This window comes from Amborella trichopoda, chromosome 9 (genome assembly GCF_054954075.1).
Source record: "Amborella trichopoda isolate Santa Cruz 75 chromosome 9, AtrichopodaSantaCruz75HAP2 v2.0, whole genome shotgun sequence".
NCBI classification, from domain to species: Eukaryota; Viridiplantae; Streptophyta; class Magnoliopsida; order Amborellales; family Amborellaceae; genus Amborella; species Amborella trichopoda.
Genome location: NC_142344.1, coordinates 7,677,945 through 7,750,033, shown reverse-complemented (window position 1 = coordinate 7,750,033; position 72,089 = coordinate 7,677,945). Strand labels below are relative to the sequence as shown.

Here is a 72,089-nt window from a genome sequence, read left to right as displayed (position 1 = left end):
TTGACACAGCTTGAGTGGGTAGATTAACGTAGTGCGACAATGGAATGTAAATTTCATTATAAAATTTCTTTATTCTAACTTATAATTATATAAGTTTATTAATGTGTGTGTGCATGTGTGTGTCTATCATATAATATAAAAATATAGAAATGGTCAGGTATACCGTGTCCGTTTGTAATGCACATGTCCCAGTTCAAACATATAATGAGATAGTATATTTGTTTTAAATAAATTCTACATTCATGTTGACTCCTATAAAATAAATTTGACACAAATTAGGTAAGTAACAGAACATAGTGCAAGTATAAAAATGACACATTGCATTCCTACAAGATTAATTAAAAACACACCTATAATATAATCTAGCAAGATCATAATAAGTAACTTCTAGTTAAAATCATTGAACGATCCAATACAAATATCCCTCTAAACTCTATAATGAAACTATATGTCCGGTTTCAATAAATTCTACATTCTTCTTAACTTCTTTAAAAAGAATTTCACACAACTTGAGTAGGAAGCACAATATAGTGGCACTACAAAAATGACACTTTGTACTCCCTGAAGTAGTGGTTTACTTAAAATTAATACTTTTTTTTAAATAATAACACAAGTTGTGCAAGTAACACAACATTGTGCCACCGTAAAAATGACACATTGTATTTTTCTAAGTAGTTGACTTAATATTTATTAGTAAGTGAATATCAATTTTGAATCTTAATCAATTATTTATTCTTTTATAATTATAATATCAACTTATTAATCAAATTATAAAGTTAATAAGTTACATACATTGTTCTTACATGTTCTTATAGTAGAAAATTTTCACTATTACCTTTTCCTAAGAATCTCTAGAGCCACTTATGTTGACACTTAAACTTATCACACAAATTGAGCTGGCAACCCCAAAAATAAGCACCACAAATATAACACATTGCCCTAGTCTAAGCAGTATTTTACTTAAAATTAATATACAAAACTATAGTTTATTAAAAAGAAAACGTTCACATAAGATTGCAACCTTAAAATGTAGAATTTTAAGGCACACTTAAAAAATCCATCATAAAAGCCTATTTTGAAGTAGGAAATCGCTATAACTTATCATCTCCACATCGAGATGTATGAATATGAAAAACAAAAAAAGATTTCGAGTCCCAAAAATAATGCATCTTACAACATATTATATGGACCATTGATTTTCAAGATTTTCATATGTTTATAGATCTACATGATTTGAACCATTTTTGTAGTCTAAAATTTTATAATTAGAGATAAAAATAGATTTTCAGGACATCCTAAGAATTTTGTGCGCCAAAATTACATTTTATGATAAAATTTGATGTCTAGTAGAAATAAATCACAAACACCTATACTACACCCAAACTTACCATAAAATACAAGTTATTGTGCCTATCATTCCCATATATACTCTATATTAACCTCGTAGATAATATATACTTTATTTTCACAAGAAGAACTTCCAATTTTCAGAGATCGTTTACCTTTCAGCAATCAAACATGCTCTAAATGTAACAATTATTTATAACCCCAAATGTAATAATTTCATTGTTTACAAACCAATTTAAAAAAATACCTTTGCTCCTTACAATAAAAAAAAACTTTCAATGTACTTTTGGAACTAAAACAAGGACAAGAGGCCCGGGGAGACATGTTCTTCTAAGATAATTTTTTTTTAAAAAAAAAAAAGAAAAGAAAAGAAAGTGTAGAAAAAATCAATCCCATAAGAAACATTTGCTAACCAATACGGAATCAAATATAAAAGGGAAAAGTTTATATAGAGCCGAGGGTCTAAACAATCAAATCAGAGCCTACCTCAAAATTTCACTAGAAGAGGTTGTTTGGATGCCAAAATATCCTCAAATTGATCATCTCGACGTCAAGACATATGGACATGAGAAAAGAATGGATTTCAAGTTTTGGAAATAGTGTATTTTGTAACACATTTTTGGACCGTCAATTTTCAAGTTTTTCAAGTTTCATAGATATATCGATCTACACTATTTTTGAAACTTTAAACTTTATAAATAAAAATGAATATATATTTTAAGACTACCACAAAAATTTTCAATATTGAAACCACATTTCTTGATACTATTTAAATGTAGGCTCTAATTTGATTGTTTAGAGCCTGGGCACTATACAAACCGCACCCAATATAAAATGAGCAATATAATGCTCACTAATTGCTTCTGATATTATATTTAAAGTTTTGAGGTCCTTCCCATTATTGAAGAATACATATGAAGAAGATTACAAGAGAAACTGCTCACTAATTGCTTCTGATATTATACTTAAAAATTTGGAGGTCCTTTCCTTATTGAAGAATACATATGAAGAAGACTATAAGAGAACAACCAACTGCTCACTAATTGCTTCTGATATTATACTTAAAACTTTTGAGGTCTTTTCCATTATTGAAGAATACATATGAAGAAGACTATAAGAGAACAACCAACTTTATGGCACGAAGGGCCCCTATTACGGTTGTGAATTATGGTCATGGAAATGGGAGGAAACCTCTATTTAGAGCAGAGCTCCAAACTTTATCTAGATCAAGCATTGTGTCCCCATGTGTCTCCCTTCCTTCCAAGGCGTTCAAAATTCCACCAACTCGCCATGCACTCATCACCCTCCTTGGAAGCCAATTCTGCATCACATTTACACAAACCATAAGCTAAGATATGGCAAGGAAATTTCACTGATGTGAATTTTTTTGAAAATGAGTATAGATTCATATATTAAAATAAAAGATCCAACTGATCTAGCATTCTAAATTAAATGTAACTTATATGCTACAAATGTATTATGTTAGGATGGGTTGGCAATGCATCAAAACATTACTATGTTTAAATGCAAATTTCTATCCTTAAAACCACAAGGATTTTTGGTGGGGTGGGGGGAGGGGATTGTCAGGAACGGACATGTGAATTTGTAAATGATGCTCAGCCCTCAAAGAGGGTGGTTTGAGAAGTACAACTCAGTCAAAACCAATCAAGTGATATGGATCTAGAGAACCTCCGTAGATCGTCAACTAGGTACTGATCTACTATTTTCGTTCGTTCAAATCTAAGAGCAATGATGCTTGTTTGGTTTTTTGTGACCTCCTTATACTAAAAGTACATAGGCATATTGTATATTAAGGAAATCAAATGGAAATCTTTTAAAAGATATAGAAGTGTTAGAATTACATATCTCAACAACATGAAAAAGATTAATCATTATGGGTTTTTTTTTAAATAATAATTTGGCCCATACCTTTCAAATGTAATGTGGGATTTGAGTTTTCTTGGAGCATGCGTGTTCTTACTGTCTAATTTAAGATGGTCAAGGTCTTGGGATGATTTGGTTAAGTGTTAAGGTGTTGGTAGGATTAAGGTGTCAGTCTAGGTCTCTTAGGGAATATTCTCCAAAGTTATGGGTTGGAACTTTAGGTTCTTCTAAATGATACAAGAAGAAATGAGTTGATTGATGGTGGTATTAAGGTCGACAACTACTTAACCACAGATAAAATTTGAGAGAAAATTCAAATAGTTACCTCACAAGAGTGCATGTTCTCCAAGTTGGATGGTACTATCATGGCAAGGGTGGACAAATAAGTGCAGTCCTTGCGTATCATCTTGAGAGGGAATTGTGAAAAAGGAATAAAGATTGTACCCTTGGGTGCGTCTTTCTCATCTTTCATTCCATCTCCCACTAACCATACCTGCAAAAACGTTAATCTTCTCAAGCGGTGCTCATTTGGGCTCTATATTTAAGAAGAGTTGCTATAAAGGCTTTTGCTGGTGTACTCTTACATATAGAGTATTTTTTTAATTTACTCAATATTCTTTTACACACAATAGATTCACCCAATAATGTAATTTTTTTTCTAGTGGTATATTAGGTAATAAAGAGTAAAATAGAATTTTTTTGACAAAAAAAAATATTTACTAACTATAATGAAAAATGATATCATCTATTTGAAGTGTGACATCATTCATATGGAGCAATTATTGAGTTTGAGCAACTAATAGAATGCTGCTATTTCTTACAGAAACATCTATTTCTATAACTCTTAATGATAAAAAACGCATTTATTGAAAAAATTTATATTACAAAGCAAGGGTAACAGTTGTCCAAAAATGTTGAGTACATACTCTTAAGAATACCTTAACAAACCCTTCTAATACGGAACACATTTTGGCTCTATAGTTTAGGGAAGTTACAAAAAAAATAGGTGTTGAGCGATGTTCTAGTTTGGATCACCCTCTTAGGTGTAAATATAATGGTTTTATTCTATCATGGGAAAGCTTTCTATGTTCCCCTACAATCCTCCCCCTTATCCAACTGTCCATTTTTTAATGGAGGGCTAAGATTGTCCCAATCACATTGTCACGTCTCTACACTGTTTTATTTTTAATTTTTTTTATAAACTGTTTTGACACCAAATTTTGGACGTCCATTCCTCTATTAAACTCGCACTATCGAAAAATATAAAAACAATAATTTCAATAAAATAAAATGACCAAAATACCTCTGAAAGATTTAAGGGGTATTTTGGTCATTATTTTTTATCGAAAAATTATTTTTAATATTTTTTATAGGTGCACCTTAATGAGAAGATGGCACATACCAAATTTCATATTCATAAAAATTGTAATAAAAAAACTAAAAATAAAATAATTTGAGACGTTGGATCTAAGATCAAACGATGAGTGGCTCTCTTGATAAAAAATTGACGGACGGATGGTAGGGGAGGATAGAACTTCTATATTGTTGGGGGAAACATATAAAACAAGTTCACTTGTGCTTGTGTCATTTGTGTTTTGATTCGATTTCGCCACATTTTCCGGGCAAGTATTCACAGATAAGTGGGATGAAGGAAGCAATAGAATTTCCATTTAGTTCCTATCATTTGAATTTGTCCAAATTTGACGAATTTGGGTTTAACCAACAGCAACTTCTTTGACCACCCAAGACAAGGGAATAACTAAATAAAATAGGGAACTCTTTTCTTGATTTTTTATGGAACCAAAATCATGTACTAAGATATCTTGTCTCCCGAATGAAGGAGCATGATAAAGCAAGAATTCAATCACTAGAAAAGATATCTTAAAATTTCAGTTCAAGAAAAATGCAATTGAGTCTTAGCACAAAGGTCCTAAACTCGCTTAGGACATGGAGATTTAACCTTATTTGAAGAGAACGAGAAAAGAAGGGGGGAAGGTTATATGGGGTAGATTTTTAATTAGTAATAATAAAATTATAAAAAATTAATAATAATAATGACGACAACAATAACAACAACAATAATAGTAGAGGGAGATGTACATGTCAAAGATTAGCAAGCAATGTTTTGGTTGTTACCTTGCAATAAATTCCGGGAGCATGAATAAGGTTAGCTTGATGTTCTAGGGAAATTCGCATTCTCATATTTTCGAGCTGATCTGGGCACTCAGTAATGACCTATTTGCCATCATTAGAAGCAAATTCTGATAAGTTTGTAAGTTATGAGGGAAAAAAAAAAGGAAAGTAAGACTGCATTTTCCTTAGATTGGAACTAAAAAATTTTATGATAGAGAAAAATTCAACCAACATACTTAAAATAAAAGAAAAGAAAAACAACCAATGCATAAGACTCTAAGGAAGAGAAAAAATTGACTTACAAGATTTAATTAGATGAGAGAGAAAAACTAGAACCTATGAATTTAATATACACAAGATTAAAGATTGAGTGAGAAAACTAAAACCTTTATGCCTCTCTTGCCCAAGGCCATGGCAACTATGTAGCCCGTTTTTGAAAGGTGACCTTGGATTAAGACTTCATCTGTGTCTGGAGGAATCGAGTTTAGTACGCATGCAGCAGCAAGCGTGCATCCATCTACTAGCTTCATTTTTAGACCTTTGAGCTTCTCAACATAGAGTTCCCCATTTGCATTGAGACTTTCATCCTGTTTCAATCAATGACATAAGTGAGAGAGTGAGAGAGATGATCGTTCAAAGGGCCTCGGGATTTATTCACTCCTCTCGGTCGCTCTCAAGGTTATTTTTCATGAAGCAGAATAACAATTTGAAAGAGGAGACTGATTGACGGTAAGCGAGGGCTCTTGCCGATGATTAGTAAAAGGGAGATCCCTTGGAGCCCATGATTGTAACATTTTATTGAGTAAGTGGATTTCGACTTGCAGATGTACCCCCTTTTGGTGAATGAATATTGTCTTTAATTTTATTTATTTATTTATTTTTATTATTATCTTGTTGTGCTTTAGTTTGTGCACCTATTTTGTGGTTGTAATTAACACGTATCTTACAATGGAAATGTTCTTTAGTGGGATCTTGGTATTTGAGGTTCCTAGTTCTAGGACAAAGGGTTCCTCTATACCCTACAACTTTTTTCATTTATTTTTAAATGTTTCATTAACGTTTCAGTGACATTTCAAAAGAATCTCCGTTCTTTTGCAAATTCCAAGTCATGTTTATTTCATTCCTTGCTTTCATATTTTTCTTAATTTTTCCCATAATTCATCTTTTTGGATATTGCTATTAAAAAAAAGGGGAAGAAATTATATGTTCAGGGAATTAGGCTTAGATTGGTCATGGTGTTGAGGTTTTGAACACTTCTTCCAATTTTGAACAAAAACTAACCTAAAAAGATAAAAACGAAGTAGGGTCTGGGAAAATGTAATTAGGTGGGGAAATGTACAAATTTTTTATTTTAATACTTTCCGATCATCTTTGATTCACCTTGTGAGCAATTCCAGCAAACAAAAAATGCTTTTGCACATGAGTCCTTAGATCAAGCATCCCTCAAATAAATGGTCTAGACTCGTCGGGGTTCTTGATTTGGGCAATTTTTTTACAACTTATATCATTTATTCTTTAAAGTACTTCTAGGGACGAGTAATGATAACTATAAACTTTTAAGTAGAAAAATCCCCTTAACGATGATTAAGGGGCAACCAGTTATGGGACTACAGAACAAAAAGATAGTGCTAATATACTTCCTTGTAAGGAATAAATATTCAAATGGATTATGATGGAAAAACTATCTCAATCAATAGTTCGGTTTACGTTGACTTGCAATTGTCTACTATTAAATAGGTATAGGATTACATAAGCCCTAGGCCTTATAAAAAGTTGTGAAGCCGCACTTCAAATCACGCCTAAAATGGTTGTTATGATGATTGAAAGCCCTCAAATCGATCATTTGGCACTCGACAACCATGGATATGAAAAAAGAAGAAGATGATTTTATGCTATAAGAATAATGCATCTTGTAACATATTAACTGGATGGTTCATTTTCAAGTGTTAATGCATCAAAATAGCTGCACAACGTTTTTGAACTTCAAGTTACATATTCGTGAGCATAAATAGATTTTTGGCCCATCATATTACAATAGATTTTCTAGACAACAAAGAATTTCAATTAGTTACTTGAAACATAACTTTTATCATTATATTCTTAGCATAAAAGAACTCATAAACAAAATGCCTCACCTGGAAGGAAAACCTGGGAATTGCCCATGTTTGAATGTTGAGTTTCTCCAATCTGTTCTTCTCCACGGTGAACGTATGATCGAAAATCCACATTAGCGACATTAATCCAACGGTGATTGGCCAAAGTAACCATAGATACCATTTGCGAACTTGGGGTTGAGCAGCCAAACTGGCAAAACCTAGGCGCATTTGGTAGATAGAGTGAAGTGTAGTTGGATGAGTGAGATGGACAACATCAATGGCCTGCTCTCTGCCCTCTATAGCATTCTCATATACATCTTTTGTAGACTTTTCAACTGTATTGTACATGTAATCATATATTGGCATGAAGAGACAAAAGTTGGCATGGACTCTTGAGTGGTGAAGTGAATGGTACCTGTTATATGAGAATAAAGAGAGCCCTTCTTGTAACTAAAGGAAGGCTTAGATCTAATGTAAAAAAACAACCTAATGGAGACATTACTATGTTTAAGTAAAGGGATGCAATTAAGATTAAGCAGAAAGCATATCATTCCAATCAATCAAATATTTCTTAAGCATACTACTCATATTGTTTCTAGGGATTGTATATTATAGGGTTGTTCTATTTTTCGACAAGGTCACAATCATCTACAGCTGTTGAAAGTGAAATTCGGCTGGATGTGTACCACGGAGCTCATGAAAATTTTTTTCCTGAACTTTTAAGTCTATCAATTGCATACCCTCAGCCTTCAGATCTAATGAGTATGAGTGATAGTGATCTCCTTCTAACAAGAATAAACAATCCTACTGTATACTTTCTCAAGGATTTGCTAAGCATCAACATGAAGTGGAAATTTTTTATCCTTTTTCAAAGAAATTTGGAGCATTAAATGTTGCAATGTTTTTTTGGGAGAACAACACTTCATCATTTCACAAGAACAATAACAAAAAGTGGACTGCAAGGTGAGGATTACATCTCTTCATTACCAATAGAATGACCCCCAAAAAAAAAAAAATTCCCTTTGAGCCAAATATAATTTAGAAAGTAAAACTATTAGCAATCTAAATTTTTTCCTCGAAAGTATTAATGACTCATAAGAAAAGGACAAGGTGATTAACTCCTTTTTAGGGTTGATAATAGATCGGGCCTGGGCCATGCCAGCCCTATTCCCCTAAGGGCCAGACCATGGCCCGGCCTGGGCCAAAGAGGCCATGGCCCGGCCTGGGCCAAAGAGGCCATGGCCCTCTTAAGCCAGGAGTAAATCTAAAAAAAAATGTAAATAAATAAGGGTCGGGCCACCTAGCCCTTTGCTGCCGCTTATCTTTTTAAGAAAATGACCTACGCAACATTTAATTGAACATTTGAACACTATTACCTCGAATGCATAAATTTGTTTGAAGAGGTATAGAACTTACGATGGAGTATACATGATGTAGTTGAGGAAGGGAAAACACTGAAAGAGGCACTTTGGGATGAACTCGTAGTTGCAATGACCCATATTATTCATGAAATCGGTATACGTAAGATAGGCGGAGGCGGTCCTAGTGTAAACCATTATTAAGAATGGTATGGCAAATAGAAAGTAGTATAAGATCATCTCTCCGAAGGGATGCACCACCGCTGCCCAAACAAACCAACCAAACTATCAAGACAAGAATTTGCATTCTACATGCCGCTGCCCAAAGAAACGAACCAAAATATCAACAATTTGCGTTCTACAGGCCTATATGCAGAAATTGGTGTTTTTTTTTTTTTCCATATTCGCTATTTATGTATTTTCTTTTGTTTTAGCCTTTTTAAGATGCTCTTAGTTTCGATAACATTTTCTATACTTTTTTAAACTTATTTGGACTTTTTAAAATTGATTTTGGTTTTATTTTACTTTCACTTAATTAAATTTACTTTTTTTTTCAAATTTTTAATATTTTAAATTTTTTTTGATCATTTTTGCATTGTACAGGACTCTGACGAATCCATCAGACCGACCAGAGTAACCTGCCACGGCCTTAGGCTGAGTACATTGAATGAAGCGAGTTCCATAACCTTGCACTGTACGATGACACTCTTGGGAAAAGAGCTATTTAAGAGCGTTCTTTCGATAAAATTTTTTGGGATCCACTTGATAATAACCAGATCATTATTTTTTTAAAAAAAATAGATTTTGAGTTCTCAAATATTATACCATCCCAAAAGTTGGATGGTCTGTTTTCAGTCCTAGGGCTAACATTTGTTAGGCACATACAGTCTTTATTCTTGTTTTTGTCTCAAGGTCGCAAGAGTTGCGTCCCAAAATTTGGGGTCTCAAAAGAGTGAATGATTTTTTTTATATATATATATATATGAAAAAAGTTTATATAGAGCCGAGGCTCTAAACAATCAAATTTGAGCTTACTTCAAAAATTTCATTAGAAGAGGTTGTTTTGATGCTCAAGTATCTTTAAATTGATCATCTCGACATCAAGATGCATGGACATGAGAAAAAAATGGATTGCAATTTTTGAAACTAGTGTATTTTGTAACACATTTTTGGACCGTCAATTTTTAAGATTTTCATAGATATGCCGATCTACATTATTTTTGAAGCTTTAAACTTTATAAATAAATATAAAAATATATTTTAAGGCCAACACAAAGATTTCCAATATTGAAACCATATTTCTCGACACTATTTAAAGGCTCTAATTTGATAGTTTAGAGCCTAGGCTCTATACAAACCGCACGATATATATATATATATATATATATATATATATATATATATATATATATATATATATATATATATATATATATATATATGATAGCTACAATGTATGCTAATGGTCCAGATTGAATCTGAGCCGATCTGACAGTCACGATCTCATTTCGTGTTTGAATTTTCATTATTTCTACAAATCCAAATCACTTGAAATTTGGAACGTCTATTATTCAAATATAGATAATAAAAATATTAAAAAAATAATTCATAAAATATAAATTGATCAAAATACCCTCGAAGTCAATTTATATTTTACGAATTATTTGTTTTATATTTATATTATGTGTGCATTGATGAGAATAATGAACGCCTAAAATTTCAAATGACTTGAATTTGTAAAAGAAAAAAGGAAAATTCAAATACGAATTGAGATTTTACCTATCAGATCAGCCTAGATTGAATCTGGGTTATTGACTGACATTGTGGTAGTCAACCCCTAGGCTGACAGAATCCACTCCTATAATTGTGTGTGTGTGTATATATATATATATATACACACGCACGCAACGCCTATGGGCAAAAATAAACAGTGTTTTCACCCATAGGCTAGGCGCCGTTCGATTTTTTTGGATGGCATGGATTAAAAGATTGCAACGAACCTATTATGTCTGTTGCAGTATCGCAATAGATATAATATGTCCGTGGCGCTACTTTTTCATGCAAAATAATACGGTGAACCGCTACAGCTCCACGAACATAGCATATCCGTGGTAGGATGAAACCTTATTAAATTTTACCTGTATGCTTTTTCGTGAGAGAAAGTTGGGAGGGGAACATTTATGGGGCCGCTTTATTAAGTATAGATGGGCCATCCAAACGGCAAGCAAGGGGAATATAAAGAGACAGGGAAAACGTGGGCAGCAGCGATGGGGAATTTTGATTATTGAAATGTTTGAATTTGAAAGAGAATCGTTTGATAATCTCCACTTTTTCCAAACTGCCCTTTTAACTTTAATCTCTTCTCTTTCTTCTTTCTCTCTCCTCTTTTTGCTCCCTTATTACGATTCTTTTTGCACCCTCCACTCACGGATGAATCGGCCCCCTCAACTCTTCAACTTTTTCTATTTTTCCATTTAATATTATTGATCGTTCTATTTTTCACATTCACTAGGAAAAAAGGCCAGCCTATAATCCTATCATATAAAAAATTGAGAAAGTATATTATGTGATCATTTACCTTTGATACAAAGTGATCACAATAAATCTTGACCATTAGATATAAAATTGGGTAGCTGTATTTATTTTATTGACCAAGCTCGAAGGTTAAAAGAATTTTTTTTAAACTTTGTGACATACCCAAGCTATCAAATTTCACATTAGATAGTTGTAAATAATTGTGACATCCTATTCCAAAGATAAATGGTCTCATTGTATAGTTTTATTTATTTATTTATTTACTATTATTATTATAAAGGGTCACATGTTTTATTCAATAACAATCAATCGAATAAGGCTATATATATATATAGAGAGAGAGAGAGAGAGATAGATTACATGTAATAGGCTCCGTCACAACCGAGGAATGGTGATGGGAGTGATAACGAGAATTAAGGAAGTGGTGGTGCAGTGCCCTATGTGCCCAATAATATAAGAACTCTAAATGTGGCAAATAATGGTTATGAGCAGTCCTTTGGTGTTCCATAGGCGCAAGTTGGAGGCGTACGGAAGATATAAGTTCGCCAAATAGAACAATAAGCCATTCAATATAACATGGTCGTCCCTGCAAAATCGAATAAATTAGTCGTTCTCAACAGATATAGAGTTGCAAATGGAAATGGTTTATTTGGTATTCCTGTGAGACCACATCTCATATTTGGTCCTGCACACAAAACACCATGAGGGAGAGTTTGATGGACCCCAAAACCCAAAAATGGTCTTTAATATAAAATTGATATTGGGGACGTTAATAATCGTTTTATACTTTGGGAAAGGTTTCTTTATTTCTCTTATAGCATAAAATATCTATGTTTTCTCTACCATCCAGCGATCCAATTTTGATCAAAAGAGACACTCACTGTTTGATCTTAGATCTGACTTCTCAAAATATTTTATTTTTAATATTTTTATACAAATATTATGAATATGCAATTTGGTATGTTCCATACTCTCATTGGGGCACACCTATAAAAAATATTAAAAATAATTTTTTGATAAAATAAAATGACCAAAATACCCGTAAAAATTTTTAAGGGTATTTTGATCATTTTATTTTATTGTAAAAGTTTTTTTTATATATTTTTCTCTAGTGCAAGTTTAATAGAGAATTGGACATACAAATTTTGGTGTCAAAATAGTTTATATAAAAAATTAAAAATAAAATAATGTAGAGATATGACATTATGATTGGGGCAATCTTAACCCTCGATTCAGAATGGACGGTTGGATAAGGGGAAGTATATACGTTTTATGTTGTAGGAAAAGCATAGAAAGCTTGCCCTTAAATTTGAGATAGTATAAATTGAGATAAAAATTTTCAAAGTAATTTCTCTCTCTAAAATTTGATGCGGTTTCTCCCACTAAATTTTTTTCACTCTCTAAAACTTAAAATTTGAGATAGTTTCTCTCTTTAAAATTTGATATAGTTTTACATTAAAATTTCAAGATATTTTCTCTCTATAAAACTTAAAACTTGATTTAGTTTCTCTCTTTAAAATTTAAAGACAGTTTCTCTCTTTAAAAAATTTCAAATAGCTTCTCCCTCTAAGAAGTGAGAAAAAAAGTAAAAGGACATGGCTCGTGCATAACTAAGACCATGATATTGAGTATGAAATGTTTGCATACCAGTTTCTTTCTCTGTCAACCTGCTGAAACTCGAGGCCCTTGCCGAGTATTAAATGCTTGCTCCTCGCAGTTTGGAAGCGGGCGAGAGAGATCCATAGCTGGCCATGAATCAGTCTGGATAACACGAGTGGAAGTATGAGGAAATTGAACAAGTCCCTGTTCTTCACTTCTCCAAAGAAAAAGTTACAGAAGCTTTGCAGTGCCCACGGAGCCAGAACCACGTACTCTGCAAAAAAGAAAAAAAACACGAAAACAGGCATATCAGCTTTCTCGGAACTGTAATAATATATGTCCTTGAATAATGTTTTGCAGAGTCACATAGAGGCAGCTACACAGGCCTGTCCAATGCGAGTTACTTGGGCAAGTCGGAGTGGACTTACCTAGGTAGTTTTTTTAGGGCCAAAAAGTTCTTGAAAACTTTTAAAAATTTAAAATAAAATACAAATAATAATGGTTTGACAAAACCAAAATAGAACCTAAAAAACCATACTAAGCTTAAAAATATGTATAAAATATGGTTTAAAATTTTGATTTATAGTTGCGAACAATTTTAAGAAAATCTAAAGAAGGAAAAAATATTTAAAAGTAGGATATATGGTAAGAAAAACTCACTGATCTTTACCAAAAAAATCCAAACTTCATATAAAAATTTCACACATCGATTCATTTTTTGTATATTTTGTGAAAATTCTTTCTATTTTTTTTATGGAAAAAATTTATATAAGGATGCTACTTTATAATGTAGAACTATGGATGCCCCAAAAAAATTCATTGGAAAATGTAGTTTTAATGTTGAAAACCCTTTGATTGATCATCTCGACATCGAGATGTATGACTATAAAAAATAAAAATATTTTAAGTCTCAAAAATGGTGCATTTTGCAACATATTTTTACACTGTCCATTTTTTAAAATTTCATATGTTTTTAGATCTACTTGATTTTAACCATTTTTAAAATTTAAAATTTTATAACTAAATATAAAAATAGATTTCGAAATAATCCTAACAACATTTTACATCAAAATTATATATCGTGATAAAATTTGAAGGGCACCGTACCTCCACAACTACGGAGGCGTCCGTATGCAAACCGCATCCTTTTTTTATATACGCTGAGTTATATGGGTACTCTATTCCTCCAGCGGGTGAGTATGTGTCTGTGTGGACTCGAGTGTAAAAACATTACTTTTAAAAGCCATTTTAGACCTGTTTTTTTATGAGTTGACATAGTAAAATTAGATCATAATTGTACCTGATTGGTTTTGGATAATTGCGGACACTTTAATATATTAAATTAATGTATTATTTATTATGGAATACTTATTGTGGAATACATGTTTTGTAACTGGTAAATATATTGAAAACAAAAGACATAAAGATGTTCAATTTTTATTAGTAACATTGTTGACAATAATTTTTAATATATATATAAAAGAGTAATGTTAGGGTACTCACACTATGGAGTAATTTATCATTGTACTCAACAATTTTGGACACTTGTATATCTTTATTTTATATATGGAGTATTTTTTTAATAAGGGTATTTTTTATCAATAGGAAAGTATGACATCATCAATATGGGATGTGACATCACCCACAAAGAAGCTCTAAACAATCAAAATAAAGTGTACCTTCAAATAATGTCGAGAAATGTAGTTTTAATACTGGAAATCTTTTTGAAGCCATAAAATATATTTTCATCGATGATTAAAAAATTTAAAGCTTAAAAAATAGTGTAGATCTAGCAAATCTATAAAAACTTGAAAATATTGAAAATTAACGGTCCAAAAATGTATTACGAGATGCACTATTTCCAAACCATGAAATCCATTTTTTTCTCATGTCAATGCATCATGATGTCAAGATGATCGATTTGAGAATATTTGGGCATCAAAACAACTTATTCTAGTAAAAGTTTCAAGGTGGGCTCTAATTTAATTGTTTAGAGCCTCGGTTCTATATATATAAATTAGAATAATAAACTAATATTATCAACTTAATGGCGCTATGTTAGATATCTATTACCTATTCCTTAATAATTGCTCATCATTTTACTTACTAAGATTGGAGTTATTTTTAGGTAAATTAAATGTTTTTTTCAATATATGAATATGTTTTTGTGTCGAATTTTGCTGGTTCACACTGTTAGGTTTATGTGGCTTTTAAAGGCCTTATGAGAGCTTGTATGAGCAATTTATATAGTGAAGCATAAACTCAGTGGGAGTGTGGTTTTATTGTGGGCCCAAATGCGATTTGCCGATACTCGAACTAAAGTCGACGTGCTAGGGCAGTCGAGTTTGGAAAAACCCAAGATACCCGGGCATAGGGATCTATTGAGAAGAGTTTAGTAGGTTATCCCTTAATGAGATCGGAGTATGTCCAGATGAGATCCTAGGGACTGTGTGGCCTTTGCGTGTGAGGAATAGCCTTTAAAGACAGGGCTAAAACCTCATTGTTATATCATCATACGACATGTACATAGATAGCCATTTTGAGAATCGCCAATGAAGGTGAAGCGTGTACATGTGCGAGATATTACCCTTATGCACCATAAAATCATGGCTGCATTATGGTCTAGATGACCATGAATTTTTTGTATCTAGGGAAGAACTTGAAATCTATAAACTAAGATTGCATCCTCTAGTCTATTGGCTGACTTTAGTGGTCCAATCATGAACCCTTGCAGTGGACTGTGGCATGGGAACTGCTGAATCAGTTTAAAAAAGATAGATAGATCGTGGTCCACAGTTAAAGGTGGAGTGCTCCCTTATATTGATAAATTCTTAGATCTAAAGAATCTAATTCCCATCAAAATTAATTAGTTTTAAATAATTTTATGATATATGATTTTTAGAATGTTTATTTTAGTTTTGTAAATCTTCTGATATTTTATTTTTTTCATTTGGAATTATAAATTGAGAAAAAATAATTTTTCAATGTTTTAAATAAAATATAAGATTTAAATATTCTAAATACAAAATAAAATATTTTTTAAAATTATATGGTACGCTCGATAAATATGGGTCAATTTAAACCTGTGGGATTGGGTGGGGGGCAACCAAAGGGTGGTATGCCCCACCCATATGGAGTAACTTGTTCTTCTAGATTGGGTGAAAGTTGGGTAGGGCTACGTATGACCACCATAGGGTGGCACGCCCCACCCATATGGAGTAACTTGTTATCCAAGATTGAGTAGTAGTTAACCCCACATATGGCTACCAACGGGTGGCGCCCCCCACCCATATGGAGTAACTTGTTCTTCAAGAATGGGTGATAGTTGGGTGGGGCCACGTATGGCCTCCAAAGGATGGCAAGTCCCACCCATATGGAGTACCTTGTTTGTGATAGTTATCTTTGTTTGTTGGCTTATCTTTTGAGTATAGCCAACTTACATGATAAGGTTGAATATTTGAAATATTTAATAAATTTTTAAATCAAGATTTTACTTGATCAAATAAATAAAGATTGGATATATTAAAATAAAAAATAAGATATATATTTTCTTTGTTTAAAGATTTGATAGGAATAGATCTAAGAAAGGAAGGATAAGGCTCTAGCTCATGTATTTGATGGTAGATAAAAAAGATGGATGGCTCAAATCTCTCACCCCACAAGTCTTCTTATATCAATGGTCAAGATTTGACCCTACGAATTGAGGCAAACCCCAATGTATATAAAATCTATAAAAAGAGGCTCTCCCACCTCATAAAATCGCTACACCTACTTTATCTAAATCTCTCATCTCACAAGTCTCTTTAGATCAACTGTCTATATTTGACCTTACGAATTGAGGCAAACCCCAAAGCATAGAAAATCTATAAAAAGATGCTCTCCCACCTCATAAAATCGCTACACCTATTTTCTCTTCCCTCTCTTAGGGTTTATATCTCTCTCAAAGATCTCTCTATGGTGGTACGTCCCTCCTAAGGCTTCAAGATCTCTCCCAAGAAAATCACTACACCTATTTTCTCTTCTCTTTCTAAGAGTTTATCTTTCTCTCAAAGACCTCTCTATAGGTGACACACCGCATCTAAAGCTTCAAGATCTCTCTCAAGTTTTTCTAAGGAGGCACACTCCAACTAAAATCTCTCTCAAGCCAAGGAGGCACTCCCAAGTAATCTCTCGCAAGCCAAGGGGGTATACCCAAGTCTTATCTTTCGTTTCTAGATGGCACGCCCAAGTTAAGCTTAGCTTGTGGTAGTTTAATTTTTGGGTAGAAAAGGGGAGGATCCATTTGCTAGTAGATCTCTCCTCGCTTTTTGATCTATCTTTCATCTCTCCAAAGATCAAGCCAAATGGACTTGAGCAAAACTAAAGCATTGAAGTCTTAAGTAGCTGGTTTTAGATCGAGATTCATATACCATTGAGAAGGTTTTGCCATATGTAAGAAAATCAAGAGACCGATTATAGTTCCTGAGCATCATTGGAAGGAGAAGACTTGATGTTGGGCATACTAAGCCCAATTAAGGTAATATCCGGCACTTTTTTTATATTTCTTGTCATATTTAATTATATTGTCTTTATATTCCCAAGAATAAGAATTGTGGATATTTTCTTTGTTTAAAGAAAATTGTTTTAATAGCATCAAGGTTTTTAAGATCTTGGATTTGTTAGTTTTATTTTATTTGAAGCAAGAGTTATTGTAATAAGATTACTTGTAAGTGATCTTTGCTAAAAGAAAAGAAAAATGGTGAAAAGAAGAAAAATAAAAAAAATATATCCCCCCGACAAAATCACATTAGTTTTTCTTTCACACTCTTCATTGCAATTCAAATCTTACAATATGGCATTTAAATGAAACATGAAAGGAAGCATACTATACTATGGCGTAGAAATATAAAGCTCCCATTGAATTTTTTAGGGCATGTATAGATGAACTCACTGTAGCTAATAATTTACTATTTAAATAAAATTTTCTATAATGAGTTGTGTGTTGTTTGGCATTGTCCATTATAAAGTTATTTGAGATAAACTTATTGACAATTTTACAGATGACTTTATCTTTTCAAAATTTATTTTTAATTTATTCAAAGTAATTTATTGAAACTCACATATTTTAAGTCATAATACTTAAAAAATAAAAATTATTTAAAAAAAGGTTTAAATAATTAAACAATATTATATATAATACTAGCCAATAAAATAATATTATCAAGAGTTCATTGCTTCAAATAAGATAATATATGCCAGATGAAGTCAATTGTCATCCCTGTCCTTTAAACAATATTATATATAATATTGGCTAATAAAATAATATTATCAAGAGTTCAAATAAGATAATCTATTCCAGATAAAGTCAATTGTCATCCTTGTCCTTTAGTTTAACAAAATCTTTATTAACCCTGCACTCTCTTAACCCTTGTGATCTCTTTAGCACAACTCTCTCTCTCTCAACTTTTGAAATATATTTATTAGGAAAAAGTTTATATCAGGTTGCAAACTTGTAGAAAAAAAGCACGCCTAAAAAATTTATACAAAACGGTTGTTCTGATGCTGAAAAAACCATCTAATTGATCTTCTCGATATTTAAATGTCAATGTGACCAAAAAAATTTTAAAGTCTCAAAAATGATACATCTTAGAATAATACATTATCTAGGCTGTCCATTTTTAAGATTTCATGTATCTGTAGATCGGGAATGCTCTGTACCAATTTTTTAATTCCAAATTTCATAATTAGATATGATGTACTTTTTCAAATCATCGTTAAAATTTCTAACACTAAAATTACATGTTTTGATGAGCTTTGGAGGTGCACCTCACATTTTCTAAATTGGTTGAGGTTGATACCTTACCTAAACCACACCCTATTTATTATCCCTATGCTCTCCTTACCCTTGTGACTTCCTTGGCACGCCTCTCTCTCTCTCTCTCTCTCAAGTTTGAACAATATATTTGTTATCCGTACACTCTCTTTACTCTTGTGACCCCTCTCTCTCTCTCTCTCTCTCTGCAAAGAGAGGTCTATGATAGACTTCCCATTAAATACCCACCCTATAAACTCCCCATTTCTAATCTTATCTTTCATTTTCAATTTAAATTTTTTTTGGATCACTGGTTGAGACGATTTGGACAAACTCTGGACTGATCTAGATTACCAATCCAACCCTTCGACATGAATATATAAGGTGAACAATCCATCCCATTGATCCAATATTTAGGCACTCTGCCAAAACTAATACTTGTTATATAAAGGAAACTATCTTATTGCATACTTTTTCTATTAAATATTTTAATAAAACGGAAAAGACTTTCATATGGTCTTTACAGATTTAGAGAAAGGTTACGATAGAGTTTTTTCAAATATCCAAATGCTATATTGACATAGTGAGAGATAACCCCAACCTCTTCCTTCCTATACTAAGAGTCATATTCAAAAGGTATCCCAATACCCGTAATGCCCCATATCTTAGTCAATCCGCTACGCACCTTAAGCGCTAGAAGGAATTCAGAAAGTAGTTCAATCCTTGCCTTGCCACGCTGACTCTTTTTCGGGATGAGCTTCATTTCGCACTTGAACATCGGATAAAACAAGGGATGCCAGTCCCAAAAAATATAACAGTTAAAAAAAAAGACTTGAATTTTTATCATATTCATCAAAAAATATTTTTACCATAAAAACATAATTTTATCAAAAAAATATAATTTTAGTAAGCAAAATAGAAAAACATTTTCCATATTCATCAGAAAAAATAATTTTATTGACTTAATAATATTAAGTAAAATTAATTATGTTTAAAAAATCGGTTTCTCAAAAACCCCTAAAATTGAGCAACATTTCAAGAAAACATGACCTTCAATATTCGGAAAATCGAACAAATCAATACAACAGCTTTGTAAAGGTCTCCATCATCTTTTAAAGCACCAAATCTAATAAAATAATATTCGATATTTTCTCTTTAATTTAAAAAAAACACAGAAAATTTAGACCTATGAAATTTTCATGACATCAAGCAAGAAATAAATTCGTAAAAAAAGCTTTTCTCAATTATAAATTAACATACCTATTTTATATGATAGATGAAGCCTTGATGATCAACTCCATAAATTAATTTGATAAGAAAGACAATTAAGTTGATCAAAAATCTGTATTTTGGATCAAACACAAGTTCTTCGAGCAGCAAATTTTGTGGCCAAAATCAACCCCAAATATCTTGTTTTTTGAACAAATTAAAATATGGATATGGTAACCAATTCGATTTGATTCAAAACCCTCAACTTTCATCAATAATATTTACCTATTAAAGAAGAAATTATCGAAATGAAAGAAGAAATTAACAAAATGGCAGATCGAATTAGGGTTTCCGAGCAGCTTGAACACAGGCTCTTCGATCAAATTTTCAGGCCAAAATCAACCCCCTATATCTTGTTTATTGAACCAATTGAAACATGGATATGGTAACCAATTCGATTATGATTCAAAACCCTTAAGTTTCTTCAATAATCGTTACGTATTCAAGATGAAATTAACAAAATGGCGGATCGAATTAGGGTTCAAATTTTCGGGCCAAAATCTACCCCCTATATCTTGTTTGTTGAACAAATTGACTACGGATATGGTAACCAATTCGATTATGATTCAAAACTATCAAATTTAATCAATAGTTGCTACCTATTGAAGAAGAAATTGATCGAATGGTAGAAATTTTCAAAGGTTAGAAATTCCACCACTTCAATCCACAAGAACTATTGTTTGTTTAATCTTTGATTCGAATTTTGTTAATTTATAGACAATCAATAATAGTTTACAACACTAGATCACCAAAAACGCTAAAAAAGTGCAAGGAAATCGAATCTAAAAAGCAAGAAAATTTGATTCACATGTCCTGCTACAAATAATGGGTTCCGTTTAAGAAAACGGCCGTTATTTCATTTTGCCCGTTTTTTTCAAAAAAAACGCTGTTTAACACAAAACCGGTCCAGTTATATCAAAACCGGCCGGCAAGACATAAATATGCCCGGTTCGTACCTAAATCAGCCGGTTTTGGACCTCATATCTTCTTCAGAGATGGTCTAAGTACTGGTACCCCAAAACCGGTCGTAACCGAAGTCGGAACCCTAGTGGTTTGCGATCTAACCGGTCGGTTCCGATTCTAACAGACCAGTTCTTGTTCTCACCGGCCGGTTTTACGAACACTGACATTGTGTATAATAGAGAGAGAGAGAGAGTTTAGAAGGTCTGAGACACCGAGGGTGGGGGAGGGGGGTGGCGCGAATTGTGCAACAGATGAAGCACGAAGGTGGAGGGGGTGGAAGGGTGGCGCGAATTGTGCAACTGATGAAGCATGAAGGTGGAGGTAGGTATCACTTCATGAGAGAACAATGGTGCAGCTCATTGAATGTATGTACTACAGAGAGAGAGAAAGAGAGAGAGAGAGAGAGAGAGGTGGAGGTAGGTATCACTTCACGAGAGAACAATGGTGCAGCTCATTGAATGTATGTACTGCAGAGAGAGAGAGAGAGAGAGAGAGAGGTGGAGGTAGGTATCACTTCATGAGAGAACAATGGTGCAGCTCATTGAATGTATGTACTACAGAGAGAGAGAGAGAGAGAGAGAGAGAGGTGGAGGTAGGTATCACTTCATGAGAGAACAATGGTGCACCTCATTGAATGTATGTACTACAGAGAGAGAGAGAGAGAGAGAGAGAGAGAGAGAGAGAGAGAGAGAGAGAGAGGAATATACCTTGAAGGTTCCAAGCTTTTCCCAAGGCCATTGCGTGAGAGGACCAGGCTTGGATGCCATTTTCCTTGCACTGATCCTTCGCTGGGTACACAATTTCTTTTGATTCAGGAGCACTTATAGTTGTATGCATTCAATTCAGACCTAAGCAATTCGCAATCGTCCGTCTTCCCTTCTAATAAATGAATAGACAATTTGCCTGAAATACTTTAATTACACATGATAATCATGTATATATTTGGAAAACACGTTACTAACACGTAATAATCATGTATATATTTTGCAAAATATGTCAATACAAGGATAAATCAGTGTTTAAAAAAACGTCGAGTCGAACCGGACTCACCCGGTTCGACTCGGGAATCGCCATAGACAGATCGATTCACTGTACGGAATCGGCGAGTCCCATACGGATTTTTTTTTTTTTTTTGTTATACTCCATGATCGAATTTTTTGCTTTTTTTTTTTTTTTTTATAACCCATGATAGAATTTTTGTAATCCATGATCGAATTTTTTGTAATCCATGATCGAAATGTTTTTTTTTTTTTCTTGTAATCCATGATTGAATTTTTTGTTTTTTTTTTTTTTTGTAACCCATGATAGAATTTTTTGTAATCCATGATCGAATGTTTTGTAATCCATGATCGAAATGTTTGTTTTTTTTTTGTAATCCATGATCGAAATGTTTGTTTTTTTTTTGTAATCCATAATCGAAATGTTTGTTTTTTTTTTTGTAATCCATGATCGAAATGTTTGTTTTTTTTTTTGTAATCCATGATCGAATTTTTTGTTTTTTGTTTATTTTGTAACCCATGATAGAGTTTTTTGTAATCCATGATTGAATTTTTTGTAATCCATGATCGAATTGTTTTTTTCTTTTTTTGTAATCCGTGATCGAATTTTTTGTTTTTTTTGTTTGTTTTTTTTTGTAATCCATGATCGAATTTTATGTAATCCATGATCAAATTTTATGTAATCCATGATCGAATTTTTTGTAATCCATGATATAATTTTTTGTAATCCATGATCGAATTTTTTGTAATCCATGATTGAAATGTTTGTTTTTTTTCCTTGTAATCCATAATCGAATTTTTTGTTTTTTTTTTTTTTTGTAACCCATGATAGAATTTTTTGTAATCCATGATTGAATTTTTTGTAATCCATGATCGAATTGTTTTTTTCTTTTTTTGTAATCCACGAGGGAATTTTATGTTTTTTTATGTTTTTTTTTTTTTGTAATCCATGATCAAATTTTATGTAATCCATTATCGAATTTTATGTAATCCATGATCGAATCCATGATTGAATTTTTTGTAATCCATGATTGAATTTTTTGAAAATTTGTGATTTTTTTTTTTAATCCATGATCGAATTTTTTTTTGTAATCCATGATAGAATTTTTTGAAAATTTGTGATTTTTTTTTTTTAATCCATGATTGATTTTTTTGAAAATTAGTTAATGTTTTTTTTAATCTATATTATTCAAAGAGAAAATGAGAGAGATGATGATTCTGAGGCTACCCTATCCCAGCCATATTATTCACATATCGAGTCCCAACAACAACAGTGTAGGGATGAGCACGACAGTGCAGGTGAGCATGAAGGATGGACAAGCTTCGGGGATTTTAGATTGAGAACGCAACAAAACACTAACACTCAGGGATTTGAGAATAGTTAGACGCTTGCTAATATCGATGATTCGTTTTTAGATCGAATCAATGAATTGTTAAACAAATTCAATCAATGGCACCAGCGTGACCAAGAAGAACAATAACGTCGTCTATCATTTTATTTTTAGATCATATGTTACTAATTTTATGCTTTATTGTAGTCCATGTATGTTGCTATACTTATTCCATGATAATTCTACGTTTATCCTTTTGTGTGATGTAAATTAAATATTGAATGGCGGTTCATGCAGGGAAAGAACATATCAATATTCGGATATTCATTCAAAAACATGAAAATTCTTAATAGAGTACCCTCATTTCTTATTGAATTCCTAAAAAATAATATTTATAATGAATTTTAATAATTTTTTCGGATTTTTTTTAAGCTTTATTCTGACCGATTCACCTGATTCACGATCCGGATCGGTTTTTGGGTGCCCGATCCGGGTCACGGATCCGTTTTTTAAACCATTAGACAAAACAAACATGTGACAAATAAAACAAGGGAGACCATTCATCTTTTGTACTTGAAAGTCACAATCATTATTGTCCTTTAAATTTCAAAATGGGTAGTTATAAAAATGTTATTGAATTAGATACAATGTTTCAAAAAGAAATTTCGGATTTCATAACTTACCTCAAGCCTTCCAATGAGTGGGAATGGTTGTGACCTCCATATACAAAAGATAAACAGTTTATGTGTAGACAATCCCATAAAACAACACACTTCAATAACATATAATTAAGTCGATCACCATAAAGGGTTATATCTACGGTCTAGGCAAGTAGAAATGAGATGTGAAATGTATTGACTTTTAGTATAAAGAAATCATAATTACTTTTAGCAATTTGATTTGAAATCTAATAGATGAAGGTTTGTCACAGCATTTAAGGAATTTTGTGCCCAAATAATGATACATCCTCAACTACCTGATTTCAAATTTAGTGGTCAATTATGATTGTGACTTCCTTGTATCAAAGTAAATTGCTCTCATTGTATTTTTTTTCTACTATTCCAACTCGTAATTTGTGTATTTTCATGATAAAATATTAAATAGTAAATTTATGTTTAAATTACAGCTTCGCACCACTAAAGGGTGATGCCATGTGTGAACACGTGTGCACACATCAGCCTGTAGCATATACACGTGCTTTTTGAATGGAAAATTCCTCTTTTTTTTTTGGAAAAAGTATATATAAGGTGTTAACCTTATACTGTACAAATAAGGTGCATCAAAAAAAATAGTTCATCTTCAAACACATTATCTAGATTGTTTATTTTCAATATTTTTCAATATTTATAGGTCTGCTTGATTATCACCTTTTCTAAAACTCTAAATTTTATAATTTGGAGTAGCAATAAATCTTCATATCATCACAAGACTTTGTAGCTCCGAAATTACATTTTGTACATAGCTTTGAGGTGCAACTTCCTTAAATAGTATACGATTGACATCTTATACAAACCTCAACCTTCTTCTTCTTTATATTTGGTTACTTCAACTTCATACTACAAGTATCACCTCCGATCTTGTCAAAAGATTTGCCAGAATCATGTCAACAGATTTCGAGGGAGCATTTCCTCCATTCCTTGCGTGGCGCAAATCCTATATAAGAGCATTTCTACGGTGAAATACCATTTTGGGATGTAATCGCTTCAAGCCACTATCCTTAGAAAACTATAAAAAGGAAAGAATAAATTCTGTCTAAGAAAATATTACCCCAACATCAAACGAAACAATCTAACTTTTGGCTGGTTTGATCTATGTTTTTAAGAACTCGAGCTATTTATTTTTTATATATATTATATACAAGAATAATTGTTTCATGCAGGCTGGACCGCATTTCTATAATATGTGGTCCTGTGATATAACGCATCTATCTTAAAGATGAATGCAAATAGGTAGTCTATCTAAAAACAATTGTAGCTAGCAATCCAAATGTTTTTTTGATATAATTTCTAAGTTTCAAATTTTTTTTTAAATATTCATGATGTCCATGTTAAATATTATATTTTTTTAAAATTAGGATCAAATTATATTTTTCTTTATAGCCAAGCCCACATTTCTACAATATGAGAGTTGGCCAAGTGCTAACTGCGTCCTATATACAATGCATTAGGACCACTTACATTTGGTACAACTAGGTCGTAATGCTATTAGATTTTTACACGACGTATGATTGATAAGGTTCAAAGTTCAAAAGAAAATTTCTTAAACTTTATAACATACTAAAAATTGGTGATAGTGAAAAATGTTTGATATCTTTAAACTCTTTGACCGTTAAACATGATATCTTTAGGGCATCGTTGGAATACGTGAACTTTTTTAAAAAGGTATTTTCATATAACAGAACTCCCTAAATGATTAAGTGTAGGAGTTTTCTACAATTATTAGTCCTAACGTATAGTTTTACTCTAATTGGCTACCAATTGATGCGAAAAAAACTCCTATACTTAATCTCATATGGGAGTTCTTTTATGTGAAAATACTTTCATGAAAATATTTTTACACGTACCAAACATGCCCTTATTGAATAGCTACGGAAGAGCTTTATCCATGCGCATTTAACAAAATGAATGGTATTGCGTCCACAAGCTGTGAACGTTTAAAAGGTGCACAAGCACCTCTGAATGATTCGGATTAAACTGACCTCATCCGATGACCAAAAATAGATTTAGTTTTTTTATTTTTAATTATTTATTTAAAAATGATATTAAGTTGAAATTTGGGTTCTAGCTTTTTTTTATTGATAGAACTGAATTAAAATAAAAAATATATATTGAATAAGAAATACCAATCAAAATAAATTTAAAGATATTTTGGTTATTTTTAATTTAAAATATTTTAATACTTTTTTTTAGTTTTTAAAATAAACTTACACCCAAAAAATTTAGATAAAAAAATAAAATATGAAAGTTATGACTGTTACCGACACAAAATATGAAAGTTATGACTGTTACCCACACAAAATTGCCTTCTTTGTTTTGGTTAAACCAAAAGTATCCCATCCACGACATGTGAACAAAAAAAAAAAAGGCAATTTTGTGTCATGACTGTTATCCATTCACTTATTCGATGTTATGATTGAACCAATATTCAAAAACTCGGGCGAGCCAGCTTGAAATTGTTCAAGTAACTCAGACTCGCTATCCTGGTGAGGCCGAGTATCCTAAGTAGGGTGGTCAACATGGGTGATCTAAAAAAATTAAACAAATATAAAATTTATTTGTATATGGATTTTTATGTTTTCTATCACTTTAGCAAAGATTGGAAAGTGTTTTGGCAACAAATACTTATTTTTACATTTTTCTCTTTTTGGATTATTTCTAAAATGCCACCATGACAAATTGATTTTTTTTAAAATCCATTTTTTCACTACGTTTTTAACCTCATTTAGGTGTGTTTTGTTTAATTTTACTTTAAATATATTTTTCCTATTTTTTAGGTTTTTTCTTTTTAGCTATTTATTACGTTTTGGCTTGGCAAGTACCCAGCCCAACTATGAGCCCAAGTTACTCGGCCCAGGCATGGGCTGAGTCCCATACCCAGTTCATGGTTTTGAATACTGATTCGAATCGTAGTTAGTAAGGCTCTATTTAAAACATGATTTTTACGAAAAACAAAATCTACGATTTTTAAAATACGTAAAGAACTCCGAGTTTTTCAAATGTTCTTCAAAAAATCACATTTTTTAATGGAGTCGATATTGTACTTTTTATTTTTTGAAAAAACTTCTTAAGCAATATTCTTCCATATAACTTTTTTGAAATAGTTTCTTAAAACAACTGTATTTAAAAAACACCAGCAATGTATTCCTAAAAAAATAATCCATTACCTTAAAATATAGGTAGAGTTTGAGGAAGAGTGACCCCATGAAAAATCTTCTTTTTGTCTAATCCAAAGTATCAATGTAAAGAGAAAGAGAGATTAGTGACAACTAAAAGTTTAGATAGCTAGGAATTCAGAATGAGATTCGAATATTTAGATCTCCCTAAGTATGTTGTTGCTTTCTTTCTAAATACAAAAAGTTTGATCAATTTCACCTTTAGAATCTTTTCTATCGCTTCATTGATGTAAAACAAAACATTTTGGATGGACCACTATTTTACATCTTCGGTTATATTTTAGCTAAATACAATCCTATAGTAACGGTCTTTTGTGAACAATGATACTGAACATTGGGTTAGACGCCTTGTTAATTGCTATTGTAGTTCGTACGCTTAATATTGTTTTCTTTATATGCCCACGATAGGTCTATTATATGTTTTGTTATTGTCTTTTTTATATATTTGCCAAAATTAACCTTTCAATTTTTAGAGATTTTGCATACAACAAGTCGTATCAGAGCCTGGTTTAGGGTTGTTTGTATGGAGATAAAGGTTTCGAATGGAAAGTTCAACGTTGAGAAAATTGATGGCAAAAATTATTTCGAAATTTAGCAAATCAATGTTTAAGATTGGCTAGTGCATTAGGGATTACACAAAGCACTGAAAGAAACGTCAAAGACATCAGAGTCCATGTCAAATGAGGATTGGGAAGACATAGATCTGAGGGCCATGAGTGCATTTCGATTGTGCCGATCGAGCAAAGTATTGTTCAACATCACCAATGAAGATTCATCATCAAGTCTCTGGTTAAAGCTTGAGAATCTGTATATGACAAAGTTCTTCACAAATCAAATATTTTTAACCAATAACTATACACCCTGCATATGAATGAAGGGATGGATATCCATGAGCATCTGAATCAATTTAATAAAATAATTTGTAAATTATTGAGCATTAGTGTTAAGTTGGATGATGAGGATAAACCTATAATTTAGTTTCCTTACTCCCTCATTCCTATGGGCATCATATCACGATATTGCTTTAGGGAAAAGGTATCATTGAGATTGAAGATATGACTCAACTCTAAAATGATTTGAAGAGACAAAGTAATTATCAACCACATGCAAATGGTCTAGAGGGACGTCTGTTGAAAGATGTGAAAAAGGACGTGAAAGTCTCGAAAAATAGTGATTAATGGCCAACCCTTGATCTCGTTGCTCCCGGGGAGTGTGACCCAACCTGAGATCGCTCTCTCGGATACCGCAAGCGTGCACATGCGTTCATGCTTGCTCGTGCGACCAGAACCAACAAAGTGAAAGGTTTAAAGGGTGCAAGGTGGGACCTATCTCACGGAATTAGGTCTGTGACACGCCCAAGCATGCGAACAGCCCTCTTAGATCACGAAATTGAAAGCCCCCCTACCTCACGGCTCGATTTGACTCTGGTTCCCTTGCTCCACGTTGTGCCTTGGTAAACACACACAAATGAGATGGTTAGATGATGGGTCGACGACCTGCCTTGTCCTCGAAGAAGGGTCTTGATAGTTATATAGGAATTGTGGTAGTGGCTAGTCAAAAGAAGAAGAGAAAAAGAAGGAGAGAGATTTTGAGAAGAAGATGTTGAAAAGAGAAAGAAGAAGAAGAAGAAGATTGGGAAGAAGACACATTGAGTAGGAGATAGAGAGAGATGAGTCGTTGGGTAATCCGACAGCCTTCCGACCCCACCTCTCTTAGGAGACATCAACGGTGGTACAGAAAAGCATCAAACCGAAGCCTAAATACCTCGGAGGAAGATTTAAAGATCGAATATTGTCAATCGAGCCCAAACCAGATGAACCCCAATAGAGCCTCCTTATGAATAGATGCATGCAAAAGAAGAAGACAAAGAAGAAGAGAGAGAAGGAGAAGAGAAGAAGATTTGAGAAGGAGAGATACTGAGGACGAGAAGAAGGGAGAGAGAGGAGTTATTGGGCTATCTGATAGCCTTCCAATACCACCTCCCCTAGGAGGCTTCAACGGTGGTAAGTACAAGCACCAAACCGAAGTCTGAATACCCCGGAGGATGCTTTAAGGATTGAATATTGTGGGTTGAGTCCAAACAGAATGAACCTCAACAGAGCCTCTTAATGAATCGATGCATGCAAATGAAGAAGAAGAAGAGAGGAATATCTGAGGAGAGATACCGCGAAGGAGAGGGAGATAGTGTGGTCATTGGGCAATCCGACAGCCTTTTGCGTCACCTCCCTTAGGAGGCATCAACGGTGACACGGAAAGGCACCAAATAGAAGTATGAATACCCTAGAGGATGCTTTAAAGATCAAATACTATGGGTCGAGCCCAAATAGGATGAACCTCAACAGAGCCTCCTAATGAATAGATGCATGCAGAAGAAGAAGAAGAGGGAGAAGAAGAAAAGAAAAATATTGCAGAAAGAGAGATAGTGAGGAGACCAGGGGTCACAAAGCAATCTGAGAACCTTCTAGTACTACCTCCCCTAGGAAACATCAATGGTGGCACGGAAAGGTATCAAACTGAAGTCTGAATACCCCAGAGGATACTTTAGTAATGGAATATAGTGGGTTGAGCCTCAACAGAATGAACCTCAGCAGAGCCTCATAAGAGTAGTCTAAGCAAGAAGAGTGGAGCGGGAGATGAGAAAGGAGAATAAAAAAGAGAATAGAGGAGAAAGAGGGGGGAGGGGTTAAGAGAAAGAGAGGGAAGAGTGAAAGGAAGAGAAAAGATGAAAGCGAAATAGAGAGGGAGGATGAGCGTGTATGTGTGTGTGTGAGAGAGAGAGAGAGAGAGAGAGAGAGAGAGAGAGGTTCATAGAGGTGAAGAGTGAGAGAAAGAGAGACATACTCTGGAGGATGTTTTAAGGATCTGATATTGTGGGTCGAGTCCAAACAGGATGAACCTCAACAGAACCTCCTAAGAGCTGTCTGAGCAAGAAGAGTGGGGTTAGAGGCAAGAAAGAAGATTGAGAGAAATAGAAGAATTTAAGAAAAGAGAGAGAGAGAGAGAGAGAGAGAGAGAGAGATTGAGAGATGGGGGTTAAAAAAGAGAGAGAACTTTAATGGAAAAAGAGAGGGAGATTGAGAGAGAGTGAGATTAGGAGAGAAGAAAAGAGAGACAAAGAGGGAGAGAGAGATTTAAGAGAAAAAAAACATTAAGAGAGATTGAGAAAGAGGGAGATTGAGAGAGAGAGAGAGAGAGAGAGAGAGATTTAAAAGAGAAAGAGATAGACTAAGAGGGAGAGAGTTTAAGAGCGATCGAGATTGAGAGAGAGGGAGAGAGAACGAGGAGAAGAAGGACGAGGGGGAGAGAGAGAGCATGGAAGGAAAAAGAGGGAGAGAGGATGAGGCCCAAGCGGTAGCCTAGGCCACCACCCGAGAGAGAGAACAAGAGAGAGGGGAAAAGAGAGGGAGAGATAAAGAGAAGGGAAGAGAGGAATACAAGGGATGGGCCCTAGGCCAACGGCTTGGATCGCCACCTGAGAGGGAGGGAGTGAGAGAGAGAGAGAGGAAGAGATGGGCTTGGGCCAGTAGCCTGGGAGAGAGGGGGAGAATGGGAAAGAGAGAGGGAGAGAGAGAAAGAAGAGAGGATGAGGGAGAGAGAAAAAGAGGAGAGAGAAGTGAAGAAAAGAGAGAAAAAGAAATGGATAGAGAGAGAAACGATCGGGTACCTAGAGGCAAGTCGGTGGCTCGAACCCGTGTGCTAAGCTTGGTCCCAGTTTGTCCTTGAATGTGTCATGAGAGTGGCTAAGCCTTGATGAACAAGGTTAGGACCAATGGGCTAGGTGGGCTAAGGTGTATGATATTTGGGTTAAGAAGGGTGTTGGGTTTAGATGAGCTGGGGAGTATGGAGGTTAAGTAGGGACTATGGTCTAATGTCTAAGGTTTGGTGGTCTAGGGCGTATGACAGCTAGGTGGGGATTAGTTTCTAGGGTTTGGTGGTCTAAGGAGTATGGAAGCAAGGTGGGGGACTATGGATTAGTGTCTAAGGTTTGGTGGTCTAGGGATAACTCTCAACTTGGCAAAATATTCTCTCTCCTCTCTCTTAGATTGGAAGATGCAAGCAATAAAGCAAGAATAAGCATGATCTCACTATCTTTCAATAATATCTCCAACTTAGAGTTACAAAATGACAAAGTGCTTATATATGATCTCCACGAAACAAGGGTGGATGACCAAAACAATGCCAAATTGATAAAAATATATTTTTCTAAATTTAAAAGTGAATTTCGTTTTTGGATAAAAATAATTGTTTTGCCCCTCCCAACTTTCATAAAATGACAAGACCATCCCTTCGGTAGCTTCCGAGCAAACTAACACCGTAGAAGTATCGGGCTTCTCGAGATGATCGATTTGATAACATTTTAGCCTTGAAATGAGTTTTTGACCTTGATTTGAAAATCCAGCCAAGACCCATAAACTTGAATTTGTCATCTTTCGATCTTGCTTGTTTCACCTTGTTTTTTTGTTACTTTCTTCATCACAAATCGAAGAGGAAGTCTTTTGTTACTTTCTTCATCACAAATCGAAGAGGAAGTCATGATCATTTTGTAAAGAAAATTCCTCGATTTGATGTCCATGTGATCACTTTTGTAATTTTGGAGGTCGCCGAAAATGAGATTCGAATAATGAAAAATGTACCTTCTTTCGAGCCTTAATAGGGCACATGCCCAGCCTTCATTTCAAGCAAGCAAATATTTAAAACAAAGCTCTTCGAGGCATGGTCGCAACGAGACCGGCCCTGAGGTCATAGAGTTCCGAAATCCTTAAATATAAGCCTTGAAGTGAGAGCATATATTGCTGAAATTTCCTACATTTTGGGCATTTTTAGTGAACTTCTCTCTAGGATTTCTTCTCATCTTGGTATCCTCATGATGCGTGCCACGTTCCAAAATGTAGATCTCGATGAGATGAACAACATACTTGAAATTGGGGTCGATGCACTTTTAAACGAGGGAGAACCATGCATCACAATTTTTTACCCTTTTTGCAATGTCGGTGCCTATGTAGTAAAAATCTTGCCATTTATGGAAAGTATGACCTAAGAAGGTCGGATTGAGCTGAAATTTGGCATGATAATTGTTTTAGGCCGTACGAATCTACTGGTGGTGGTCTCATGGTCACTACACACTTCTAGAGTAGATTTCTAGCTATGGTTCACCATAGTCACGCTATAAACCTTGGCTGAAAACTTATTTTTACATGCTTTTCCCTATTTACGTCCAAATTAACAAAACTTGGAGGGCCTCATTAGATCAACGTAAGGGAATCATATGCTTGATTTGGGGCTGATCTGCCATCATTATCAAGAAGCTCAAAAATAATTCTTATTTGGTCAGGATTTTCGTAGTCCACAAGCATTTTTTGTGCTTGTCGATCTAGGTTACCACTGGCTCCACTTTTATTCACATTGGGGATACAAGTGCGTCAAAAATTATCGTACAATTAATTTAAAGACTCGTGGGTTTTTTATTTAGGATATTCTTATCTGGACTAGTTCACCACATATATAAGTCTTCATAATGGATACGTTTTGAAGGAGAAAGATGTAGCATGTAAGACCGTTGATATTGGGACAATTACTATCAAGATTTATGATGGAACCGTGAGATCCTTGACTGATGTAATACATATCCAAATCTAAAAATATATATTATGTTTTTGGTTCTTTAGACTCCAATGGCTACAAACTTGTTGGATAACGTGGGTCCTGAAGGTTCTAAATGGCACTCTAATTGTGATGAAATGAAAAAAGATTGGACCAAATTCATATTTACTGCTTGGAAATGATGTTAGAGATAGAGCAATTGTTTCCATATCTAACGTTGGTGATTCTAACTTGACCCTGTTATGGCATATGCGACTAGGCCACATGAGTGAAAGTGCTTTGGTGGAGCTAAGCAAAATTCATTTGATCAATGGTATAACAAAGTACAGGTTAGATTTCTGTGAGAACTTTGTTCATGTTAAGCAGTGTAGGGGTGTCGTTTCACTTGTCAGAGCATCCCACAAAAGGTAGTCTTGAGTATGTTCCTTTAGATGTTTGGGTCCTTGCATTGGTTATCTCAAAAGGTGGATCTTTGTGCTTTGTTTTCTTCACTAATGATTTCACAAGAAAGCTTTAGATTTACACATTGATGAAGATGATAAACGTATTTAATACATTTAAGCATTAGAATGCTATGGTTGAACGACAAACGGGAAAAGGGTCAAATGCTTGAGAAGTGATAATGGTGGTGAGTACATTTCAATGGTGTTTGTGGACTTTTACAAGAAAGAAGGAATCGTTCGTCACTTACCACTCTGAAAATACAGCAACAAATTGGATTTGTTGAGCGATGAACATAGCCTTGTACCATGGCTGACAGCTTTTCTCTTTAGTCTTTATCTTAAAGACCAACTTGTTCTTCGATGCGTTCTAGCCATTAGGCAACTTTACTTGGTCATTGGTGTGGTTCTTATGCCAGGATTTCATCTCCTCTTACTTAGCTTTAACCTATTCATCTTTGTGTTCATCGGCTTGAGCTTTCTAATAGCTTTCTGGTTCATCCCCTTCAGTGTATAAGATATACTCAGATGCAGAGTATCTCGTAGAGGGTTTATGTCCCCTAGAGGACTTTTTCAGTTCAACTGTAGGTGGTATTTCTTGAACATGCTGCTCCCCTTGTCCCACATCACTTGGAACTACCATGTCAAATGGCTTGGACCTGTCCTCTTGTTGCACTTCTCCCTTATCTTCATGCACTACGGTAGGAGGAACTATGACCGATTTTAAATCATTGAAGATTTATGGCTTTTTTAGCTTCTTCATGTCTTCAATGGTAAGGTCTTCTCAACATCTCATAGCCTATAGTTGCACTCTTCATTTGATTATCTTAAGAAGATGTATAGAAGGGCTTTTGCATTCAAGGTGGAATATGAGCTTTTGAAAGCATTCAAGGTGTACTCCCCCATTATCTGATCTAAGACACTTTAGCAGCTTGCATGTCTCCCAATCCACCTTCGTATGAAAATTCTAAAAGATCTCAAACACTATATCTTTCAATTTCACCCACACCTTTCTTGAAGCATCATCAATAAAGATGATGAAATTTGATACGCCACCAAGCAACTCGACATCCACAGGACCACACACATCTGAATACACTAGATCCATGATTTTCGTATCTTTAGAGCTCTTACTAGATAAAGTGACTCTATGTTGTTTGCCTAGCAAATAATGGTTACATGGGATTCGAGATGCATTATTGACACTGGGAAGAATCTATGTCTTTGCTAATATTTGTATTCTTTTTTCACTTATGTGGCCTAGTCGCCTGTGCCACAGGTCCAGTGAGGATTCTTCCTTGGGGACATTAACGTTGCCATTAGAGATAGGTACTTGTATTATGTAGAGTAAAAAAAAAAATTGTCCTTTGCTATGACAAGAGATCCCTTTGTTAGCTTCCAATATCCCTTATCGAACAATGAGTGGTACCCTTTGTCATCTAAACACCCTCTTGCGATGAGGCTTAGATGGATATCTAGTACATGTCTGACATCCTTTAGCACTAGCTTCATCTCAATATCAATCTTGATGTGTCCATCTCCTTTACCCACAACCTTTGAGGAACCACTTTTTTCTATTTTTACAGAGCCAGAGTCTCCTACTCTGTAAGAAGCAAAATAGTGTTTATATGGGGTAACGTGAAATGTGGGGTAACGTGAAATGAACCATTGATCAAATGACTTTTGCTTACCACTGCCAAAGCTCTCTCGCTCATGTGACCTAACCGCATATGTCATAACAGAGTCAAGTCAGAATCACCTACATCAGATATGGAAACGGTTGCTCTTTCGCTAACCGTATTCTCAAGCAGTAAATATAAATTTGGTCCAATCTTTTTTCCTTTCATCACTACTAGAGTGCCCTTTAGAACTTTCGGAACCTACCTTCTCCAAATTTGCAGCCATTGGAGTCTAATGCATCCATCAACATAAATTTCTTTTTTAGATTTAGAATATGTCATACATCAGTCAAGATTTTCACGGCTCCATCATAAATCTTGATAGTAATTGTCTCAATACCAACAGTCTTACAAGCCACCTCATTCCCATTCAAAACTTATCTACTATGAAGACTTATGTATGTAGTAAAATAGTCCTTACGAGAATATCCTAAATCAAGAACCCATGAGTCTTTCAAGTAATTGTTATTTCTTGAGACTGACAACATAGTATGTGTACCACTTTCTGAGCTTCCATAAAAAAATATTGGCTGCATTATCGGCTCTTTCTTCCTAATCGATATGAGTTTACGGCAATACTACTTGACATATCCATTTTTCTTATAGTAATAGCAATAAACACTCATTTTTCCTGATATGGATTTGGATTTGGACCTGCTTTGACTTTCACATCCTTCTTTACATCCCTCAACAGATGCCCCTCTAGCCATTAGACCATCTACATGTGGTTGAGAATTACTTTGTCTCTTCTACAAATCATTTGAGAGTCGAGTCATATCCTCAATCTCAATAATATATTTTTCCTAAAGCAATATCGTGATAAGATGCCCATACGAATGAGGGAGTGAGGAAAATAAAATTGTAGTTCTATCCTCATCATCCATCTTAACACCAATGCACAATAATTTACAAATAATTTTATTAGATTGATTCATGTGCTCATAGATATATGTACCTTCATTCAAGTTCAGGGTGTATAATTGTTGCTTCAAAAACATTCAATTTGTGAGGGACTTTGTCATATACAGATTTTCAAGCTTCAACTAGGGACTTGATGTTCAATCCTCATTACCGATGTTGAACAATACTTTGCTCAATGGGCACAATCTAATTGTACACATAGCCTTTAGATCTAAGTCTCTCCAATCCTCATATGACATAGACTTTGATTTCTTCAACATTCCTTTCAGTGTTTTATGTAATCCTTGTTACACTAGCAAATCCTAAACATTGATTTGTTAAATTCTAAATTTATTTTTTCCATTTCTCAACGACAAACTTTCCATTCGAAACCTTTACCACCCTACTGACAACCCTAAACCAGGCTCTTATACGACTTGTTGTGCGCAAAATCTCTACAAGTTGACATGTTAATTTTGGAAAATATAGAGAGAGAATAATAGAACTGGCAACAAGCAAACCACAAGCAAAAAAAATAAATCACGAAAGAAATAATGCAAAAAGCACACCAGGGTTTTACATGGTTCACCACATATATGACCCATCCATGGTCAAAGACGATCGATGGTTTTTTAATAATCGATGAAAATAACATTACAAGATAGTTCTTATCTGAGATAATCATATATATAACCCAATCTCTCATGAATAGACTCTCCGCTTTCTATAAAATTGAGAAATTGGCCAAGGTAAAAAATATGAAAAGAAGGCCATTATTAGGGCAATCCCTCAACAACTAGTGGGTTTCTTGGTGGGTATGTAGTTAATGCAATCTCCTTCAAAAATTCCATTAATTTGATGAGTAGAATCATTATTAGTTTGTTTTAGCTTGCGCTTTCATTCGCCATTACCGTGAGAGAAATGCTGAAGCTTAGATGGTTTTCATGCAATGTGATAAATGTGGTTTTCATATGGTGTGATAAATACGGGAAACTAACTTAAGTCCATCTACATGCACATTTATCTAACATTAGGAAGAATAATGCCAAAGATGTCCCCCTCACCTATGGTTTTCATATATGTGATAAAGACCTGTAATTTGTTACCCAGCATTGTCCCAAAATAAATGAGGTTAGGCCCAACAAGAAACCCTCGAGTTGCCTGAGTCACCAATAGTAGAATTCTTTCATCTTTAGTTTCACTACAATAAAGATAATGTACAAATATACATCTCTTTCTCTCTCAAAGTCAAACTAAATAAGGGAAAGGTTTCTATACTTTCCTTACAGCATAGAAGAATTATGCTTCCCTTACCATCTAGCCGTCCAATTTTGATCAAGAGAGACATTCACCGTTTGATCTTAGATCCGATGTCTCAAAGTAATTTATTTTTAATTTTTTTATATAAATTATATGAATATGAAATTCGATACGTGTCATCTTCTCATTGGGGAGGACCTATAAAAAATATTTAAAAAAAATTCGATAAAATATAACAACCAAAATACCCCTTGTGTTGGGGTTTTTATGTTCTCTCAGATAGATTATTTAAACCAATTAGAGGTTTTTTTCAATATTAAAAAAAAATGTTTTAATATTTAATTCTTAATTTGATAAGAATGTTTTGATAAGAACTATCTTGTAAGATTTTTAAAAAAACTATCTTGATTACAATATTAAAAAAAAAACATTTTTCAATGGATTTTTGAAGTGCATATGTAATTCTATATTTAAGATTGCAACCTTATATAAACATTTTCCGTTTGTGTTTGTCCAAAATAGCACACGAGAACACGCTCCTTATGGGCGAGCGTGTTCAAATCATGGTTATCAAGTTGGGGAATAATAAATTACCCAAAAAAAGTTGGGAATAATAATAATATATTAACAAATTAAAATATCAGCAATCAATCTATTTTGTTCCTAAAAATTGGAGGCAAAAAAAAGGTCAAAAATCCAAATGGCCAAAAATTAGGTAAGTTAAAGTATTGTGAATATTTCGGAATTGCTTCAAAAAGATAATGAAAAAATCAGATATGCAAAGACGATACAGGATAAGATTATGATTTACAGTTGTTCTATGGTTATATTAAAGCTACATGATTACTCTATTGTCATGACATAAAACATATGATAGACCAATTGTGAGAATATAAACAACAATATTAAGCATAAGAACTACATTAGCAAATAACATGAGGGTTAGAGAGAGAAAAACGGGTTATCTCTCTCGATGGGTGCAGGAGGAGGGCATGAAATCTAGTGGCACTCCAGTCATGGAGTTTGAGTGAGCGCATCCTTGATTCTGCCACATGTCACAACCATAGTTAGCACGTCGGGGAATAATAACATATCGACAAACCAAAACATCGGTAATAAATCAGTTTTAGTTTTAGAAGTCGGTGGAAAAATATTAGATAAAAAATACGAATTGCCCAAAAATAAGGTAAGTTATAGAATCGTGAATATTTCGGACTTGACTCGAAAAGATAGAGTGAAAAATCGGATATATAAAAATGACACAATATAGGATTCTGATTTGCAATTATTGTATAGATATATTATTTTATGGCCTTGCCTAGTATCATTAGAGTAATTCTGGATAAGTTTTTGTTGAAACTCTCAATAAATCTAACAATAATGCTTACTCTGGTGTCTTAACACAAAACATTTAATAGATTTATTGGGGGCATAAGATAAAATAATAACAACGACAATACTAAAAACAATAATTATATTAGTAAATAACAAGAACTGTAAACCAAAGTATCGGGTTATTGTTCAAAAAAATAAATAGAAGAGACCCTAAGTTTAAGATTGTAGTTAACTAAAATAAAACACAAACATTCAAATATGTAAAATAGTGGTCCATTCAAAATGCATGCTATATTATTTACACAAATAAAATAAAAATATGAAATTAATCAAACTTCTCTATACATAAAGAAAGCAACAAAATGCTTAAGCAAATTTAAATCTCATATTAAATTTCTAGCTGCCTAAATCTTTAGTATCATTGCATCTCTATCTTGCTCTTTATAAGGACCTTCCAATTTATTTTTATTTTTTAAAATATTTTACTCTTTGCTTAACTCTACCTATTAATGTGACATATACGATAATTTTGATATCTTTGTTTTCAAGAAATATATTGCTTGTATTTTTCATACACGTTTTTTAAAAGAAATTATTGGTGAAATTTTGTATGGAATTTTTTATTAAATCAAGATTATTAATATATTCCCACTATGCTTATCTTTAAACTAAAAATCAATAACATTCAGTTAATAAAGAAAGTAAGTTATAGGGATGAAATTTTTTAAAAAAATAAAATACAGATTTATGTGAGTTCCATTAAAAAAAATACGATTTTTCTAAAGATATTTTGAAAAAGTTGGAGTTCATAACGGATTTCGAAAAAACGGAGATTTTTTAAACAAACCCATCCATTTGAACAAGTGGAGTCTGGAGAGCACGATGAGAGAGAGTGGTAGAGAGAGAGACCCACTCCCTCTGCATGGCTCAAACCATCATTTCATGCATGTGCGTCGTAGCCATAAATACTTATTTTTCTCTCTCCCACCTACCTTTCTCTCTCTAAAATATTTCCCCCACGTCTTTCTCTACCTCTAAATTTCGCTTTTATATAAACTAGGTTCTTAAGCTCTGCTCCTTATTCCTGCTATTTCCTTCTCTCTTCAACCCTCTCCATTTTCTCTCTTCTCTAAATATTCTCTCTCTATATTCTGTGATTATTTGTGCATTTAGGAAGACATGGCTTTAAAGCTTTCGCTTCCTTTACAAACCTCTTTCCGAAGTCTAGGGTTTCAGCGCTCAAGACCTGGTTCTGCTAGGTTCTTCATGACCGCCACCCTTCCACGAAAGTCCAAGTAAGCATTCCTTCTTCTCCTTCTCCTTTTAATTGTTTTTACGTCTTTCTTTTTTTTGCTCTTTTTTCTTTTTTTATTTATTTAAAGTCTGTGTCCCGTTTTTATTAACTAAAGGACAATGGTCTGAAAGGGGTGAAGCCCTATCAAAATAAAGCGTCACCTTATAACTCATCGAAAATCATAATTCAAATATTAGAAAAATTTTGCATCGATCATTTTATGTTTGTGAAAAAATAAAGATTTCAAGCTCTACAAATAGTGGATATTGTAACCAAATATCTTGACCATACATTTCGCCCTAAAAACAAGTGTTCACATATCCGCAAGATCTATACCATTTTTTGAGCTTCAAATTTTATTATTAATATTGAAAATTGATTTTAGAACCATAATAAAGATTTCCATTGTCGAAAGTGATTTCTGCATGAGGATTTGAGGTGAGGTTTTATTTTGTTTTCATAAAGCCTAGGCCTCATAGAAACTTCATCCTTAACTGAAAGGGTGTGGTTTCTTTAAGGTTGTAACCTTAAACAATCCAATAAAGCACACCTCCAAATTTTATCAAGACATATAATTTTAGTATAAAAAATTATTAATATTATTTGAAATTTTATTTTCATAGCTAATTATAAAATTTTAAACAAAAATATTAGAATCACGTAGATCTATAAACATATAAAAATCTTGAAAATGGACAGTCTAGATAATGGGATGCAAGATGCACTATTTTTGGGACTTAAAATCTTTTTCTTTTTTTTTTTCTTTTCATATTCATACATCTTAATGTCGAGATGATCGATTAGAGGTTTTTTTACATTAAAACAATATTTTTTGATAGAATTTTGAGGTGCATCTTTAATTCTACATTTGCAACCTTAAATAAATAAAAAAATTTCTTTTTTTTTTGTGTAAGTGAGTAGGGGAGTAGGTCCCTACCCATTTTATTTTAACTAAAGGAAAAAGGTTCGATAGGGTTGTAGCCCTATCAAAATAAGTAAACCCTCACCTTATAAGTCATCAAAATTTGCAATTCAAGTATTATGAAAGTTTTACATCGACCATCTCGGCTTGAACATTATGGTTGTGGAAAAAATTATGATTTCAAGGTCTAAAAATAGTGTATATTGTAACAAATTCATTTCGCCCTAAAAACAAGTGTTCACCGATCTGCAGGATCATTACCATTTTTTGAGCTTCAAATTTTATTGTCAATATTGAAATTTGATTTTAGAACCATGATGGAGATTTTTATTGCCAAAAGTGCTTTCCGAACAAGGATTTGACGTGAGGCATTATTTTTTTTTCCTAAAGCCTATGCCTTATAGAAACTTCATCTTTAACTAACTGGGTGTGGTTTTTATAAGGTTGCAATCTTAAACAATCCAATTAAGGTGCACCTCCAAATTTTATTATAACATGTAATTTTGGTATAAAAAATTCTTAGAATTATGTGAAAATTTACTTATATATCTAATTATAAATTTTGAAACTCCAAAAAATGGCAAGAATCAAGTAGATTTATAAACACATGAAATTCTTGAAAATGGATGGTCTAAGTAATGGGTTGCATGCACTATTTCTTAGACTCAAAATCTTTTTCTTTCATTTTTTCTTCATATTCATACATCTCGATGTCAAGATGATCAGATAGGGGGTTTTGCATGCGTACCTCCAAATTTTATCATAACATGTAATTTTGGTGTCAAATTTTAGGATTATTTTTAAAATTTATTTTCGTATCTAATTATAAATTTTTTAAACTCCAAAGATGGTTAGAATCAAATACAACTATAAACATATGAAAATCTTAAAAACGGATGGTCTAGATAATGTATTGCAAGATGCACAAATTTTAGGACTCAAAATGTATTTTTTTCCATATTTATACATCTCAATGTCGAGATGATCAATTTGAAGGTTTTTTGCCATTACAACAACATTTTCAGATGGATTTTTGAGGTGAGGCTCTAATTCTACATTTTAAGATTAACTTTATTTGATATTATTTTTAACTGAAACTTATGAGATAAAGACAAAGAAATGAAATCCGACTGTCCTGCACGCCAAATTGTGGTTATTCTTGGCAAGCTGGCCTCGCATCCTACGTCATCAGAGTTTGTGACAACAGTTGGCTGCCACTGTGTCAAATGCTCGTGGAGTCCTGATTTACTTAATTGGGGGAGTTTTGTGTTGGAACCAATGTGGAATGCTCGCGGAGTCCTGATTTACTTAATTGGGGAAGTTCCGTGTTGGAACCAATGTGGAATGCCTAGGTGTTTTTCACCGCATTTTTCTAATTAATTTGCAAAGTGAGTCGTTGATCCATTGATGGATTGGACATCAATTTGTTCATATTTAAGATTGTTCATCATCATACTAATGCGATGATTTCTCTCGCATTGTCTTACAATTTCGTTCCGATGTTGATTTTATATAAGGTTTCTGATAGGGGATCATTTTCTCTTTCTATATTGAGCCATGTATGTTGAGGATTGATGTCTTGTATTCAAAGGAAATAGATTGCTAAGATGGAGTCAAATGGACGATTCTGGAGGGCCATTAAAATCCGTACATGGGATTTAATATATATGGTTACGATGAGGTTTTTTAGGGTTAAAGAACAAACACGGACTTAATAAGAGATAACAGAGAGGCATGAGGAAAAGAGCTATTGTAACCCTATTCTCTATTGCTAGTAAAGAAGCTATCATCTCCTATGTACGTAGACACGTTGCCGAACCACGTATATCTTTGCGGTGTGGTTGGTTGTTTTATGTTTGTTTCTTCTTTTTTGTTTTCGTGAATTGCTTTTCGCTTCTAGAATGTATGCATTTGATAGTCATGAGTATGTCTAGACACACAAACTCTCTCTCTCTTCTCCTCTGAGAAGAGAAGTAATTGTGTATAGGCACTATTTGTTGGGACTATGCTGAATATTTTGTAAATATTCAATTATTTTTGGATTTTTCGTTTTTTGGGGGAAGCGTTGCCATATGAACTTCCCAAATTTGGATGACATAATTTGAGGAAGTATTGGTTTTGCTTTCTTTGAATCTCTCTTTCGAGAAACTAAGGCATGCAAAATGTATTAGGTGGTTTTGCATGTAAGATTTTGAGGAACTGTTTCTCCTGGTGTGCTTTTGGTACTTCATGCTTTCATCCATTTTGAATATAGTCTACTGAGAAAGCATACCTAGTTCTTTTTGTTCTCTGTCTTTCCTCCTTCAATGTTTTTCCCTTCAAAATGAAGATTTATGGATTACATTGAAACCTCGATTTATATGAGAGTTTGTGGAGGTTTATTTTTCCTGATTATAGATTATGTAGATTTTTATTTTATTTTGCTTTTTGATGTGAGAATATGCTAAAGTGGCTGTTTTTCTTGTCTGCTTTATAATCTTTAATGAGATAATTATTATTTTCAAGAACATATGGATTAGAAACCATTTAAGTAAATTATTTTTGTTTGAAAAAAAAATCGAATTCAATCTGGATTTTTGAAGGATAACAATCTGGTCTGTTTTTTGGGGATATTGGTATTTATTTTGTTCATCATTATTTTTGAAGTGTTTATAGTTTATAGATAATATATTGATGGATCAAATAAGAACTTTTTCTTCTAAAAATTTTTGTTCAGCCATTTGACCTGTGTTTGATGATAATATGAGCTTCTTTTTTGAGCAGGGAGATTGACAGTCTTAGGAAGCAAATCAGCCCTCGAGAAGTGCATGTTCAAGTGACCCATTCGATGCCTCCCGAAAAAATTGAGATCTTTAAATCCTTGGAGGATTGGGCAGAGCACCATATCTTGGTCCACCTGAAAGCTGTAGAGAAGTCATGGCAGCCTCAGGATTTCTTGCCTGACCCTTCTTCCGAGGGTTTTCTCGATGAAGTGAGGGAACTAAGGAAGCGGGCTGAGGAAATCCCAGATGATTACTTTGTTGTTTGGTTGGAGATATGATCACTGAGGAAGCTTTGCCCACCTATCAGACAATGCTCAATACCGCTGATGGTGTTCGTGATGAAACTGGGGCAAGTCCAACTTCTTGGGCAGTTTGGACCAGGGCCTGGACTGCTGAGGAAAACAGGCATGGTGACCTTCTAAACAAGTACCTCTACTTGAGTGGGAGAGTGGATATGAGGCAGATCGAAAAGACGATTCAGTATCTTATTGGATCAGGAATGGTGAGCTTCTAAGTTATTACTGCATACATCAAGATTTTATTTTGCCTTCTTTTGGTTTTGTTGATTGCTTGAACTATGGGTTTGGATCTCATTAGCTCACTGTTGATACGAAGAACTCAAAACTGCAATTTTCAGTATTTGTTTCTCAAATGGTCCTTGAAACATGGAGCAGATACTTATTATATAGAATTTATTTTGGTTTGTTTTGTTTTCTCATTCATTTTTGTTGGTTCCTTTTATCTTTTAAGAAAACTGGTTGTAAATATAAGCAAGTAAAAAGCCTTATTGTCTAGACTTTAAGCAAATGATCCTGCTTTATTACTTCTACAGAAGTTAGATGCTTTGATTTGGTTCGAATCTGTTTATTTTATTCATTTGTTGAATTTTCAAACTAATAAGCTTGAAATGTTGAATGGTTGTCCCATGATTTATGTCAATTCTTCTTTGGGAAATGTTAAATTGTGTTGGGTATATTGCTATGTCAAACTTGCTCTGTTGAGAATTTTGGCTGATTATCATTTTGGCTGTTCTCTATGTCGTCATACTATTGATGCTCTTCAAACCAAGCTTCAGTCTTTGGATTTCATTGGTTTTCTTCCTTTCATTTACCTTTTTTGATGATCATCAGAAAATTTCATTAAGTGGGGTTTGGCCATGTAGCATAGTGGTAGGGACTTCTTGTTACCTCTCCTTAATCAATATGTGTATCGGTCCAAACAAACATAATTTTGTATTATTAACAAAAGAAAGTGCTATATTTTTGAAGTGCGAATCACTTGTATAAAAGACAACAGGTTTAGCTACAATATAAGTTGAGCTCTAGAACTACTGGCCTGAGGGGTTTTTTTTGGCAGAAATTTTTCACGCCTTCGGTTTGAAAAATAAACAATTCCATGAAAAAAAAAATATTTTTAGATCGTGAAGGCCTTGATCTACCATTTTTGAAATAGACAGCCTATGGTCATCGAAAATGAAGGAATTGATTTTCCCCCATTCTTGTTGTGCAAACTCATTTTTTTTCTTTTTTAAAATTTGATCTCCCAAATGCAAATCTATATGTGTGCCAAAGAGGTCCATTAGACCTCTTTCATCAGTTGGTGATGACCATAATTTTCGGTGATTTGAGACTCGTAATATTCCCTAGGGATCTTGATTATGGTGTACTTTCCCATGGATAATTTTTTCTAGAAGAATCTACTTGGATTTTTGATGTAAAACGACTTTTATGTTGAATCTCATGTTTCCTCTCTCCCTTTAATTTTTTATTCTTCCTTTTCACCTTGGTCCTCTTTATTCCATTCTTCTCGCCTCTTTGATTTTCATTCTTCTCGCATTTTCTAGGATCCACGCACAGAGAACAGCCCCTACCTTGGCTTTATTTACACATCTTTCCAGGAGAGGGCGACTTTCGTATCGCATGGTAACACTGCAAGGCACACACAGGACTATGGTGACATGAAGCTCGCTCAGATCTGTGGAATCATTGCTGCTGATGAAAGGCGCCATGAGACTGCCTACACCAAGATCGTGGAGAAGCTGTTTGAGATTGACCCTGATGGCACAGTCTTGGCATTTGCTGACATGATGAAGAAGAAGATATCCATGCCTGCTCATATGATGTATGATGGGCAAGATGACAACCTCTTTGAGCATTTCTCAGCTGTTACTCAGAAGTTGGAGGTTTATACAGCTAAGGATTATACAGATATATTTGAATTCCTGGTTGATCGATGGAATGTTGAGAAGCTAACGGGTCTTTCTGGGGAGGGGCAGAAGGCCCAAGATTTTGTGTGTGGCTTGGCTCCAAGGTTTAGGAGGTTGCAAGAGAGAGCCCAAAGTCGGGCAAAGCAAATCGGAAGAGTTCCTTTCAGCTGGATTTTCAACAAGGAAGTTCTGTAGAAAGGCCTCTAAGGTCAGTTCTACTGCTCTTAGACATGGATAGGATTTCTTTCACACTGCTTGCTCTGCAACCACATTTTCATTTCTGGTTGATGCAGGTTAGGTGGTAGGTCTCTGAGTGCCGTGTTCTATCGATGTTTTCTCCATGTTGGGAATTTCATGTAGTTTGAGGTCCCTGGTTGAGCTTGTTGACAAGGGAAATAATTATATAATATGGTTCTGTATTTGCAATGAGGAACTGCTTTTATATTGGTTATCCTGCTCACTCTCTCATGGTCACATGGATGTCTAATGAGTGACACTACCTCTTCTTTTCATTTTATTTTTCATTTTTCCTGTTTCCTACCACTTTTCAATGATTTGCAGTGGTCATCCTTTTCTCGTTTTGGGAATATCTTATTGGGAAAGCCGACCAATACACGTCCATGTGATGTTCTATACTGCCGACCAATACACGTCCATCTGATGGAGCAATCCACTGTCCTTTTTCAAGAGCGTATGGTGGAGATGAACTTATTAGTTCAGGTGATGGACATTCACCAGGAGCTACAAATTATCTCCATCATGTGTTCTCAAAACAGAAGGTGGACACCTTTTTCTTTGTTTTGTGAGCATTATATGATGCAGTTGGCCCTTTAGGAACAGTTGTCCTGTGGACGTCCAATTGCATGCAATAAGTATGTTAATGGTGTTTTCACACGTGATTGCATTCAGGTTCTGACTCTTCTTATCTACTTTTCTATTGAACTTTTGAAATTTGCCATCATGCACCATTAAAACCCAATATAATACCTAGCCTCTCCGACACGTTTCCTCCCATATGTCCTTTCATATGTGAGTATCATCATCGTCAAAGTTTTTACTTAATTAATTAATTGGGATCGGCTATTCGAATTCAATCCTCACTATTCTGTTTTGTTAAAGGCCATATCAATGAGATCATCAGTCTCCATATCTTTTCTCACTTTTTACTTAATTAATTAATTGGGATCGGCTCTTCGACTTCAATCCTCACTATTCTGTTTTATTAAAGGCCATATCAATGAGATCAACAGTCTCCATATCTTTTCTCACTATCATTTATGAGTCTCTTTTATAATTTACAAAAATTACATGCAGACCAGATTATTGATCCGTTATAACAAAATGGCCCAAAATGGACCGTTTACCAAGAAGAACATAATCCCCTTTTTTTAAAAAAAGTTTGCCCCTGATCCGGTGTTGTAAACATCAAACCGCTTTTTAACTCAATCCTTTCTCCATATAGGTCCCCGTGAGTGTTTTTTATTTATTTTTATTGTTTTACCCTCAGTTGGATGTGAAACATTGGACCACCAACTGCTGAAATTTTTTTGTCATAAATCAAGGGGTCTAATGCTAGTGGGTAAAACAATAAAAATAAAAATAAAAATAAAATAAAAATATCATAAAAATAACATAAAAAAACACTCAAAGGAACCTACGCAAAGAAAAGGATGGGGATTAAAAAGCTATCCGATGTTTACAACTTCAGATCAAGGGAAAAATTGTCAAAAATAAAAATAAAAATAAAAATTTCATCCTTCTTGATAATGGCGGCCCATTTTTTAACCATTTCGCTATAACGGATGAATAATCCGGTCCCTACGTAAATTTCCCTAATTTACCATACCAAGCAAGGGACATTGGCCTAAGATACATTCAACATCTATTTACTGTTTATGCAATGTCCAATGTCAATGTCCATGTGGGCCACTCTACAGTAAGACCTGAACCATTCATCGGAGGTAGTCCTGAACTATTTATCGGAGGTAAATAAAGCTGAGGATAGCTTTGGAGTACTATGCCCTTACTTTTAAGTTCTATTTAATTTAATAGATTCTAATTGATTTTTGAAGTTTCATAAAATGTTAAGGAAACTGGACTAGACAAGATGTCCCGGTGCATTTGAGCAGAACCTGACCCTTGGCCTGTCCATGGGTCCCACGGGTCTTCCAGATTCAAACTGCTCGACGCGGGGCCATTCAAGCTGTTTAATTTAACTAGTCTGTCCAAATTCTAAAGTAAAGAAGAATAGAGAAATACTAATAAATATTTTCCTATACGGTATGCATGGCATGCATGGCTTTTTGAAAGCTTTTCTTTTTCCAAATTGTGATATAAACATAGTTGGGGGAGCTTGGTCAGGATGTGGTGATCGGGCCTCGGAATCTCACTTTGAGGATCCTATAACCGAAGCTGGAGTGGAGCTCTCTCCTCCCATTGAGGGGCCTTGATCGCTATCTTATAAGGTTACTAGCTTTGAAATTCCTTTCACCACTCAATTGTAATTTTTGGGGGTTGTTTGAGTTGGATTTCTTCTTGTTTTTTTTTATTTCCTCTTCCCTTCCAGGACTCTTTGTATTTGTATTGTTTGACCATTTCAATCTCATATTTTTGCTCAAAATTTTATGGGATTTTCAGGCTATATAGTTATTATCATGCATGTGTAGATAATGCTAAAAGTGGATTATCCATTTCTTAATTTTTTTAGGGTGTACGAATCAAAATTCCCCAAAAAATATTTACATATGTAAATCACACTTCATACATTTCGTTCATACAAATGCATATGCAAATAAAATACCATGATAAAGCTTTTACCATAAAAATATCTAATTCTTGGTAAAATAAAAAGGGATTATATACGATGAGACTATTTACCTTTGATATAAAGTGATCACAATTACTTACAATCATCCAATGTGAAATTTGATAGCTTAGATGTATCATGAAATTTGAAAAAATTTCTTTCATAATTTGAGCTTGAAGATCAAGATTAATGTGATCGTTTTATAACAAGGTATATAGTCCCATTCTAGACTTTCCCAAATAAAATCACAGCCGGGAAACATTCCCCTGCATTTGTTTTCGTACCGGAGCCGCCCATATTATGCAATCGACCTAATAAAACCCGTAGTCCCCATGACCCCGCGGCTCTCTTTCTCTCTCTCTCACTAAACCATCCCCTAGACTATGGCAGGCACCACAACGGCTCTCTCTCAGAAGCCCTCACAGAAGCTTAGAGACCTCATAGAAGCCCACACGGATTTGTGAGCTCTGTCAAACCCTAATGGAGTTCTCTCTCTCAGCTCTCTTTCTCTCTGTCTCTAGCCCTCACAGAAGCTCAGAAGGCCTGACAGAAGCTTAGAAGCATTATTTAGATGGATTTGTGAGCACTCTCAAACCCTAGCAGAGCTCTGTCTGTTTCCGTTCTTCACTTGAACCATAGAATATTGCACATAGGTATGTATTATGTTATTATGATCATTTTTTAATTCATTACAAGCCCTTATTTACATTTTTTTATGCTTACTCTGTGAACCCTAATTTAGAGCCCTAATGTATGAAACTTTGAAGCCCTAATTTTCAGATTTTTTCACAAAGGCTTTTTTATTAAATTTCATCCCAATTCCTTCATCCTCTCCCAAAATTTTCAATCCTTATTTTTTAATCCCCAATTTTTTAGCATCTTTGCACATATTGCGTATTTGAGGATATGTTGTATTGATTCCTTTCCAGTTTTGTATCATTATATTAATTCTTGTGATGAATTCGAGATCAATTCCTTTTTAAATATTTTTGTCCTTGTGACTTTTTGGCTTTTGTATTTTGTTTAATCATGAAGGACTTGCTTGGATATTGTGTTCTGTCCAATGGATTAAAAAAACGGATCGGTGACCCGGATCGAGCGCTCAAAAAATCGATCCGGAACGGTGAATCGACGATTCGGATCGAAAATTAGGTAAATCGGTCAGAATAAAGTTTCAACAAAATCCGAAAAAATTATTAAAATTCATTTTAAATATTTTTTTTTAGGAATTCAATAAGAAATGAGGGTACTCCATTAAGAATTTTCATGTTTTTGCATGAATATGCAAATATTAATATGTTCTTTCCCAGCATTAACTACTATTCAGCATTTAATTTACATCACACAAAAGGATAAACATAGAATTATCATGGAATAAATATATCAACATACATGGACTACAATAAAGAATAAAATTAGTAACATACGATCTAAAAATAAAATGATAGACGACGTTGTTGTTCTTCTTGGTCACTCTGGTGCCATTGATTGAATTCGTTTGACAATTCATTGATTCGATCTAAAAACGAATCATCGATATTATCAGGCGTCTGACTATTCCCAAATCCATGAGTGTTAGTTTTTGTTGTGTTCCCAATCCAAAATCCCCGAAGCTTGTCCATCATTCATGCTCACTTGCACTGTCGTGCTCATCCCTACACTGTTGTTGGGACTCGATATGTGAATAATATGGCTGGGATAGGGTGACCTCAGAATCATCATCTCTCTCATTTTCTCTTAGACCCCCTTCCCGCTCTCTTTCATTAGGTGCAATATTACCAACATCTCCGACGAATTGTGGATACGTTGGCTGGCTGCTTCCTCTTTCATGTTGCTTATCACTTTCTTCAAGATCTTCATCACCGATAGCCTCAAGGAATACTCTCTTGTGCAACACTAGCTCCTCCTCTTCTACTACCCATTGGTCTGCTGTGTCTGTGACAAATATTGTGTCTATGTCTATCGGCCCATAGTCTTCAAGCTTCCTTCTTATTTGTCGCTCTCGGAGGTTTAAATTATAATGAACGTAGACTAGTTTATGAAGCTTTTCAGAAGCGAGTCTATTCCTCCTAATAGTGTGCAACCATTGGAACGTACTCCAGTTGAGCTCACAGCCAGTAGCAGAACATGTCTGGAAGAGCACCTTAATTGCTATCCTCTTTAGGTGAGATGCATCAATACCATATATCTCCCACCATTCAGCTGAATTAAAATGCAAAAAGCATTGTAAGGGCAAGAACAATTCATAAGATTAAATATATGAATGAACAAAATATTAACGAGGGGATAACCTGGATCCATCATAGTTCGAAAATTCCTGGCAAGTCTAGTTCCGAAGGATCCTATAGCATCCCTATACATAGCAAGCTAAAATAAATATATTACGTTTTAGTGCATTATTCCTCACAAATATAACAACTCAATGAAGTTCTTACCCAAACATTAAATAATACCTCTTGTATCGTTGCTACTTGATTTCGATGGCTTCTCTCCAACTTTGCAATAATGTATCTGACCCCTTCCATAATCTTGTGGGGTTGTTCAGGTGTCAAATAGAAAAATTTTGGATTGAAGAAGAAACCTACAAAATATATAGGTAGAAAAATGCCATTTACAATTTCATAAAAAATGATTTAAAATGAAACATTGTAATGATATAAATATATATTTACCAGCATAATGAATTGGACGTCCAAATTTGGTGTTCCACCTCCTTTCTATAATCTCGATCACTTTGCTAGCAAAATTACACTTCTCCCCAATAGCTGATTTCGCCCTCTCAATACCTTCATAAAAGATACCCATGGTATCTTTCTTGTCAGCATCCACCATTATTAACATCGTGACCAAAGGGGCAGTGGCCTCTACTACATTAGAACATCGAGACCAGAACCGCCTATTTGAGATTATGTTGTCCACTTTTATACCGGTACTGGACTTTGAGAGGCGGTCATTTAACCACTCTTCATAGGTAAACAATCTCTTTAATGCACCTTCAGATTCTCGAATGGAGTCCACAGCTAATTAATCGGTCGCAAAGCGGGTTATGGCAGGCCTGATTATCTCTTTTTTCTTAGAGTGTTCTCTAAACATAAATAAAATTTTAGAGTGGTTGTATATAAATCTCAACACCAACCTTGCTTCCTCTAGAGTCTCCTTCACAATTTTGATCTCACCGATCTCTTCTAACATAAGATCGATGTTGTGTGCAGCACACGGGGTCCATACTAGATGCTTCCCCTTATCCATCAACTTGTTGCCCGCAGAAACACATGCAAGCACATTGTCCGTAATAAACTGGACTACATGCTTATCTCCCACCTCCTCCACTATCTGATCATATAGTCGTACGTAGAAGTTTGCATCCTTCTTCGTCCTTGATACGCCTATGCTAGATAAAAAAACTGTACCTTTTGGAGAATAGGCCAAGAAGTTTAAAAACTCATTTTTGCTAACTTTATTCAACCAACCATCACCCATGAGAGTAATGCCTGTCCTTGGCCAACTCTGTTTATATTTTTCAATCCACTTTTTAACTTCCTCCACCTCTTCATCTAATATTGGCCCACTGAGCTCATATGCCGTCAGGGGTTTTACCCCAGGCCCGACTCTCTAGATTGCACTGACCATAGGTGGAAAATATGGGCTATTGGCTGCATCAAACGGAATCCCTTTATCGTAGAACCATTTACCAACATATCTCCCCAACATGTTTCTTGTACCTTTAATCATGCCTTTTAGGGTCATCTGTTGTGACTTAGGCTTTGAGAGAAATGGATCTTTACGACCATGACCTGCAATACTGGAACTCCTAGGTAACCTAGAAACAATTTCTTCAACATCTGATTCTCCTTGATACATATTGCCACCAACCCCTCCATACATATTTGAGCTAGGCCCGCCATACATACTCGAGCTGGGCCCGCCATGCATATCTGAGCTAGGCCCACCATGTATGTTTGAGCTAGACCCACAGGGCATTCTAAACCCACGTTCCCTCTGATATTGTTCATGTAAACTCAATCTTGTGGCCATGTCCAGCTCATTATTATATTGCTCTTCTAGATCATTCATGCTTGATGGCGTCTATAAACTAGCTATCTCCTCATTCATCTTATGTTGACAATTTTTTTACCTTTATTAGCATTAAGAATTGTCGCCATCTGTTTTTTTACATTACTAGGGACACTAGTGCATGCAGAAACTTCTCCCTTAACCCCTGCCAAGTGTTGTTTGAACCTATGTACCCCACTACTTATCACTATTTGACAGTAATTACACATAATTTTGTCTTTTTTGTTGGGATCAAGTCTGACCCCATGTTGCCATGTAGAGTTTTCTGCAGATCTTGACATGATTCAACTGTTTTAAGATGTAAAAAGTATAAAATTAACCTGACAGTTCAAAAAAAAAAATAATCACCATGTGTAGTGATAATATGTTGCGGTAGTTCATGTAGTCATATTTGTTGTTATTTGTTATTGCAAAATACCTCTATTGACAATAATATTTTCGTACATATCAATTACAAACATTCAGGATAATATAATATAAAATGCAAGCTCCAAACATGGCTACAACTCAATTATCAAGAACATACATTTTTTGCATTAAAAAATTAATAATAAAAACAATTCTTCACAGAGCCAGCTAACATCAGTCATTCTAATTAAACAACGGATGAACAATAGATAAAAAAAATACAGTTTTGCATTAAAAATATAATAACATACATTTTTTTACATAAATAATCTATCAACATACAATTTTTTCAACAAAAACTTTAACAATAAAAATTTAAAATATGGTTTAATACCTCATGATAATTAAAACCTTGTCACGATTTTCACATCTTTTCGGAAAATCATCATTTTTCAAAAAATTCGATCATGGAAAAAAAAAAAGTACAGCAAACTCAAACCATAAAAATTGAAAATTGGGTTTAATACGTCATGATAATCAAAACCTTATCATGATTTTCACATCTTTTCGGAAAATCATCATTTTTCAAAAAATTCGATCATGGATAAAAAGAAATAATAATAAAAAAAGTACAGCAAATTTTCAAAAAATTCGATCATGGATTACCAAAAAAATTCGATCATGGATTAAAAAAAAAATTAAAGAATTTTCAAAAAATTCGATCATGGATTGAAAAAAAAAAATCACAAATTTTAAAAAAATTCGATCATGGATTACAAAAAAAAATTCGATCATGGATATTAAAAAAAATCACAAATTTTCAAAAAATTCAATCATGGATTACAAAAAATTCGATCATGGATTACAAAAAATTCGATCATGGATTACAAAAAATTCGATCATGGATTACATAAAATTCGATTATGGATTACAAAAAAAAACAAAAAATTCGATCGTGGATTACAAAAAAAGAAAAAAACAATTCGATCATGGATTACAAAAAATTCAATCATGGATTACAAAAAACTCTATCATGGGTTACAAAAAAAACAAAAAACAAAATATTCGATCATGGATTACAAAAAAAAGAAGAAACATTTCGATCGTGGATTACAAAAAATTCGATCAAGGATTACAAAAAATTCTATTCTTCACAGAGCCATCTTACATAAGCCATTTTAACTCAAAAATCCACCTCTAAGTGAATAAATTACATCCAATTGAGTACATTTTCTGATAAACAACAATATACGAAATCAAAACCCTAAATTTTGAACATATTATTTCTAATATATCATGAAAAAAAAAATCAAAAGGCGGAAAAAAAAAAAAAAAAACAGCAAAAATTTGGTTCCGCAGACATCTATGTGTTCATCTAAAATTTCATGCTGTAATTGACCAAATTACATAAAATTGAATATGTTAAATCATAATAGACACAATAAAGATTAAAAACCCTACAAATTGAACTCATTATCTTCAAAATATGTAGCGAAATTAATCATATGGCGGAAAAAAAAAAAAACCCAAACTTCTTACCTGGTTTTGTGAATCGGAGCCTTCAATCTCCGAAGAACTCTGTTTTTCTCAACGATTATCACAAATTAGTAACATAAGGTTTTGATGACCAACTTTACGATCAAAATGCCTATAAATTTTGAAAGATTCATGCCCTATTTGGCATGAAACACAAGGAAAGGCGGAAACCCTAAAAATGCAAGTTTCGTGATCCAAAAACACCAAATTTCTCAACCATTCAATCCGTGTAAAAGCTTAATAAAGCTGTTTAAAGCTTGCAAATTAGATCACATGTCAAAAAAAACAAGAAAAATGATCAAAAAATGACAAATTTCGAAGAATCCCGTGAAGAACACTGTGCAACCCGTGTTCTTCACGGGACTCGCCGATTCCGTACAATGAATCGGCGAGTCACTGTGCAGAATCGTCCGGTTCTCTCTAGAACCGGACGATTCCTTATTGTTTTAGCGATTCGAGCCGTCCATGACGATTCCCGAGTCGAACCGGTCGAGTCCGGTTCGACTCGGCGTTTTTTTAAACACTGGTTCCGTCTTTGCAATTATCTGAAGGGGCACATTAGCGACTGGGTCTCACAGATTAATTCCTTTTTGTTTACAGATGCTGATACCATTCGTTGGACTGATTGCTAGACATAGAGGTTAGGGTTTTTAATCCCAAGCATTTTGAGTCTAGCGATGGTAATATCTTGTTTTGATCAAGAATGATGTAGAGCATGGCCTTTGCCCCTAAACCCCACCACCTGCCCCTCAACCCCCAAAGTCTTGAAATTGGATCAGTCATTTCCACAAAATTTTCATATTCTCTAATTATCCACTAAGCATATAATCACATAACTTGCACTCCATCTTATTCTCTGTGATATCCTGGTTATGATATTATCACCATAGCTGGTAACCCCAGCATGGAAGCCAAAATCCATTTCCTCATATTGATTGTTAGGCTTTCCACTCAAACCAAATTTCATTTCTTAACTTATTTGGGCAGGCATACCTTAAATTTCCTCTGCTTTGTGGGTTCTTGCCAGTAGAATGGTGCCTCTTGCATGTCAAGCTCATTGCTCCATGATTTGTTTGAATCTCATTACTTCAAGAGCAGTGAATATAACTCATTTTTGTTTTCCTTGTTCATCTTTTTCTCTTAAAGTTGTTCTCCATGTTCTCTTAGAAGATTGCATACTAATTTTTATCTCTTTATTGAGAAAATATGATGTTTTATGGAATTTCCATTTTTAGTTCGACTGTGTTTTATGAAAACAAATGATTTGCTTATCAAAGGGCAAGTTATGTAGTGGTAGTGGGTTTTCTTTTTTTCGTAAGAGATTTTGAGATTGAAATATATGCAATTCTCTCATCTCTCTACAGGCGATCCATATATTATTTGGACAGGATTGTTCACTCTCATCAACGCAGTGTTGGTTCTGGGATGAGAGATGTTATTATGTGTTTTACTTATTTGCACAAGACTGTTCTCTCTCTCCTGTCAAATGGAGTTTGCTTAATTATGGATGAATGCTAGTACTGGTTGAATTTTTCTTTTTTTATTGTCACCTTAATAAAACGAATTGCCCATTCCATTTAGAAGAACACTAGCAGGATTATGTGCGTTGTACGTAAAAATGAAATAAGCGATCACATAAATATGCAATAGATAAATTTAATTTTCAAGATTTTGAAATGAGTATTGATCTACATTATTTTTGGATCTTTAAATTTTATTATTAGGGGTAAAAATATATTTTTTGGCCACCATAAGCATTTCGGACACCTAAACATCCTTTTGAGGTGGATTTTTTAGGTGCACATTACTTCTACAGTATAAGGTTGACACCTTATATAAACCACTCTCAAATGAAAATATCAACCTTTCTCAATGGGAAAAAATACAGAACTGAAAGACTCATGGCTCTAAACAATCAAATTAGAGCCTACATCAAAATTTTCACTAGAAGAGGTTGACTTGATGACCAAATATCCTCAAGTTGATCATCTTGACATCATGATGCATGGACATGAGAAAAAAATGGATTTCAAGTTTTGGAAATAGTGTATTTCGTAATGCATTTTTGGACCGTCAATTTTCAAGATTTTCAAGTTTTCATAGACTTGTCGATCTGCACTATGTTTGAAGCTTTAAATTTTAAAAATAAAGATGAAAATATATTTTAAGGCTATCACAAAGATTTTCCGTATGAAAGCCACATTTCCCAACATTATTTGAATGTAGCTCTAATTTGATTGTTTAGAGCCTAGGCTCTATACAAACCGCACCCATATAGTTAATGTGCAACAATTATTAGAATATATAAAATCTCATGTCAATAACCATGAAAATATATATACTTTGAAATAAAGATATGAAGGCCATTCAAAATATGTGTTTATTCCCAAAAAAATCAATATGCACCATCGCAAAGGGAAAGTGCGTATTAATCGAACTATGATAGAACCATCGACAAAACAATTTATAATTTTGACCCTAGCATAGACTTCAAGCTACTCTAGATCATCTATCAATGGGATTTCCCTTAAAAATTGATTCATGTATGAAATTTAAAAGCCTTAAAAATTCATAACTAGGATATTTAAAATATTTTAAAATCTTTTGCTATCTAAAATTACATTTAGAAAGGAAAGCATGAAGCCATGGGACAAAAAATGTGTTGATAATAATTCTTAATAAATTTGAAAATGTGAAATTAAAAATCTATTAATTAGTCATAAATTATTTCTAAAGCATTAATTTTGCATTTTAAAAAAATCATTAATTACTGAAGTTAAAAAAATTGGCTTCCTTTTTCGTAGTTAGCATAATTAATTTCAAATAGTAAAAATTATAATATAAAATTAATCAAAAATATTTGCCATAGCTTGGGTTTCAAGTTGAATTGAATTACAATCACCTACTGGTTCAAAGGTCTTAAACAAGTCTTGATTGTTAGTCACATGAATGGTAGCGTTAGTATCGACCTACCATCCATTATCTTTATCGATCATGATTACTTCCGTGAGCATTGATACAAAATTTTCATCAGTGGTCATGTTCACTTGGTTGCTAGACCTTTAGGGCCTTTTCCAATGCCGACACTCTCTTGAATAGTATCCCGATATTTTACATACATAACAAGAGGTTTTCCTTTTATTTTTGTTGGCATTAAACTTTTGGTGCTTATAATTTTCATTATGAGACTTTAGAAAATAAAGGCTTCTTGTTATTGAGCACTTGATTTTTTCTCAACAAGGTGTGTTTTAGTATGAAAATTTGTTGTTTCATCTTTCTTTTCCTGAAGTCTATTCTCTTCTTCAATTCGAAGAAATCTTTGAAGTTGAATCAAATCAAAGTTTACTTTCTTATGTTTCATTTTATTTTGATACTCTTTCCAATATGAGGATAGCTTGTGAATAATAACGCCTATTAGAAAATATTCATCTAATGAAATTTCACAATCTTTAAGTTCAGTTATTACAAAGCATTGGCTTGTTTCCATTGAATTCAAAGTCTAGAAAATTAACAACAAGAAACATTTTCTTAGCAGATTCTTCAGTGAGGTAATTAGTTTCAAGAGGCTTCCACAATGCTCTCGCTGTGGCAACAAATGCATACATGTCATAGGTCGGATCCGCCAAAGCGTTGAAGATGTGACCTTTGCAAATATAGTCATCCTTCATCCATATTTTGTATACTTGAGTTTGTTAAGTAATCGAGTCATGAGATGGTGGTTGTGGTACAAGTTTAGATTCAATGACTATGTAAGCCACCTTGAGTATAGTAAGTAGAGAGATGACCTTTTGTTGCAATCTCTTAAAATCATGGTGCATGACTTTCAAGGAAATTACGACAATCTCGTTGTTTTTACTCATTAATATCGTCTTGAATTGATGAAAAATTGTTCGGTGAAACAGGGGCGAAAAGTAGTACAAATTTGAAAAAAAAACAAAGGCTTGATTTTTTTTTTGTTTTTTAGCACGCAAGAGCACTATCTCAAGGTGATATTTGTCTCCTTTCGATGCAGTATTTGGTTTGCATAAAAAGAGCAAGTTTTCTCAGAATACAAGAAACAGAGAGGTTTATTTTGATGCTTTATGCTCTATGCATCCGAGCTTAGAAACCTACAATAGACACCAAAGTCTAGAATGGTTTATAGAGAGCGTGAAAAACGAGTGGAAAGAGAGAGAGAGAGAGAGAGAGATGAGCTTGTTGGCTTTGCTGCTTAGAATTACAAAGAATGGTGTGTTATTGAGAGGTTCAAAAATGTATTCTAAGTGCCTAACTCGTATAGGATGGAGGGCTTTTATTATAAAGCACCAAGAGGCTGTTTACTCAGTGTAGTAGTGGTTAAATGCACAACCAACAACTATAAATTAAATATAGTTGTTCATTTAATATAGTGGGTGGTTATGTGCACCACTGCTACAAGTTAAATGCACTTGATAGTTGTTACTTGCCTCTATTTCATTTAACGGCTAATTACCAAACCATTGAAGGCACGATTACTGAGTTAGAAAAAGATAAAGACAAACAATACCACCGAACACATACACCTATGCTAAACTCCCTCTTCCATTTTCTCCACCGACCTACATTTTCTCCACCCTGACCTCATGCATTTAATTCAACGTCCCATATGATGCCAATTATTGCTATGTTTATATCCGTAGTATTCAACCAGTTCATATGAACCAATTATTGCTATGTTTGTATCTTTAGTTGTTGGGAAATGGAACACGCGCAGGAACCATAGCGCGAATGGAGCCTGGGATCGGCCCATGGATGAATCTGCCTAACTTGGGAGCACCTCTTAAAGCTTCAAAAATACAGATAAATAGATCTACGAAAACTTGAAAATCTTAAAAATTGACAGTCCAAAAATGCGTTACAAAATACCCTATTTTCATAACTTGAAATCCTTTTTTTTTTTTTTTCATGTTTATACATCTTGATGTCAAGATGATCAATTTAAAAATATTTGAACATGAAAACAACTTCTTCTAGAAAAATTTTGAAGTAGGCTCAAATTTGATTGTTTAGAGCCTCGGCCCTATATAAACTTTTCCCTTATTTTATTTTGATTAGACAGCATCCCTATCAAAATAGTTTCCTTTAAAAATTTGAGAAATCTGTAATCCATTTTTTAGCATTATCTACACATGCACAATAAGAACTCTATAGGAAATCCCATAAACATTTGAAAAAAAAATGAGATTGAAGCATTACAATAAGAACTCTATAGGAAATCCCATAAAAAATTGAGGAAAAAAGTGAGATTGAAGCATTATGATAACTGAAATATGGAATCGTCTCCATGTGGCGGTCGTTGGCCAGAAATTTGGCAAAGGGTCTGGTTCTGCTCAAATACAGCGGAATATCTAGCCTAGTCCAGTTTTCTCAACATTTTAGGAAACTTCAAAAATCAATTACAATGGAACTTAAAAGTAAGGGAAAAGTATGCCACAGTAGAGTTGACTGTGGTATATGGTACTCCAAGGCTTCCTCACCTTTGTTTACCTCCGATGAGTGGTTCAAGACTAACTTGTGAGTGGCTCACAGGGACATTCACATTGGACATTGCATAAAAGGTAATTTCATCTACATAAATATCATATTTCTATTGATTTTCAATTTTATTTTCAATCTAATTTATTCATTATTCAATTTGTATATGAAATGAAATATCAGATTTCTAATTTCAATTGAATAGTTAATAGAATTTGATATTTCTGTCTCATTAAGAATTTGATATTCCATCTAATTTTCAATAGATTTTGAAATATGTTTAGATGTTGAATGTAGCCCGGAGCAATGTCCTTCGGTATGGTATACTCTTCCCGATAGTAAATTATAAATGAGATAATCACAAATGAAAGTAACAGATGGGAGGGAATGTGCAGGAGAGGCTAGGTACCATACTCGTTTTAATGGTGCATGATGCTGCGAATTTCAAAAATTCAAAAGAACAGTAGGTCAGAAGACTCAGAACTATTGAGAATACATGATGGCGATACTTTGTAGTTCCTGGTGAATGTCCATCACCTCAACCAATAAGTTCATCTCCACCATCCTCTCTTGAGAAAGGAAAGTGGATTGCTCCATCAGTATGGCACATCGTGTATTGGTCTGCTTTCCCAATAAGATATTCCCAAAACGTGCAACGATGACCACTGCAAATTATTGAAAGTGGTAGGAAACAGAAAAAATGGAAGAAAGAAAACAAAAAGATGTAATGTGATAGTGTCACGCATTATACATCCATGTTACAATGAGAGAATGAGTATGATAACCAATATAAAAGAAGTTCCTTACATCAGATACTGCAAACATGGATCCATATTATATCACCATTTCCCATGTCAAGAGCTCAACCTTACTAAGCAAACCGGGGACCTCAAACTACACCTGATCAACGAAATTCCCAACATGCAAAACATCGAGAGAACACGGCAAATGATGATTCAGAGACCTACCACCTAACCCGCATCCCATTGCAGAACAACCCAAAATGAAAATGTGGTTGCAGAGCAACCGGTGTGAAAGAAATCCTATCATGTCTAAGAGCAGTATAACTGACCTTAGAGGCCCTTCTACAGAAGAACTTCCCTGTTGAAAATCCAGCTGAAAGGAACTGTTGTGGCTTGCTTTGCCCGACTTTGGGCTCTCTCTTCCAGCCTCCGAAACCTTGGAGCCAAGCCACACACAAAATCTTGGGCCTTCTGCCCCTCCCCAGAAAGACCCGTTAGCTTCTCAACATTCCATCGATTAACCAGGAATTCTAGTATATCTGTATAATCCTTAGCTGTATAAACCCCCAACCTCTGAGCAACAGACGAGAAATGCTCAAAGAGGTTGTCATCTTGCCCATCATACATCAAATGAGCAGGCATGGATATCTTCTTCTTCATCATGTCAGCAAATGCCAAGACTGTGCCATCAGGGTCAATCTCAAAGAGCTTCTCCACGATCTTGGTGTAGGCAGTCTCATGGCGCCTTTCATCAGCAGCAATGATTCCACAGATCTGAGCTAGCTTCATGTCACCATAGTCCTTTGCGTGCCTTGCAGTGTTACCATGCGATACGAAGGTCGCCCTCTCCTGGAAAGATGTGTAAATAAAGCCAAGGTAGGGGCTGTTCTCTGTGCGTGGATCCTAGAAAATGCGAGAAGAATGAAAATCAAAGAGGCGAGAAGAATGGAATAAAGAGGACCAAGGTGAAAAGGAAGAATGAAAAATTAAAGGGAGAGAGGAAACATGAGATTCAACATAGAAGTCGTTTTACATCAAAAATCCAAGTAGATTCTTCTAGAAACAAGTATTACCAAATTATCCATGGGAAAGTACACCATAATCAAGATCCCTAGGGAATATTACGAGTCTCAAATCACAGAAAATTATGGTCGTCACCAACTGATGAAATGATGGATGCTGGTGGAAAGGGAATGACCTACTCTGATGGATCCCAGCCTCTCCAGCACCATCCATTGGTGCACTCGACAGTGATGATTGAAGACCCAATGGATAACAATTTCCATACTTGAGTGTTAGAATAATTTTCTCAATATCAAATATATTCAATTTTTTACCAAAACATAGTGAATCTCAGTCTCTTTTAGTTTTTGTCTGAAATGAAAATTTCTGAATAATTGTTACTTTCATTCCAAATAATTCTCAGCAAAATGGACAAATTAGCACCCGAAGCATAGACAAAGATAAATTTCAGAAGGAAAATGGTTATATAGGACGACAGGCCTATATTTTAACATAAGCCACTTTGGAAAGTAGAGGTCTAATGGACCTCTTTGGCACACATATAGATTTGCATTTAGGAGATCAAATTTTAAAAAAGAAGAAAAATGAATTTGCACAACAAGAATGGGGGAAAATCAATTCCTTCATTTTCGATGACCATAGGCTGTCTATTTCAAAAATGATAGATCAAGGCCTTCAAGATCTCAAAATATATTTTTTTTCATGGAATTGTTTATTTTTCAAACCAAAGGCGTGAAAAATTTCTGCCAAAAAAAATCCCTCAGGCCAGTAGTTCTAGAGGTCAACTTAAATTGTAGCTAAACCTGTTGTCTTTTATAGAAGTGACTCGCACTTCAAAAATATAGCACTTTCTTTTGTTAATAATACAAAATTATGTTTGTCTGGACTGATACACATACTGATTAAGGAGAGGTAACAAGATGTCCCTACCACTACGCTACATGGCCAAACCCCACTTAATGAAATTTTCTGATGACCATCAAAAAAGGTAAATGAAAGGAAGAAAACCAATGAAATCCAAAGACTGAAGCTTGGTTTGAAGAGCATCAATAGTATGACGACATAGAGAACAACCAAAATGATAATCAGCCAAAATTCTCAACAAAGCAAGTTTGACATAGCAATATACCCAACACAATTTAAAATTTCCCAAAGAAGAATTGACATAAATCATGGGACAACCATTCAACATTTCAAGCTTATTAGTTTGAAAATTCAACAAATGAATAAAATAAACAGATTCGAACCAAATTAAAGCATCTAACTTCTGTAGAAGTAATAAAGCAGGATCATTTGCTTAAAGTCTAGACAATAAGGCTTTTTATTTGCTTATATTTACAACCAGTTTTCTTGAAAGATAAAAGGAACCAACAAAAATGAATGAGAAAACAAAACAAACCAAAATAAATTCTATATAATAAGTATCTGCTCCATGTTTCAAGGACCATTTGAGAAACAAATACTAAAAATTGCAGTTTTGAGTTCTTCGTATCAACAGTGAGCTAATGAGATCCAAACCCATAGTTCAAGCAATCAACAAAACCAAAAGAAGGCAAAATAAAATCTTGATGTATGCAGTAATAACTTTGAAGCTCACCATTCCTGATCCAATAAGATACTGAATCGTCTTTTCGATCTGCCTCATATCCACTCTCCCACTCAAGTAGAGGTACTTGTTTAGAAGGTCACCATGCCTGTTTTCCTCAGCAGTCCAGGCCCTGGTCCAAACTGCCCAAGAAGTTGGACTTGCCCCAGTTTCATCACGAACACCATCAAGGGTATTGAGCATTGTCTGATAGGTGGGCAAAGCTTCCTCAGTGATCATATCTCCAACCAAACAAACAAAGTAATCATCTGGGATTTCCTCAGCCCGCTTCCTTAGTTCCCTCACTTCATCGAGAAAACCCTCGGAAGAAGGGTCAGGCAAGAAATCCTGAGGCTGCCATGACTTCTCTACAGCTTTCAGGTGGACCAAGATATGGTGCTCTGCCCAATCCTCCAAGGATTTAAAGATCTCAATTTTTTCTGGAGGCATCGAATGGGTCACTTGAACATGCACTTCTCGAGGGCTGAGGTGCTTCCTAAGACTGTCAATCTCCCTGCTCAAAAAAGAACCTCATATTATCATCAAACACAGGTCAAAAGACTGAACAAACGTTTTAGAAGAAAAAGTTCTTATTTGATCCATCAATATATTATCTATAAACTATAAACACTTCAATAAGAATGATGAACAAAATAAATACCAATATCCCCGAAAAAACCAGATCGTTATCCATCAAAAATCCAGATTGAATTCAATTTTTTTTCTTTTCAAACAAGAGAAATCACTTAAATAGTTTCTGCTCCTTATGTTCTTGAAATTAAGAATTATCTCATAAAAGACTATAAAACAAACACGAAAAACACCAACTTTTGCATATTCTCACATCCAATTACAAAAATGTGAATCAGAAATTCACAGTCAAAAAGTAAAATAAAATAAAACTCTACATAATCTATTATTAGGAAAAGTAAATCTCCCCAAGCTCTCATACAAAATCGAGGTTTGAATATAATCCATAAACCATCATTTTGAAGGGAAAAACTTTGAAGGAGAAAAGACAGAGAACAAAAAGAACAAGGTATGCTTTCTCAGTAGACTTTATTCAAACCCTCAATCCATATAACACCGCTTTTCGCAATAAAATAGATGAAAGCATGAAGTACCAAAAGCACACCAGGAGAAACAGTTCCTCAAAATCTTGCATGCAAAACCACCTAAAACAATTTGCATGCCTTAGCTTCTCAAAAGAGAAATACAAAGAAAAACAAACCCATACTTCCTCAAATTATGTCATCCAAATTTGGAAACATCATATGGCGACACTTAATTAAATCTTTACACAATATTGAGCATAGTCTAATTGAATGTTTACGTTATACTGAGCATAGTTCCAACACATATTGCCTATACACCATTACTTCTCAGAGGTGTAGAGAAAGAGAGATAGTGTGACTAGACATTCTCAAAGATTTTAACCGCAACTATCAAATGCATGACAGGCAAAATCTAGAAAGAAAAAATGATCCTCATCACAAACCCTTCCATAAAATCAACATCCGAACAAAATTGTACAACAATGAGATGAGGAACAATCTTAACAATGAGCAAATTAATCTCCAATCCCTCAATGGATCGACTCAAAATGCAATTAAAAACACCAAACCATTCTACACATTGATTCCAACTCAAAACCTCCCCAATAAGTAAATCAGAGCTCCAATAGAGCGAAGAAAGAAATGAGAGAACCCAATTAAATAGAAGAAAAGAATTGAGAGAACCCAATTAAAGCTCAGATAACCCATAAACCAAAATCTCAGAGGAACAATCAAAAAAATTGAGAGAGAGAGGGAAAAAAAAAACCAAAAACTCCAATAGGGCTTTCCTTTTCCAGCTATCAAGAAACAACATGCAAAAGGTAAAAACAATTAGGAGAAGGAGAAGAAAGAAGACTTACTTGGATTTTGGTGGAAGAGTGGCGGTCATGAAGAAACGAGCAGATCCAGGCCTTGAGCGCTGAAGCCCTAGACTTGGGAAAGAGGATTGTGAAGGAAGCGAAAGCTTCAAAGCCATATCTCCCTAAATGCACAAATAATCACGGAATCTAGAAAGAGAGAAATATTTAGAGAGAGAAAGAGGGGAGAAAATCAAGAGAGAAGGAAATAGCAGGAATAAGGAGCAAAGCTCTGGAAAGAGATCAGGAAATGTAGAGGTAGAGAGAGAGAGAGAAGGGAAATATTTTAGAGAGAGAAAGGTAGGTGGGAGAGAGAGAAATAAGGCCTTATGCCTGCGACGCACACGAGAAGAGCTTCACACTCGGCAAAATGCATGAATGGGGGTGTTGAGCCATGTATAGGAAGTGGCCCTATTTCTCTCTCCACCACTCTCTCTCTCTCTCTCTCTCTCTCTCTCTGTCTCATCGTCCTCTCCACTTGTTCAAATGGAGGGAACGACGTCGTGACACGTGGCATAACCAGCTATGCCCTCACTCAAACACCGTGAGCGGGCGCCACTAGATTTCACGGCCCCCTCCCGCACCAGCCGGGAGAGATCCAGTTTTTCTCTCTCTATCCTTCATTTTTTTTTTTTCCCTCTAACCCTTTTATCTCTCCACCCGGTGGTCGCAACCTTAAACAATACGTATCTCCAAATTTTATCATAATATATAATTTTGACGTATAATTTTGACGTAAAAGAATCTTAAAATTATCCAAAAATCTATTTTTATATCTAATTATAAAATTTTAAACTTTAATAATCGTTAAAATCGAATATATCTATAAAGATATGAAAATCTTGAAAATATTCAAAATCTTTTTTATATATATATTCATATTCAATTAGAGGGTTTTTTAATATTAAAAAAAAAAAAAAAACTTGATAGCTTTTTTAAGAGTATCTTTAATTCTACATTTTAAAGTTACAATCTTATATAAACTTTTTTATTTATTTATTTTTTACATGTGATAGAAAACTGAGTTTTTTAAGTCCTTGTAACTTTTCGTTTACATAATTCGCTCTAATTTACTTGTTTTTCTCTTTCTTTTGAAATAGTACTTATATTTACAAGTTTTTTTTTCTCTTGGGTTGCCTGCTTTCTTTTCTTTCTCTCTCTAAATAGGAATATTTGGGAAGAATAAACCTTCGTCGATAAAATTAAGGAGGTTAATTTGTTTAATGTGAGTTTATTGAAGTTTAAACAAAGAGGTAGGAAAGTGCAGTGGGTTTTGGTCCTTTTAGAACAATGCAAAACCGGTGGCAGTTTCTCAAAACCGGACAATATTACCCTCCTTGTTTTAATGTAAAATACATGAGCCTTTCCCTTTCATCATATTGAGTTGAACAACACAATCAAGGACTAACTCTCAGCAAAGAAAATGGTCATATATTATCTGATGGGATCATTTTTGTCGGGACTCGTTTGTAATTCATCTATATTGAAAATACAGCTATTATTTTAAATTTTTTTATCACATTGGCTTTCATTTAATAATATTATGTGAAATGTATTGCTAAATATCCTATTATTGTTAAAGTTTTGCTTTACAATAAAAAGCTATTAAAGCCCACTAATAGAAGGGAAAGGTTTTTATACTTCCCCTACACGATAGTAGATCTTTGATCAATTTTGATGAAGTGAGTCATTCTTCATTTGATCTTAGATGCGACATCTCATAATATTTTATTTTTAAATTTTTTATACAAATTTTATGAATATAAAATTTGATACTTGCCATTTTCTCATTGGGGCGCACAAACAAAAAATATTAAAAATTATTTTTTAATAAAATATAATGACGAAAATACTCTTTGAAAGTTTCAAAGGTATTTTGATCATTGTATTTTATTGAAAATATTATTTTAATATATTTTTACAAATGCATATTTACACCCAAAATTTGATGTGAAAATAATTTATATAAAAAATATTAAAAATAAAACAATGTAGAGACATGACATTGTAATTGGGGCATTCTTAGTCCTCTATTCATAATGGACGATTGGATAAAGGGAAGTATATAAGCTTTATATTGTAGGGGAAGCATAAAAGCCTTGGACGATTGGATAAGGGGAAGTATATAAGCTTTATATTGTAGGGAAAGCATAGAAAGCTTGTCCTTAATAAAAGTAAAACAAAATTTAAAAATTTCAGTTTTTGAAATGACCACAGTAGAAATATTGTTCTTTCTTTTTTAGAGGAAAATATAACAAGATATAAAAGTGTATATTGTATGTAACATATTGCATGTAACAAGATAGGAAAGTGTATATTAAACCATTGTATTATCATTATATATATAGAATGATAGAAACGCCACACGAATTAGTGTGTGGGACAAAATTATTTTCTAAAAAAAGTCTCTCTATCCCTCTCAATTTCGTTTTGATGATATTAGTGCTCTTTACATGACACTTAATCATGTTTTTCATTTACAAACAAAGCACATTGAGTTAAACCATAAGTGAAAATGTTGCTCTTGGATTACTTATCACTCATTCAAATGCCTCCCATCCAAGTTTAAGAGGGAGTAATAGAAACCAAATTAAATATTTCAGTTTTTGGAAAGGCAACAAAAGAAATATTGCTCTTTCCTTTTTATATGAGTATCAAACAAGATAGAAAAGTGTATATTGTAGGTAAATGTACATTACAGCTTTGCAATATATATACAATGAAAGAACCACCCCCAAAAAATGATGTGTAGGGTAAAATTATTTTCTCAAATAAAAATTCTCTCTAAAATTCTTTATCTATATGTGAAAATTATTTTTATTTTCATATTTAATTGTTAAAATAGTTGGGGCTTGTACATGAGTGGTTAGCACTAGCTGTTGACGTTCGATTCTTACTGTTGAACAATTAAAAAAAAAAAAGTAATGCAATACCAAACATTTTAAGCCATACTCTCTCCTTGAGCCAAAGAAGAAAATGCAATACCTAACATTTTAAGACATACTCTCGCTTTGAGCCATAATAACCGACGCTTCTCTCTTCACTGGTAAACCCTACTATTAAGCCATACTCTCTCCTGAGCCATAATAATCTCCTTGAGCCATAATAACCAACGTTTCTCTCTTCATTGGTAAACCCTACTCTAGTTGGAGAGATAATAACGGCCGCTTTTCTCTACACTCTTAAGCCCTACTCTCTCCTCCTTAAGCAATAATAACAGGTTTGCATAAGTTCACCCTCTTTCTCTAAACTTGTTCCCTCTCTCTTGAGTCCTAACAACTGGCTTTCTCTAAGCCCGCTCCCTCTCTTCACTGCTAAACCATACTCTCTTTCTTGAGAAATATTGGGCGTGTTTTTGCCTACCTATCCCTGATTAAAAAAATCTCTCGGTAAACCCTCTTTTTTCATAATAACTAATATAGGTGATCCTCTTTGATTAAAAAAAATCTCTCGGGTAAGCCCTCTTTCTTCATAATAACTAACATAGGTGATCCATCTCTGATTAAAAAAATCTCTCTAGTAAGCCATCTTTCTTCATAATAACTAGCATAGGTGATCTCTCACTGATTAAAAAAATCTCTCTAGTCAGCCCTCTTTCTTCATAATATAGGTGATCCTTTGATTAAAAAAATTTCTCTCGTAAACTCTTTCTTCATAATAACTAATATAGATGATCCCTTCCTTCTTCTCATCTGAAAACATCAGTTGTCATATAAAAACAAAAATAAAAAAAAAAATTAATCCTTACCTTCTTCTCATATAAAAGCATCAGTTGTCACATAAAAACAAAAATAATAAAAAAATTTAAGCTTGTCTCCTTATTTGAAGGCATCAACTGTCATATAAAAGAAACAAAAATAAAAAATAAAAATCAGTAATCAATGATAAATTACACAATACAATCATAATAAAAAATTTCACATAACATAATCCTCAGATTACTAAAATCTAAATTGAAATAACATACGTCTTTAGTCTCCTCCAATACCTCAAAATTTTATAGTTCAATTACCCTTCTAGTTTACTAATCAAATTTCTTCCCATTTTTTAACTAATAACATAGATATTTTGAATTTAGTATCATAAATTTATTGTTTATTTGAAATTATATAGAGAGACATTTGAAAGACTTCTGTAAAAAATAAATAAAAATAAGGCCTATCGTAATAAAATCATGTTATTCCAATCATATTGTTCCAATGACTTATCATGTTGAAACCAATGTCATGTTAGAAAACGTGTGATTTTCTATTTTTTAACTAGTAACTTAGTATCATAAATTTATTATTTATTTGAAATTATATAGAGAGACATTTGAAAGACTTCTACAAAAAATAAATAAAAATAATGCTTATCATAATAAAATCATATTATTCCAATCATATTGTTCCAATGACTTATCATATTGAAACCAATGTCATGTTAGAAAACATGTGATTTCATGTAAGTGCCAAAGGTATGTAAAATACGTAGGAAATTGTGTGATGACTGTAAAAAGGTACAAGTTATTATTAGAAAATATTTTTAAAATACGGTGATGATGTTATTATTAGAAATCTTTTTGAAATGGTGTAATGATGATTTTAATTCAATATTTTAGTGGAATTTTACGACAAAAAAGAAAGAAATAATAATTCTGTATTTTAGTGGAATTTGTGTGACAAAAAAGAAATAAATGATAGTTTATAGGTATATGCTGGTAAAAGGTTGGTAATGCATTTCCTATATTTCTTCCAAACATAGCCAAGCAATAACAATGTATTTCTTAGATTGCATCTAAATACTACCCAAACAGCAACAATCCATTTACTAGTAATGTATTATACAATAATGTATTATGCCAGTAATATATTTCACATACAATATATTTCCTTCTAATTTATGTCATGTAATAGATTTCCAAGTACCCTAACCATCCCTAATAGTAAAGAAATGGAAAGAGAATACCTCATATTTTTAAAAAATCACTGAACCGATTACGGATGGTGAGAGGTGAAAAATCTATTAAATGAAAAATCTTTCGTGCGTCACTCTGCTTTATGCTTCTCCTATAACTATTTAAAAAAATGCCAATCCATCATTTTCCCTCTCAAACTTGTCTGAGTTACCAAAACGACTCTTCCCTTTCAAACTCGTCTGAGTAAGTTACCAAAGCGACGCTTCTCTCTAGACTGGTAAGCCTTATTCTCTCTCGACTGGTAAGCCTTATTCTTTTTCTTCTTGAGATTTGCATAGGTGCCCTCTCTCTAAGCCCGCCATCTCTCTTTTAAGCCCTAATTGAGTAGTAAGCCTTAATCTCTATCGATTGGTAAGCCTTATTCTCTTTTTTCTTGAGACATAATAACTTATGCATAGGTGCTCTCTCTCTAAACCACCCCCTCTGTTTTAAACCCTAATAACTTGTTTGTATACGATGATCCTCCTTCTCTAAGCACGCCCACTCTCTCTTGAGCCCTAATAACTAGTTATTTTGGTGTGGATAAATCATAGCTCTTTATTCTCTTCCAATGCCTCAAAATTTTCTATTGCAATAAACAAACCTTCCAGTTTACTAATCAAACTTCTTCCCATTTTTTAACTTGTACCATAAATATTTTGAATTTAGTATCATAAATTTATTGCTTATTTGAAATTATATAGAGACATTTGAAAGACTTCTATAAAAAATAAATAAAAATAAAGCTTATAGCAATAAAAATATGTTACGTCATATTATTCCAGTGACTTATCATGTTGAAACCAAAGTCTAATCATGTTAAAAGATATGTGATTCCATATAAGTGCTAAAGTCATGTAAAATAAGTAGGAAATAATGTGATGATGACTTTAGAATGGTACGAATTATTATTAAAAAATCTTTCTGAAATGGTGATGATGTTATTATTAGAAAATATTTTTGAAATGGTATGATAATGACTTTAATTCTACATTTTATTGGAATTTAGTGATTAAAAAAAAAAATGATAGTTTATAAGCAAGTGCTAGTAAAATATTAGTAATGCATTTCCCATATTTTTTCCAGACATAGCCAAATAGTAACAATGTATTTTCCAAGTTGCATCTATAACAATCCATAATGTATTACGCAGTAATGTATTACTCCGATAATATATTTAACAGAAAATATATTTCCAGGTATCCAAACAGCCCTAAAATGTAATATCAATTGGGTTTATTCAAAAATAAAAAAATAAAACAATATTGGGTTAATGAAGCAATCGTGCTCTCCCTTTATTTAAAGCTGATGATAGCTTCTTCGTGCTTAACATTTAAGTGATTTAAATATAGAATTCTAGAATGGTGACCTATGAGTGATTTAAAATTCTCAACAAAATTCTAAGCCAAAAGATACTACACTTTCGCATGAGTCCACTCCCTCGGTTAAAAGTTCGTGTGGATATAATTTTAGGATCCCAAATTTACGGATAAACCTCTTCAACCCATAGATTAGCCTCAATCAAAAAAATTTCCTAATTCCACCATCAATGCAGTTGAAAAGATGGTGTCTCGACATTGAATAGAGACCTTCCATTTTTTAGAGGATGAGATCCAAGTATTATAAAACTCAACAACTTTTTTATATTTTCTTTAGAGAATAATCATGTTAGAGTGGAAAGCTAAAAAAAACAAGAGGTAGACTCAAAATGATATGATAGAAAAAAATATATAGGGACTTATGGTCTTTTCGAGGGTACGACCTTTAATGGAGTAAAATGACAGATCATGCAGCCGATCCCATTTAATTGAGAAAAAACTCTGATGATGATGATTATTAGGTAGTTGATAAATTTTCAAATTAAAAACAAAAAAAAACTCAACAACTTTTTTATGTTTTCTTTAGAGAATAATCACCTTAGAGTGGAAAGCTAAAAAAAACAAGAGGTAGGCTCAAAATGATATGATGGAAAAAAAAATATAAGGACTTATGGTTTTTTTGAGGGTACGACCTTTAATGGAGTAAAATGACATATCAT

At 33.8% G+C, this 72,089-nt stretch overlaps 2 protein-coding genes, 2 long non-coding RNA genes and 1 pseudogene across 4 annotated transcripts; 3 read left to right on the top strand and 2 right to left on the bottom strand.

Annotated features, from left to right (window-relative positions):
- Positions 1-5,723: 5,723 nt before the first annotated feature.
- On the bottom strand, positions 5,724-21,742 carry LOC105421812 (very-long-chain aldehyde decarbonylase GL1-5-like; annotated as a pseudogene).
- Positions 21,743-43,383: 21,641 nt separating this feature from the next.
- On the top strand, positions 43,384-46,046 carry LOC18424110 (stearoyl-[acyl-carrier-protein] 9-desaturase, chloroplastic). Its single transcript, XM_020661581.2, has 2 exons — positions 43,384-43,891; positions 45,233-46,046. Exons 1-2 carry the CDS (start codon positions 43,664-43,666, stop codon positions 45,788-45,790), a joined length of 786 nt encoding a protein of 261 aa, XP_020517240.1. The 5' UTR covers positions 43,384-43,663; the 3' UTR covers positions 45,791-46,046.
- A 2,592-nt stretch (positions 46,047-48,638) lies between these two features.
- Positions 48,639-58,222, top strand: LOC148780339 (uncharacterized). Its single transcript, XR_016041283.1, has 2 exons — positions 48,639-49,054; positions 57,895-58,222. It is a non-coding gene; the product is annotated as an uncharacterized LOC148780339 (long non-coding RNA).
- On the top strand, positions 49,326-55,890 carry LOC148780340 (uncharacterized). The gene is made up of 2 exons (XR_016041284.1): positions 49,326-49,553; positions 55,724-55,890. It is a non-coding gene; the product is annotated as an uncharacterized LOC148780340 (long non-coding RNA).
- A 2,388-nt stretch (positions 58,223-60,610) lies between the features above and the next one.
- Positions 60,611-65,482, bottom strand: LOC18424109 (stearoyl-[acyl-carrier-protein] 9-desaturase, chloroplastic). Its single transcript, XM_006828703.4, has 3 exons — positions 65,119-65,482; positions 63,216-63,717; positions 60,611-61,498 (listed from the first exon to the last, which is right to left on the bottom strand). The coding sequence occupies exons 1-3, from the start codon at positions 65,232-65,234 to the stop codon at positions 60,938-60,940; spliced, it is 1,179 nt and encodes a 392-aa protein (XP_006828766.1). The 5' UTR covers positions 65,235-65,482; the 3' UTR covers positions 60,611-60,937.
- Positions 65,483-72,089: the final 6,607 nt, after the last annotated feature.

What these genes read in the sequence shown, in the direction of transcription:
- LOC18424110 (XM_020661581.2), top strand. Translation starts at nt 43,664, where the DNA reads ATGATCACTGAGGAAGCTTTGCCCACCTATCAGACAATGCTCAATACC. An exon ending in ATCTTATTGGATCAGGAATG is followed by an intron (nt 43,892 to 45,232) that starts GTGAGCTTCTAA and finishes CGCATTTTCTAG; the next exon opens with GATCCACGCACAGAGAACAG.
- LOC18424109 (XM_006828703.4), bottom strand. Translation starts at nt 65,234, where the DNA reads ATGGCTTTGAAGCTTTCGCTTCCTTCACAATCCTCTTTCCCAAGTCTA. An exon ending in ACTCTTCCACCAAAATCCAA is followed by an intron (nt 63,718 to 65,118) that starts GTAAGTCTTCTT and finishes TTTTTTGAGCAG; the next exon opens with GGAGATTGACAGTCTTAGGA. An exon ending in ATCTTATTGGATCAGGAATG is followed by an intron (nt 61,499 to 63,215) that starts GTGAGCTTCAAA and finishes CGCATTTTCTAG; the next exon opens with GATCCACGCACAGAGAACAG.